We start from the raw sequence: 72,089 nt of genomic DNA on the forward strand, positions 1-72,089 counted from the left end.
GCCGTTCCAACTCTCGGAATTGCATTCCGACCCCAATATCAAAAAGTCCACTTCCGGTACAAATCTCCAAAAATTCTACTTTCACCATTTCAAGCCTAAATCAGCTACAGACCTCAGATTCACAGTCCGGACACGCTCCTAAGTCCAAAATCATCCAACAGAGCTAACGGAACCAACAAAACTCCATTCCTGGGTCATCTTCACATAGTTCTGACTACGGTCAAAATCCTAAGACTTAAACTTCCGTTTTAGGGACTAAATGTCCCAAATCACTCCGAATCATCCGGTAACTGAAACCAACCATGCACGCAAGTCAATACACATACTACGAAGCTGCTCAGAGCCTTATACCGCAGGACGAGACTTACATTATAAAAATGACCTTCCGGGTCGTTACATCCTTCCCATCTTAAACAAACATTCGTCCTCGAACTTGCTAAGAATTGCCTCGAAGTCTTCAAATCACTGAAAGTACATATCGAACATACACCCGCGGGGGACCCCACGTCACCCCAATCCACATAATCCTGACGACATTATCCCAACTGTAATTTATCCTTTCTATCAACATCGATAAGCCTTGGAGTCAAAATTCTCACCTTCCATTTATCTTCAAAAGACCCGATTCTAAATCCATAACCGGTATCAGTCTCAACCAGTTGTAACAACTCATGCCTACACCCACAAGGTACGACCACACAACAAGATACACCACACATAGGCCCATAATAACATTTCTTATCACAATAGATGACCGTAATCAAACCAGCACCGGCAATTAGCCTCATATCCGTTAGAACCCTATTCAAACCTCCACAAAACTGACAACGATGCAAGAAACATGAAGACCTCTTAACTATACACCTGAATTAACAAGTCACAACTAACACCACCGGGCACACACCCCGCAAGCTAAAACTCAAGAAGCACAGAATGAAAATGACTGAATATGTAAAGAGAAACATATAAGGGAAATATCAAACAAGCCCGACAAGCACAACTCTCTAACAGTACCATACTACGAATTAATTCAAAAGAAAAATCAAAGTACATGAACAAATCATAAGGATTTCATCCTAGTATAACCTTCCACCGCGGCGCACAGCCCAGCTCAAACATATCAAATCACATGGAATCGCGAGGGTCTCACCCTCAACTCTGAATCACAAGCCGAATACATATCATACCAATTGAAATCTCCCACTAACTCAATTCTGCCCATAAAATCGCAAAACTTACTAAACGCTAACCCCGGTAGAGTATCAAATCACAAATCGTAACCAAATTACTCAGGAATCACATTAAACATGCCATAATAAACAACATGAATTCAATTTTAGCCTCGGAAATCTCAATAATGAATAGAAACAAATGATACACACGGGCTACCACTCATAGAGTCTCCCAACAGGAGTAAACGCCTAAACATAATATTAAGTCATGAACTCACCCATAGGTGGGACAACAAATAGGGGAACTCGGCCCAATAAGCAGAACCGAATCAAAATACGAATGGTGTCCCTCTGTAACAAATCAAAAGCATACCTGTATGACACCATCTGGCGCAGCGGCCTCCAGCCTACTATATGAGACACATCAACGGGATGGGCCTTCCCCTCTTAGGCGCCCTCTACTCGTCTGAATACCCCGCTGTGACACATCTGTCCGAAGTTTAGGACAATCTCTCACCCTATAACTGGTATCTCCACACTCGAAGCAACCTCTCTGCCGATGTGGCTGTGGCAATTGTGCGGTACGGTACTCTGAGACCCATGAGCACCTGAAACACTGTGCGAAGCCTGAAGTGCAAACTGAACTGGCTGACCCACAAAACCTCTACCATGCCGTACCCTGCCTCTAAAATAAGGACCAGTAAATCTCTCCGGTCTACGAGGCCTCCTCACCTCTCTGTCTTCTCTCTCCTGATCTCGCATGTACTTTCTCACATGGCCTCGCCTGTCTTCTCTCTCCTGATCCCACATGCCCTCTACTCGGCGAGCGATCCCTACCACCTGCTGAAACGAAATAACTGACTATAAATCCCGAGCCATGCTGAATCGAATATCATGGCTGAGTCCCTCAATGAATCTACGGACACGCTCTCTAACTGTGGCGACCAAAGCAGATGCATGCCTGGCCAAAAGACTGAATCTCACGGCATATTCTGACACTGACATAGTGCCCTGGCACAGCTACTCAAACTCCGCGCACCATGTATCTCGAAGGGACTGAGGTACAAACTCTCTCAAGAACATCTCTAAAAACTGAACCCATGTAAGTGAAGCTAACTCGGCTAGGCTACCCAACGCATATTCCCGCCACCACTGATAAGCCGCTCCCCTGAGCTGGAACATAGTAAAAGCAACCTTGCTAGTCTCCACAATACCCATCGTACGGAGAATGCGGTGACACTCCTCCAGAAAATCATGTGCACTCTCTGAAGCCAAACCACTTAATGTAGGAGGGTCATATTTATTGAACCTTGCAAGTCTAAGTTGCTCTTCCTCAAATGTTGCTGCCTTTACCATGGGCTGAACTGGAACCACAGGTTATGTCGTCATGTCACCTGGACCCTGACAAACATGAACTCACTGCTCTGGGGTCTGGGCAGCGGGAGTCTGGGTTCCTCCCCCGATCTGTGAAGTAGCTGGTGCAACTAGAATCAACCCCGCATGAGCCGATGTACCAAACATACTCAGGAACTGTGCTAAGGTCTCTTGAAGTCTGGGGTGACAGCAGGCACCTCCGGTACCTTCCCCCTAACTGGAACTACTGGCGGATCCTAAACTGCTGCTCTGGTAGGTGCTCTGGCTGTGACACTTATTCCTCGTCGGCCTCTGCCTCTGCCTCTAGCGATACCTGCTCCGGGAGCAGCATCGTTGCTAACTGCAACTCGTGTCCTCACCATCTGTGAGAGAATGGAATGATAAAAGTTCAAACTCCGAGATCAATAATAGGAATGAAAGAAGTGAGATTGTCCTAATAGCTCCGTAGCCTATCGAAGATAAGTGCAGACGTCCCCGTTCTGATCCGCAGGACTCTACTAAACTCGTTTATGACTCCTACCACCTATAAACTTAAAGCTCTGATACCAACTTGTCACGATCAGTTTTTTCCTCCGTTTGGTATCGTGATAGCACCTAGTCTTAGGTACTAGGCAAGACTAACATTAATTGAAACAAAAACGTTATTTAAATAATATCTAACAAGTTAAATAGAAATCTCTTACAATTCCCAAAACCGGTAGTACAAGTCATAAGCTCTACAGAATTTGCTATAAATTTCTAAATGCAACTATTTGGAAGTAGGTAAAACAGTGTGAATACAAAATAGGAAGGTGACTCTAATGCCTGCGAACGCAGCAACAAGTTTACCTTGAGTCTCCACAGCAACAATCCGCACAGCTAGCTAATGATCAACTGACTTCGAAATACCTGGATCTGCACAAAAATGTGCAGAAGTATAGAATGAGCACACCACAACGGTGCCCAGTAAGTATCAAGACTAACCTTGGTGGAGTAGTGACGAGGAACAGTCAAGACACCCATTGGTCTAATAAACTGAACAAGTATAAATGTAGGAAACAGTAAAAATATGATATTTACATAAAGACTACGCAATGTGGCTAACAATAAAGTAATTACAATAAGAAAGGAAACAACAAGTATCACCGGAATACCATAAAAATGTCACAGAAAAGTAAATGTAACACAACCTAAATCCGGAATCAAAAATACAGCAAGGACAAGTAATAACTCAGCAACTACAACCTCTTTTACATCAGGTGTTAGTCAACAAACTACACGAGGTACCGAAACTCGGACAAATCACAACTCACGGGTCTCAATACCTAAGCCCTAACACTTGGCATCCCGTGCCCTCATAACACCTCATAACTGCACCGACGACTCAACTCACGTGCCAATAGAGCCATTCTCACATAGAAGGCGAGTAAACAAGGGTGAGTATCTATGCTCAACAATATCAAGAACACCTCTTATCCGATAAGAGTGCTTAACTACGTGTATGCTTGTGCAAGTGTTCTAACATAGTCCATACTAGCAAATAAGCATAAGGAAAAAGAACGGGCAACACGTAGAATATTTTCTCACAACTTTCACAAGATAAAGCTCACAAAGGTAAGTGTACCACTATACAAATATCAACAACAAGAATGCCCCCAGGCCATCACAAATCAATCCCTGACATAGCCTACCTTGTCTCGCCATGTGTGCAATAGTAACATAAAGGCTCACCTTGTCTCGCCACACGTGCATAATAATTTTCCCACCTTGTCTCGCCACATGCGCAACCCACACATATATATATATATATATATATATATATATATATATATATATATATATATATATATATATATATATATATATATATATATATATATATATTCTGCCTTGTCACGCTGCATGTGCAATTATCAATAGTGACAATAGCACGGCAGAAACCTCGTGCAACCCCATTACAACAACCGCACGGTAGAAATCTCGTGCATCATAATAATAACAATCGTACGGAAGAAACCTCATGCTTTAACACAATAAGTACAAAAATAACAATGACAATAATACAACGTATGACAAGTAAATCAACTCAAGAACTTTAAATCACAAAGAAACGGTAGAACCAATTCACAAGGAATAACCACAGTAAAGAATGCTAGGCGTAAAGAGAACAGCTCAACAAGGGAAAACTAATATGTAGCAATGATCCCACAATATACATTTCAACAACAGGAAATCTAACACGAGTCAAATAATTCCAAATAAAACAAGTCGACTACGATATAGGATATCTAAAACTTCTTTTAAGGTTGAGGAATTTCGAAGGGTATTCAACAATTTAATTGAGGATAAGCAACAGAAAGATAATCATAACCTCAATTATGACTGAACAAATTATAGGATGAGATAATAATAATTCTAAATTAAGATAAGCAGTTATGAAAAGATAGCATGACAATAGAGGAGGTAAAATATTCAGTTAAGTCAAATAAGAGTCAAATAGGTAAGAGTGAATCCTGAAAGCAAATAAATTCTAATTAAAGCATGTAGAGGTGAAACTAGTAAATAGGAACTTAATCATATCAAGAACAACTTCATACTCAGTGAATATAAGGACCTAACAACCCTAAAAGGCCAACTTTCCACAAATAAGTTCGAGCACGCACTCGTCACCTCGCGTACACAGACTACAGTCAACATAGAAGACTCAAATCCTAAGGAAAAATCACCCACACAAAGTTAGGCAAGATACTTACCTCGAACCATGCTCAATCAATCGGTCACAATGCCTTTTCCATAAATATCCGACTCCGAATGGCCCAAATCTAGCCAAAATAATTACATATCATAAATACAACTATAATAGGCTAATCTAATTAATGAATTCAAGATTTTAATAAAAATTCTGAAATCCATCCTATAAAGTCGACTCGGCCCCACGTCTCGAAATCGGGTAAAAATCACAAAATACAAACACCCATTCACTCGCGAGTTCACTCGTACCAAAATTATCCAAATCCGATGCCTAAATCCCAATCAAAACTCAGAAATTCGATTGATGAACTTTTTCCCCATTTCCCCAACTTTTCAACCCAAATCCGAAATTAAATGGAGAAAACAACTATAGATTAATGGAATACATACATAAAAACGAGTTAGGAATCATTACTCCAAAGCTTCCTCTGAAAATCCATCGAAAATTTGCCAAATTCCAAGCTCTCAAGTCCAAAAACGAAGAATGAAATCAAACCCTCAAATTTCTCTTTTCTGCCCAGGCGTGACCGTACCTGCGACATAATTAGCCGCATCTGCGCAAATGCAGGTGCGCATGTCCAACTACACCTGCGCTTCATCTCGATTTTGCATCCCAGAATCTGCTTCTGCGGAGCCGCTGATGCGCAAAAATTCTCCGCACCTGCGGAAACTGCCAAGTACAGCTCTTCTCGTACCTGTGCCTCCATCTTCGCACCTGTGACAATCGCACATGTGCCCAAGGTCCGCAGGTGCGATTACACCAGAACGCAAACCTCTTCACAACCACGAAAAACCATCTGAAACTCGTCTGAAACGCACCTCGGACCCCCAGGACCCCGTCCAAGCATACAACCAAGTTCCATAATCTAATACGGACTCGCTCGAGGTCTCAAATCACATCAAACAATGGCGAAACTACTAATCAAACTAAGAATTGAACTTAAGAACTTTCAAATCTTCCAACTTCTAAAACTCGCGTCGAACCCTATCAAATCAACCCGGAATGACGTCAAATTTTGCAGGCAAGTCCCAAATAACATAACGGAGTTGTTCCAACTCTTGGAATCGCATTCCGACCCCGATATCAAAACGTCCACTTCCGGTCCAAATCTTCAAAAATTTGACTTTCGCCATTTCAAGCCTAAATCAGCTACAGAGCTCAGAGTCACAGTCCGGACACGCTCCTAAGTCCAAAATCACCCTACGGAGCTAACAGAACCGACATAACTCAATTCCGGGGTCGTCTTCACATAGTTCCGACTACTGTCAAAATCCTAAGACTTAAGCTTCTGTTTTAGGGACCAAGTGTCCCAAATCACTCCGAATCATCCGGTAACTGAAACCAACCACGCACGCAAGTCAATACACATAATACGAAACTACTCAGAGCCTTATGCCATCGGACAGGACTTACATTCAAAAAATGACCGGTCGGGTCGTTACATGAACCTATTTTCTTTTTGGTTCGTTCCAAAAAGAATGACTCCTTTCTAAATTTGGAAACAATTTAGCTTAAATTTCCAATTCTACCCTTAATAAGAAGCTTTTATAACCACACAAATAATCTGGACCTCTTTTTGACTTGTTTAGGACCACAAATTCTAAAAGTCTTTATTTTTTTAAATTTCGTGCCGAGTCAAACAGGTTCACATAAATTGGAATTGATGGAGTAGCATGCAATTGATCTCAGGATGCCGAGTGGCTCGTAGCAACTACTCCACATGCTAGTGAGCTTTATTGGGTGCTACTAGTAACTTTTTCATGTATGTTAATTGCTTAATATATCCTTCCCCATATTTTTTTAAGTTAAAAGATTGTATTAAGAGAAGTTTATAGCCGCTCGATGAAGCCAGAGAGATAGAACATGACGAACGATTAATAAGAATGGGTTTGCCAAAAACTTTTTTCACTTTTAACCCGCTCCAGAAACTAATTATATTTGGTAGCCGAAAAAGTGTATAAATTTTGTATAATTTTTGTATATAACATACAGAATATATATATACTGGGTGATTTGAAAGAGTCTAGAACCAAAGTATGGTTCATTTGGACTCAAGAGACACAAATAAGTTAAAAATAAATTGGGCACCATTTTATATATAGCGATGTTATTCACCGCGCTATACCTTAACGCCAGTTTTGTTCGTTAAGGTATAGCGCGGTGAATAACTACACTATATATAAAATGTGTCCCCACAAATAATTCACCTACTCTTAAATGAACCACCAATAATTCATATGGGCATAGTGCCTATTATGCATGTGCTACTTATTTTTTTATTATTTAAGGAGGTTCCGAATTTGGTAAAAATCCATTCAGCATCCTTCAAGTCTTCCAAAATATTTATTCGTTAAGTTATTTTGCATTTTGTCATAATGTCCGGAGAGCAAAAAATTAGGGTTTTATTATATTGGAGGTGAGGTTGTAGCGAAGAATAACTCAGTACGCTATAGTTGTTTTCTACATTGTTATGTTAAATTGCCACTTACAATGGAGTACGATAGATTGGTATCGTTGTTATGTAAAAAAATGAGTGTGATCAAAGGTTTAGTAAATATTAAAGTAACCTAAAGATATCCGTATTTTGTTACTCCGCAAGGGGTTGCTTGTTATGCTGAGTTTAACATCGAAGATGATGAAACTCTGACAGATGTTTTGAGGACTCCGGATGAACACCGGAAACTTCTTGGGATAAAAATGTTAGAAATGTACGTCAAGGTAGAAGACGTTCGCAATATGAGGTTCCGCAAAGTAGGGATATCCCTTAATCATCAGGTGGTTATTTTGGAGCAGGTTTAGCCGAACAGGTTCCAGGTGAAAGAGATTGGCCTGATCTAAACTTATCTCCACGGGCGAATGACGACCGAGGATATAATTTCTCACCAAGTTTACATAATCAACAAGCCGAGTGGTAAACTTCAATTTTTCTTTGTGTTACAATGTTTATTTTTATGTATTAAATTTGTATTAACACTCATATATTCTACAGGGGGTACCGACCAGATATGATTTACAAGTTATGAACCAACAGACAGTTAGAATATGGCTAGTTTTGGTGTGTTGGATCATGGTAGTCCATCCGGGAGTAATCACCAATAGGATAATGTGCATCATGGGATATCAACACATTATGATTTGTAAGTGAAGTGATAAAGTGTATATGTAAAGTTTGGATGAATTTGAGAAACTCATTATTTTATTGGTTGTGCAGTAAAAACGAACAACTTCAAGGTCCTGTCCTTACTCAATTGCCCGAAGATGACATATTTAATCGGGAGCTGACAGATGCGCAGATTCACGAAGATAATAATGATTATGTCAACAATGATGATGAATTTGGAGATGATACACCCTTCTCTAATGAGGGTGATGATGATGAGGCCGAGAATGATGAACCTGATTTGACAAGGGAGCATACTCCACCTCCCGTTAGACCAAGAGTGTACGAGTCCCATGTGCCGTTTAATTCAAGGAAGATTCCCTACCTTGATCAATTGCCAAGTATGCCGGATGTGGATTCCATCACAAGGGGTCTTGACGAAATTCGAACAGCAATGTGGGATGAATTTAGAGCAACGCTGCTATCAAATGACATGATTTTTGCTGATAAAGCGCGCCTAAGCAGGGCGGTGCGAATGTACAACATAAAAGAGTATCGTAAGATTATGGTTCATGAGTCATCTCCGGATGTATACAAGTTTATTTGTCGTAGATGGTTTCAAGGTTGTAATTGGATGCTACGTGCGAGAGAGTTGAAAACAAATATGTGGATTGTAGGTAAATACATTAGCACCCACAATTGTGAAATGGACACATTCAGTGGGAACTATTTTAACTTGAATGTTGACTTGATTTCTCTTGTGTTGATTCCACACATTGAAGCATCCATAAGGTACAAAATCAAAGAGAGTATAACATTTTTCCACCAGGTTTATGGGTGTACCATTACTAAAAGAAAGGCATTTCTCGGGCGCAAACGTGCGTTTGAAATTGTTTATGGTAACTGGGATAAGTCCTTTGCATCTCTACCCAGGTACATGGCCGCATTGAAATACTTTAACCCCGGGACTGTTGTTGAATGGAAGCTTGAGCGGAGTCCGGGAATAGCAAAACACATATTCATATATGTGTTCTGGGCATTAAAACCATCCATTGATGGTTTTGTGCATTGTCGGCCAGTAATATCTAAAGACGGTACTCATGTTTATGGAAAGTACGATATCAAGTTGTTGATCGTTGTTGCAGTAGATGCTAATGGAAGTATATTTCCCCTAGCATTTGCTATTTGTGCAAATGAAAGCCAAGAGACGTGGACATTATTTTTGAACCACTTGAAGGAGCACGTTGTCAGACATCGTTCAGGTATTTGTCTAATATCTGATCGGCATGGCAGTATTTTAAGTTCTGTACAGAATTTGCGTGCATGGCAGGAACCATATGCCTACCACCGTTATTGTGTTAGGCACTTGAAGGCCAACTTCCAGAGGGCTTAGCCTAACATGGACTTGCATGATTTAATGTGGATGTCTGTAACAGATCACCAAGAGTGTTAATTCAGGAGGCGAATGGAATTGATCAGGCAGGAAGACCCAGAAGCCTAATGTTAGTTGATGCGACATGAGCTTGACAAGTGGATGGGTGTCAGCTGCAGACAACTGGCCCCACTCAACGCAGTCTCCTCCACTGACTGGAATCTGGTGAGCCGCAGCAACATATGGAGGTAATGTTATCCCATGTAGTCTCTGAGAGCACGGGGGTAAACCGGCAGCACGAAAAGAACCTCCACGTCCTCAAGCGTGATGGTAGCCTCGCCGATGGGTAAATGAAATGTGTGCGTCTCTAGTCGCCACCAATCTATCATAGTTGTTATCAACAACCAGTCAAACTGCAACCGGCCGATCTCTATGATCGTGTAGAAACCCGTATCCTGAAGGCGTCTAACTATAAAAGGATGAAGTGGGTGGGCCCTAATGAACTCCCACATATCGTCTATACGTTTGAGGCGGAATATCTGGCACAAATACTACCCATCCCATATGTATAAAGACCTATGGTTGGCATGTAACAACAGTAGCTCTAGAGATGCAGGTCCGGGATGCACACGGGGAACCTTCATGACGATGTCTGTAAATTTAACAATATTAATTAAAGCATTTTTCTTTTAATTGCTTAACATCTTTAAATATATTGCAATATCTTTTATATTAATATTTAATCGATATTCTTACTATATTGTTACTTAGGTTGATACATTTTCTATATTATAATTTTATATGTTAGTTTATTATTTTATATGTTAGTTTCTTATTTTATATGATAGTTTATTATTTTTTATGTTAGTTTATTATTTTATATGTTAGTTTATTATTTTATATGTTAGTTTATTATTTTATATGTTAGTTTATTATGTTATATGTTAGTTTATTAATTTATATGGTAGTTTATTATTTTATGTGTTAGTTTATTATTTTATATGTTAGTTTATTATTTTATATGTTTATTCACCTATTTTTGGGTATAATAGAATTAAATAATTAACTTTTATATGAATACATGATTTAATTAAGAAGTATTCATATACAAATAATTAGTTTGACAAATATTGTTATTTTTTATGTTATTTTCTTACATTTGTTGACTAGTATTCGAGAGACTTTGTGTTTGAACTATCATCAATAACTACAAAAATACTACGCTAAAGGGCATTACATTGTACTACGCTAAAGGGCACTATATTACAATTACATGCAATACATTAAAATTACGGGCACAACATAACACTAAAGGGAACTAAATAACATTAATTATTCATAAAATAATAATTTATCTATTTTACTAATCTTTTAGCACATAAATAATCTAATCCGGATAAAAAATAACAAATTAATTTAATCACAAAACAATCACGACAATATATATACCATAGTAAAAAATAACTAATAAACATTTTTTATAACAACTAATAACATTAATTATTCATAAAATAATAATTTATCTATTTTACTAATTGTTTTAGTACAATAATAATCTAATCCAGATAAAATATAACAAATTAATTAAATCGCAAAACAATCACGAAAGAACATATATCACACAACTAATAGCCATTTTTAATACATGCATTTTAACAAAACATAAGTCGGAATACCTCAAATTTAAATTTTTTGAAAGGTGAAGATTTGATGATTTGGGGGCCGAAACGAGCAATCCACTACGCGATAACGCCTTAGATCCGATGTTAGCTTGCTATAATACCGAGAATCTATACTATTTGTGGGACCGGTGGGCTCCAATGGAGTTTTTTTGCATTAAAAATGGGGGAGGGGAGGCTGCTGGTTCGCGTCTGGTTGGGAAAGGAGAAGGCACAATTTTTTATATAGGTATAGCACGCATATATAAGGCGCTATACTATAGCACCTTATATATGTGCGCAATACCTTTATAGTTCAAATATAGCATAGTTATTCACCGCGCTATACCTTAATAGACAAAGGCGTCGTTAAAGTATAGTGTGGTGAATAACCGCGCTATATATAAAATGGTGCCCAGTTATTTTTTTAACCTATTTGTGTCTCTTGAGTCTAAAAAGACCACATTTAGGTTTCGAGTACGATTTGGAACTCTCCGGGAGTCGTTGTGACTTTGGGTATTGTAGGCGGATTAGAGTTGATGAAGTTGAGGGGGCTATACGTAAGATGAGAAGGGGTAAAGCGACCGGGCGGGATGAAATTCCGGTAAAGTTTTGGAAGAGTGCGGGCAAGGCAGACTTGGAGTAGCTCACTAGGTTATTTAATGTCATTTTTAAAACGAATAAGATGCTTGAAGAGTGGAGGTGGAGCACGATGGTTCCTGTATACAAGAACAAGGGTGATATCCAAAATTGTAATAACTATCGGAGAATCAAGCTGCTTAGCCATACTATGAAAGTCTGGGAGAGAGTGGTAGAGCTTAGGGTGAGGAAGAGTGTGTCTATATCCGAGAATCAGTTTGGGTTTATGTCGGGACGTTCGACTACAGAAGCCATCCACCTTGTTAGGAGATTGATGGAGCAGTATAGGGAGAGAAAGAAGGACTTGCATATGGTGTTCATCGACTTAGAAAAGGCCTACGATAAAGTTTCGAGGGAAGTTTTGTGAAAATGTTTGGAGGTTAGAGGTGTATCGGTTTCCTATGTTAGGTTGATTAAGGACATGTATGATGGTGAAAAGACCCGAGTGAGGACGGTGGGTGGGGACTCGGACCATTTTTCGGTTATGATGGGGTTCCATTAGGGGTCGACACTCAGCCCTTTTTGTTTGCTCTGGTGATGGACGTACTGACGCGCCACATCCAAGGGGAGGTGTCATGGTGCATGCTATTTGCAGATGATATTGTATTGATTGACGAGACGCGAGACAATGTGAACGAGCAATTAGATGTATAGAGGAAAACCCTGGAATCTAAAGGTTTCAAGTTAAGCAGGACCAAGACAGAATACTTGGAGTGTAATTTCAGTGGCGAGACTCAAGGAGGGGAAGGGGAGATGAGTCTGGATTCGCAGGTCATCCCTAGGAGAGGGAGTTTTAAGTACCTTGGGTCTATTATTCAGGGGGATGGGGAGATTGATGAAGTTGTCACACATCGTATTAGGGCACGATGGATAAAATGGAGACTTGCTTCTAGTGTTTTGTGTGATAAGAAGGTGCCACCGAAACTTAAGGGTAAGTTCTACAGAGTGGTGGTCAGATCAACGATATTGTATGGGGCGGAGTGTTAGCCAGTCAAGATCACTCATGTCCAGAAGATGAAGGTAGCGGAGATGAGGATGTTGCGATGGATGTGCGGGCACACCAGGTTAGATAGGATCAGAAGTGAGGTTATTCGCGACAAGGTGGGTGTGGCCCCTATTGAGTACAAGATGGGGGAAGCGCGGCTTAGGTGGTTTGGGCATGTGAGGTGGAGGAGCACAAACGCCCCAGTGAGGAGGTTTGAGAAGTTGACATTGGGGGGACTACAGAGAGGTAGAGGTAGGCCAAAGAAGAGGTGAGGAGAGGTGATTGAGCAAGACATGGCACAGCTTCAGCTGACCGAGGACATAACCCTTGATAGGAAGTTATGAAGATCGAGGATTAGGGCAGTAGAGTAGGTAGTCTAGAGTGTTCATAACAGTAGTATTGGCACGCAGTTTCGCTTCCTGTTGGTAGTAGGTTTTTATGACTAACCGTTGTTTTCTTTCATTGTTGATCACCTTACTATCTTGTTTTTTTTATTCTGCTTTTATATGGCTTTTTGGTACTGTCTCTTTTTGTCTATATTTTTATTAATGTGATGCTTATGATTTCTGATGTTTGGCTAAAATTCTATATTTTTGCATATAATTTACCTTGCATTATGAATTGATCTTGTTAACTTTGGTGTGAATATTTGTGACTCGAGCATAATTATGGTACTTTTATGTGCAGGAGTCAACTAGAAGTGATTTGGGGAGTTTGCATGCAAATTGACGTCAAAAAAAGAAAGAATTTGGAGCAAAGTTCACCAAGAAATTGGAGTAGAAATATAAGACATGCAAAAGGAGAAACTAACGAAAAAGAAGCTTAAGAGAACTTACCTGGAATAGCAACAGTGTTGGTTGTGATTGCATGAAGCTTGGAAAGAAAAGTTAGGCAACTAGCACTAACAAAAGAAATCAAATTGGAGTAACGACGCAGGAGATATCCTCGCGTACAATGGCGCGGTGCGAGCCAATTCTCGAGCGTTTAAGGTTACGAGGCTAGGTCGGATTCGAGGACGTTCGCATGTTTCACACCTTGATGCACGGGTCCGGGTTTCGAAGTTATTTTGTTTCCTTTTTAGTTTTGGACTTGGTTATTTTGCCTAGGCTTTTCCCTACATGTATAAATAGTCTTTAAACACCATTTTTAGAGGGAGATTGGATGAAGGGAGAGCACAGAGCCACCGTGAAGGCCGGAATTCATCAGATTCCATCTTTCTTCCATCAAACTTAGTAAAATTTATGTTTCTTTGGATGAATTGTTATTTTGCTACCATCTCTATGTGGAGATAAACTTCACATTCTAGGGTTGTGGTTGTCGTGAATATTGAAGTTTATTAATTATATTACCGTTAATTCGAGTTATCGTCCTTGGTTGTTTCTCTAATTATGTGCATAATTGCTTAATTATTTTTCCAGCAGTTAAGTTCTATTTACTATCTATGTTATGCTTGGGAAAGTCGTGTTTAGATTAGAGTAGAATTAGAGAGAGCTTGTTTCTGAACCCGTGGCTCGGGAAAAAATTTTGCGGTTAGGATAGGAATATACCTAACAGTCTTGCTTAGTTGAATACCGTATTATATTCGTTCATGATAGATTCAAGACCGTAGGAATATAGGGTTGATATATTATGGATAGATGGATAGTATTGTGGGAACATGCTATTTATATAAACGATCCGGTCAACTAGCTATCAATTATAGATAATGTGGATTAACATGTGTAATTACAAACCCAAGTAGATTGACAAACCGACCACAACACTGGAATCTATATCTCCATTGGTCATGCGTTTAAATTTCGCAATAGTAGTTGTAATAGGAAAACCAAACTTTTGATTATCTTGGATAATTAATTGAATTTAGTTTGCTTAGTTAACGATTAATCTAAGTCTCTGTGGGTTCGACATCCGACTTTCGAGTCACTTTATTACTTGACGACCACGTATACTTGCGTGTACTTGGGGAACAATAAGTTTTTGGCACCGTTGCCGGGGACTTAGTTCTTGATTGTTTATCTAAGTTAAGCTTTTAATTGATTTATGTTCAAGTTTTTAATTTTTCTATTTAGTTATTTTTCTAGATTATACTTTTACTTTTATCTTTACAGGTTTTGCTTATTTTTCTTTTTTGTAAATATATTTATTTTTATAACAATTTGACTTTTCTCTTAGTGTGTTCATAGTTCTTTCAACATGACATCTGGGGATGAAATATTCGGGGTAAAGTTATTGATGAAGATGCTTGGTTAACAGAAGACTTTTATGGGCCGTCTTTTTAGGCTTGTCATGACCTGAACTCTAGGAGGTCTGAATTTGAATATGGGAATAAGGGTTGGTATTGGGACGGATATTCACGATTAAGAGAATATGCGGAACGACATTATCTTCTAACAAAGTTGGTGAATGATTGGTTGAAGGAGAGAGTTGATCTTGCACAAGAAATTGACAAGTTTGGCTTGGCTTTGCACAACTTGGATGCAGATTTGAGTGCAAAGGTTGATGCGTTCAACGCCCAACAATTTAATGATGAGTTGTGTGAAACTGAAAAAAATCTTCTAGACCAAATTGAGGAGCTAAAACGAGAATATCAAGCATTAGACCATATATTTCTTGAGGATGCCAATGTTGAGAAGAGTATTTTAGAGTCATGTGAGGAAGTAGATAATATTAAATTTGAAGACTCTAGTGTGGGTACATATGAGGATGTAAATAATGACACAGTTCTAGAGTTGGAACGCATTGGTCCTCATTCCATGCATTTTTCGACATTGTATTTAGATGATGATATAAAACTTGAGTCATTCGAGCCTTTGGAGGAGCCAATGAATGAGGAACAAGGTGCTTAGATTCTGTAATTTATCGTGCCAAAGAGACATAATTACATACCTCATCTGAAGGCCAAGAAGTGTAGAATGCGAAATTGGTTACTTGGCTCAGTTACATTTGTCCCACCACCCCGCGAGCATAGCAAAAAGCTTGACGCCAAATTGGGGGCTCAATTCATAAGTTCGAGATGAGGACAAAAAATGCTTTAAGTCGTGCCGCGATGTTAAATCAGACGTTTGTTGGGAGGCAACCCATCTTTACTGTTTTCTTTTATTTTTATTTTTATTATATTATTTTTGTAGTATTTGTTTTTATCTTGTAGAATTATAAGCATAGGAAGCAAAGCCATTGAAAGAGTGAAAAAGCGAGCTAGATGGTGAGAACTAAGTGTGGGGTGCTCACACAAAGGACCACGCCTGAGGGAAGTCTGAGTACCTCGTGAGCCACGATTGCTTCGGCCTTTGGCCTTTCAGGGAGTTTTTTGTCCACCCTCATTATTGTTTTGCTTTATTTGTGCATTGGGGACACTGCACTCTTTTAAGTGTGGGGTGGACGAATTCCTCTAGATAATTAGTAGTAGTATGTTAGAAAAATGTTAACTTCTTATTTTGATTTTAGCTTCTTATTTTTGTTTTCGTAGTTGTGTAGTATTTTAGTAGCTTAATTGTATTTTCTTTTGTTTAGTAAAAAGAATTGTAAAAAAAAAAATTGGACTTTTCCCAACGATGGATCTCCTAGACAATTTTCTTGAGGAATTAAAGTCTAAACAGAAATCTAAAAATATGTTTTTTAGTTTCCTTTAGGTAGTAATAATCACCCGTGGTTTTTTTTTGTGCCTCGCTTCTTTTTCATGGGATGTAGTTTGAACCGGGTAGTAGTATTTTCTTTTATTTTATTATTTTAGATTAGGACTTAAGAAAAAATGGAGAAAGAAAGATGAGATTCCTAGGCGCCCTTGACTTATTTGATAGTAGCATATTTAGGCTTTGGCATGTGTAGTATTTTCCCTATGTACTAAAATTGCTTATGACGCCTTGGTTATTTGGATAGCATGTTTTGTGATGCCTATGTCACATTTTCTTGAGTTATGTTCACCTTGTGCTTAATGCTTAATATCTTATAACTCTGTGAATACTTGCATTAGTTTGAAAGTCGGAATGAGACCGGCCTTAGTGAGTCAAGTGCCATGTGAGAAGTGAGATTTTTGTGTAGTCCATGTCATTGTACTTGTGTCTAGAACTTGTCCGGTATGTGAGTTGAAGCAAAATTTTAGGTGATGCCCGGTTTGAAAAATAATTTTAGGCTATCTTTGTTCTTTATGAGCTTAATGCAGATCACAAATAAAATTTATCCCTAGTTAACCCTTTTGAGCCTATAGACTTTTATTTGGCACCTACATTACAAACCTATTCCCGTTTGTTCTTAATTGACATTGTTTTTATCGTTTTACCTCTTAAAGCACTTTAATTGTGAAATGAACGCTAAAAAACGTAAGGAGGGAATTTGGGTTTCTTTCGAGTGGAACCAATGAAAAGAAGAAAGGTGCACTTGTTTTGTAAAAGAATACACCACTAACGCAAATTGTAAAGAAAAAAATCTGAAAAAAGAGAAGGGAAAATTTAGATAAATAAATTGATATCTTGTTCTTGCTAGTGGATATGAATTAAAGTAGTGCCTAAAGAAAGAGGGAATGTTGTTAGGGATGATTTTAGTTGTGAATTAAAATTGGGATTGAAGAATTTGCGCTTACAGTTGACTATGTGATGTGTTAAAGTGCTTAGGAGGGTTAGCCACTATTCCTAAATATATCCTTCCCGTCTCTTAGCCCACATTACAACCATAAAAAGTCTTAATTGATTTTAGACCGAGTGAGCTTACATTAGTAGAGATTTACATTAAAGGCAAGCCTATGGTACCAATTGCATGCATGTGACTTCTTTTGTGAGAGTGAGTGATATTCTTTGATATATATGAGTCCTTAAAATATATTTGAGCATTTGATTTAAGTGTGTGGATTCAACTTACTCTTTTGTTCTTATTGTGAGGGCACATAATTTCATGAGGGATAGTTAATGTTATTAGGCTTCTCTACGATGTTGAGTGTTCAATCTATGAGTGTATTGTGATATTGAGTCAACTTTTGAGGCTAGGATTGTTAGGAGCAAATTGACTTTGTTGTGAATATTTGTGAAGTATGGCAAAAGAAAAGGAAAGTGTATGTGATTGCATATGCTAAAGTTTAATTATTGCTATCAGACCGTGTGGTCATTGGTGTAGTGCACCAAGAAATTGGAGTAAAAAGATAAGACATGCAAAGTGCACCAAGAAATTGGAGTAAAAAGATAAGACATGCAAAAGGAGAAACTAACGAAAAAGAAGCTTAAGAGAACTTACCTGGAATAGCAACAGTGTTGGTTGTGATTGCATGAAACTTGGAAAGAAAAGTTAGGCAACTAGCACAAACAAAAGAAATCAAATTGGAGTAACGACGCAGGAGATATCCTAGCGTACAGTGGCGCGATGCGAGCCAATTCTCGCGTGTTTAAGGTCGCGTGGCTAGGTCTGACGCGAGGACGTTCGCGTGTTTCACACCTTGATGCACGGGTCCGGGTTTCGAAGTTATTTTATTTCTTTTTTAGTTTTGGACTTGATTATTTTGCCTAGGCTTTTTCCTACATTTATAAATAGTCTTTAAATACCATTTTTAGAGGGAGATTGGACGAAGGGAGAGCACAGAACCGTCGTGGATGCCGGAATTCATCAGATTCCATCTTTCTTCCATCAAACTTAGTAAACTTTACGTTTCTTTGGACGAATTGTTGTTTTTCTACCATATCTATGTGGAGCTAAACTTTACTTTCTAGGTTTGTGGTTGTCATGAATATTGAAATTTATTAATTATATTACCGTTAATTCGAGTTATCGTCTTTGGTTGTTTCTCTAATTATGTGCATAATTGCTTAATTGTTTGTCCAGCAGTTGAGTTCTATTTATTATCTATGTTATGCTTGGGAAAGTCGTGTTTAGATTAGAGTAGAATTAGAGAGAGCTTGTTTCTTAACCCGTGGCTCGGAAAAAGATTTTGCGTTTAGGATCGGAATATACCTAACAGTCTTGCTTAGTTGAACACCGTATTATATTCGTTAATGATAGATTCAAGACCATAGGAATATAGGGTTGATATATTATGGATAGACTGATAGTATTGTGGGAACAAGCTATTTATATAAACGATCCGGTTAACTAACTAGTAATCATAGATAATGTGGATTAACATGTGTAATTACGATCCCAGTAGGATTGACAAACCGACTACAATGCTAGAATCTATATCTCCCTTGGTCACGTTTTTAAATTTCGCAATAGTAGTTGTAATAGGAAAATCAAACTTTTGATTATCTTGGATAGTTAATTGATATTAGTTTGCTTAGTTAATAATTAATCTAAATCTTTGTGGGTTCGACATCCGACTTTCGAGTCACTTTATTATTTGGCGGTCACGTATACTTGGGGAACCAATACTTTCCTGAGCTGAGGGTCTATTTAAAACAACCCATCTATCCTCACAAGGTAGGGGTAAGGTCTGCGTACACACTACCCTTCACATACCCCACGGTGTGAGATATATATATATATATACAAAAAATATATAATTTTTTGACTATTATTTTAAGGACGACAATACAGTGTCATTTTCCCAATTTTCTTCATTCTAATACCATGTGCAAGAAAGCATCGACCGATCTCTCCTTACATTCCATTTATTTGTATCATGAATAATATTAATATCAGATGAAATTACAAAGATAAAGTTATTCTAATAAGCAAACGATATATCTTACTATGTGGAAACACAATCTAAGCGTTCAGGATCATCAGAGGCCTGATGCTCATCATACGACGTCTCACAATGAAAATCTGGTACTCCTCCGTCTCTACATCTGCTCTTTAAAACCTCCAGAGAAACATCATATTGGCTTTCTTCCAGTATTAAATAGTCAACGCACTGCAAAATACAGCCTTCTTCTACTGATGGAGGGTATATGCTACAGTTTGCTAATGTCACAGATAAGATGAAGAAAAACGCACAAATACGTTCCAATGCCATCATCCGGTTACAAGCCATTCTTGTATGTATAACTCCTGCCGAGATATATAAGCAATTATCCAATATAGTTAAAGAGCTTTAAAGTACTGTTTTCACAAGTCGAATAAACTATAAGCATAATATTTATAGAAGTACACTCGTATGTGAATATTACCACTTCATGTAGAAGGTCCTCTCAAGTATTTAAAAAATCACACTAATGCTCTCTTTTTCTCGAAATATAAGATCTTTTCAATCAAGCAGTGGTTCTTAAATTAGTATCTCAATTTGTTTTACTTCCACCCAATTGTGTCATTGCTCTACCTCCGTCAATCCTTTTGCCTTTTTCATTTTTGCTATTGTATCTGTATGCAAAATAATTAATATAACATTTTTTGCTATTGTATCTGTTTGCAAAAATTGCATGTTGCTTTTTTGAAACAGTCGTATTGTGTCAAAGCTGAAATAACTTCTGCCACTAACGATTCGAACACATTTCCAACCTACAAATTTCAAGTGTAAGAGAATGGAGGACGGTTGTTCCAAGTATAGAAGCACAGATATGAAGAAGCAACTACGCCACACAACAGTAAAAGATAAAAATAAAAAGTAAATTAAATAATTAATACAAGGTGAAGATCAAAATTAAAAATCTTGCTTACCCTTTATTTTGCTAGCACAACAATGTCGTTCTAAACTGACATTTTCTGAAGATAAGGTAGTATGGCATAAATAGAGAGAGCAATTAATAGAATTTAGACATTTACGTTATGAGTGAACAAAGGTTTTATTGATGTTAAAGCTGAAAAAGCTCATATGTTCAGATGAATCAGCAGTCTGATGTCTCTTCAAGCAATTGTTTCCGAAGAGACATTAATGAAATATCATTAATATGAGAAAATATTTATTGACAACTCATTAATGCTTGATCACGCCCAACTATACCTTATAAAAAGGACTAAGCGGTCGTTACAAATATAATCCGGTTTACAAGTCTGGAGTCGAATCCCACAAAGAACTAAGGCTTAGCTACAACTGTTCAATATTCCAAAGAAACACAAATTCAAATAATTTTCTAGTTATAAAGATTTGATTTTTATTTCTACTAATTAACTAGCAAATAGTATAAAGCAGTAAAATTATCAACTAACATGGATGAAATTCTAGACAAGACTAAGGAGATCTAAAGTTATGATTTCCCCAATTGGCGGAATCCTTTCCGCTACGTTTCCTATAAATTTGCCTAAGTCTTCTCTACCAATCATGAGTACTCTAACTGTCGTAACTCTCTCCCGAGTAATTATCACAATTTACTAGACATATTCTCCCGAATTACGCTAGCTGGCATTAAGTACAGCTCACTCAGATCGCACCAAAGTTTCGTTATCCCTAATCCCACCTTTAAACCCTCCGTATTGATCCCTCATATACGTTTAGGAGTGATGTTGTTCAACAACTACCTAAATATGCACTCTCTCCCGAGTAATATATACTAAATAGGCATAGCTAATTGAGGGCCCTTCAATCAACCACAAGAATAATATAGTCGAACAAATAGAGAAAATATTACGGCAAATCTATATTAATGTAACAAGAAAATCATCGTCCAATAGGTTCCATCAAAACCCTAGATAACAAATTAGCTATTCATAATAGTATGCATAACTACAATACTAGAATTCATAATCAATAATTAAAATAGGAAGAAGGAAGTGAAAAACTCGTAGAAGAATTCTCCGCATTGCTCTTAGTGTGTTCTTTCCTCCTTGGGTCGAATCCCCGGTCTAATGTCGGTCTCTCTGTCCAATCTCGGTCTCCCCTCTAAAAATGACGTTTAATGATTATTTATATGTGTAGGGTAAAGACCTAGACGATATAACCCAATCCAAAATCAAATAGGAGACAAAATAAATTTGAAACCCAGATCATGCGTTGCCATGCAAAACGCACGACGCACCTCGCGTCAGGCTGCGCGTCGCGTGCTCAAACGCGAGAAAATTGCTTCGCCTCGCCAGACACTGCTGCTTCGTTTTCAATTTATGTTGCCTTACATTTTCTTCAGCTTTCATCCTTGTTTCTTGTCTTTTTTCTTTCACGTTTTTTTGTCTTTTTCTTTTCCTTTCTTTTCAATTTGTTTATTTTGTCTTCTTTTGATTTTTTTTTGTTTCTTTTGATTTCTTTTGTCCCTTAATTAAATAATCACAATTTTATTCTTTTAGTGTATAAAATACACTTAAAATCTCTACTTTGTTCTCAATTTCGTCTCCAACGTACTTACACATAAAATAGACTCAATTAAACATAAATATAGTATAATTTAGTATTAAAGCCCCGAAATATAAAATAAATAATATATTAAAGTATGAAATTATAACCGAACATCAATGACAAAGCTTACACACTCTTGTTAAGAAGAGGGAGAAACTTACCTTCCGGGGACTGCTGGTAAATTATATATCAAACTAGTATACCTTCCTTCGCTTCGCGCGGTTGTAACACACACATTACGATATGACAGTCAATAAAATTTAGAAAAATCAATTTATATACTAAGCACTGAAGTGTTCTTTGACCTTCTGTATCGACTATTTTCCTTCTTTATTTCACCCTACTTTCCTCACTTTATTATGTTCAGAAACGTTTCTGCACTTCTTTTCATCTAATATTATGCTATTAACTTTGTTCGATAATTTATTTGTATATTTAAATAATTTGTTATGCTATTTTTATTGCTATTTCTTTTCTTTTTTTTGTCAGAAGATTGATCATTCAATTCATTTTTCAATAAATGATTTACTATAATCCTGACATTTATGAAAACATGAATTCATATTTTCCTTCGATTTCTACTAATTTGTGAATACATACCTCGCTCCTTGTACTCTAGTTGCCTATACAACATCTTGACTTTCTAGTAGAGTCCATTTTGGTTATCTCTACACCCTCTCTAGATAAATGGTTTGATTAAGCTACTCCACCACTGGTACATAGGCACCCGGGCTTGAGAAGTTCAAGCCAAACTGTAGAGAGAGTAAGTAGACTACACCAAGCTTAGCCTATCCAATATCCGATTCAAGAAGAGACTTTTTGCCAATTTTTCTCTCTGTATAAAGTCAGTCCCTTGACTTATCTCGTACTTCCTACTTGTGATATAGAGCGAATATGTTCCATTAACTTGTATAATTATATCGTTTTAGAATACTAAATCTTTTCATCTTTAGATGTAATATAATGGTGAAGAGTACATACTTTTTGTGACAAGAATAAAAAAATTCGTTTTAGGTGTTATTCCCTCTTTGTTAACTATAGGGAGAATTCAAAATGTAGGAATTCCAATCTCAATTTGCGTTTCATGAGAGGTTCAAGATGGAGACACCATTCCATGTGGTAAAAGTCTTAATTTCTACCAATTTCCTTTTTCGTTTCCGTTTGTGCTAAGTGTTTCCTTATTTTTCCCCTTGGTCCTCGGCCAAACCAATTGTATACATGAATTTACTTTTTTTTGGTTGTTTAATAAAAGTTTTGAATTAACTAATTTTGCTTCACATAGTTGGTACGAAAATAAGGTCTAATTCAACACAACTCATGACACTGTACTGTTGAATGTATCCCTTAGAGAAACTTTTAAATAACTAAGAGGATGTATAAAGGTGACATAACTTTTGATTAACTAAAAGGAAGTATAAAGGTGACATAAGTTTAAACCGTAAAATGGGCAACTGACAGGATTAATTAATTTGCTTTGTGTTGGTTGAAGAAGAAGCCATATTTTGCGAAGCTTTTCCAGGAATATATCTTCATAGTTCTATATGTTCTCCATGGGTGGCTCGCCTATAAGGGCAGTAAAACAATCGCTTCGGGCCCATTTTTTCCTTAAAGGTGTATTGTACATATATTATTAAAAAAATATGTGTACATTTAAATTTAAAATGAATTTTTAGAGCTAAAGTATAATAACTTTAATGTGAGGATCGTTGTAATAATTAGAGAATGGAATAATTTCTAATTAATTGTTTCCTTACATGAATAGGGTAGCTATTTTTTTGCCTCATTTATATCCTAACCTAATACAGGCCCACATTATTATTTATATATTTACCTTTTTTATTCTCTCTTTTACTGTTCTTACTCTCAATATTGAAAAGTCTCTTAATCTGTCACGGCCCAATTCCCATTATAGGTCGTGATGTTGCCCAACGTTGCCGTTAGGCAAGCCAGTAGTGAACTATCAATTTAATTATTTATTTTTATTATTTTGAAATCAAGAATCTCATTAAGTAGAGAATCCAATACATTTAAAAATCATGAATACTTTAAATATTAGTAAGATATAAAATAAAATGTGACAATATCCAGCTGAACTATAAACAGCCACTAGAGTACCCCAAAACCTGGTGTTACAAGCGCATGAGCATTTACTAAAGAGTACAATAATAATACAATATTCTGTCTAAAATATAAAATAGACAGGATTAAGTGAATAAATAAGATGGAGACTTTGAGAGCCGCGATGCGTCGCATAGAATACAGCTCACTATAAAGTTCCCTCAGCAATTGCGCCTACGCGCCAAGATGATCATCAAAGGAACCTATCAGATCCTGCATATTTAGTGCAGAAGTGTAGCATGCGTACGTAAATCAACGTGTAACCAGTAAGTATATAGCCTAACCCCGGAGAAGTAGTGACGACGAATCAATATCGACACTTACTAGTGGTCCAATAAATAAAATGCAGGAATCATAAATAGACATGAAATACAAAAGGATCAATAGAATAAGGAATAGTAGATAACGAAATCCGTTAACAAATATTATCGGTTTAAATGTCCCCAAGGGCCACATGCTATCTCAACACATTGGAACCATCAATTGGATATCTGATCTTACGTCACAAAGAGAATATTACGTAATTTTCAAGTTTAATTAAGGGTAATCTCATGGGTATTCGGACTCTTAGTGATTTTACACACGAATTATGTCGAGGTCGTTTGGCCCAATCCATATAGTCGTGTATATACATTGTCGATGTCATACGGCCCGATCCATAGATGTATCCCGATATATATATATATATATATATATATATATATATATATATATATATATATATATATATATATATATATATATTGTCGAGGCGTTCAGCCCGATCCACAGGAATAGGAAAACTTTTCGGATTACGAATTATATTTTTACAACCTCAAAGTAAGCCCATAATAGAATATAAATTTCCATCAATGACTAAACATTCTGACAAATTTCTAAGTAATGAAGCTTAAGTTAACATAATCTTTAACCAAATTTTTCTTATTAATTCAAGCAATTAAACTAGCAAATTGAGTTCAAATAGTGCAAGTAATAGCATAATAAAGGCATATGTCTACCCGGACATAACATGAATTTTAGCTACGCATGGACTTTCGTCACTTCATGCGTGCATAGCATCCACAATTAGCAGTAAATAATAATTTAAACACCTATGGGGTAGTTTTCGCCTCACAAGGTTAGACATGAGACTTACATCGCTCCAAAGTTCCATAACCGGCTGCAGTGCCTCTCTAACACTTCAACTGATACCCATCAATCCAAAACTAGTCAAACAACATGCAAATCAATAAAAATATACTCCAACACCCATAATTAATCAATTTATTACAAATCCTCAACTCCGCTCGAAAAGTCAACAAAGTCAACTCTCGGGCTCACATGCCCGGATTCCGAATATATTTGAAGATAAGCATTATCCATAACACCACGAACTCGAATACATAATTTATTCCTAATCTCATATCTAGTTTCGTGGTCAAAAATCAAAAATACCAAATTCTAATTTTTTTCAAAAATTTTCATATTTTAATCCACATATAAACCATGTATTTAACTTTCAACAAGTGTGAATCACTTACCTCGTGTTGCTTGATGAAAATCTCCTCAAAATAGCTCCCCAAATTCGGCCACCCAAGTGAAAATGAGAGAAAAGTGAGCCAACTCCCGAGTTGAAATAACACTGCCCACGCCCGACCTTCTTCGCGATCGCGGAACACACCTCTCGATCGCGGAGGCCAACCAGCCTCGCTCAGAGAATTGCTCTACGCGAACGCGATATAGACCTCGCGATTGCGAAGCATAACCTTCCCCAAACCACCGCGAACGCAGACAAAACAATGCGAACGTGAAGACTTAACTTTCACTACAAGAAAAGTGCCATTTACATGGGAAATATTTTAGGGATTATAATGTAAAATTCGCAAGTAAAATATTTACATGGGGATTTTTATGCAAACGGGAATCCGTAGGAATAAAGGTCGTGGGTAACTATTACCTGCTGTCATGTCCCCAAATTCCCTCTGTAGGAGGTCGTGATGGCACCTAGTCTCTAAGACTAAGTAAGCATATCAATGAGGAATAATCATAAATATCTTAAATAAATAAACTATCATTCAATTAATTTCAACTACCAAAACCCGGTAAAAATAAATCATAAGCTTTTAAGAATTTATCCTCAATGTCTCTATATAACAGAGTCTACGAAAATAAGGAAGCAACATAACAAGAATAGAAGAAGACTACGGATGTTGGCAGATATACCTCGAAGTCTCTGTGCACAGATACTCACTGATGTCGGGGCTGGTAAGGAGTACCTGGAACTGTACAAAATAATATGCAAAAGCATAGTATGTGTACACCACAGCGGTACCCAGTAAGTGGCAAGCCTAACCTCGGTAGAGTAGTGACGAGGTCAGGTCAAGCCCTACTAGAAAATAATAATTGCATGGTAAAATGTTTAACAATATAATAAAATAAAATGACAATGGAAATGAATCAAGTAGCATGTCACCATTTAATTACACAAAATAATGGCAAATAATATCTCGTAAAATCAAAACAGAATTTTCTTTCAACTTTAAGAAAATCACAACAAATAATCAAAGGCAACTGCGGCCATAAATCAATATCAACAAGGGCACTCCCGAGGTACCTCCTCGTAGTCCCAAATCATAAATAAATTCACAATATCTCATTTTCTTATTTCACTGCGGGAGCCTTCACAATTTATTTTAAAGAAAATATTTTTTTCAAAATAGCATCCTGCGTTTTAGCCATCATTATCACACCGCATGACTTCTAGTAGTTTTCCCTACTAGCCACGCGTATCAAGCCACCCTTATCTCAACGCATGCGTTTGACACTCAAACCTTATACCACCGCATGCGTATCAATATCACAATATATCACAATTTACACCTCAAGTGCCCAAATATTTCAATTTGCCAAAATAAATTAACAACAATATTTTTCCATAATAAAGAACTCACGGCTCCATCACAATGAGTACGAAAATCGACCCAAACATATTCGGGAATAAATAACTCAACAAAATAATATTTCAAAATATTAATACTTTACTTCAATACCAAATTTAAAATGTCAATTAATTCATATTAATAATATTTAATTTAAGAAAATCAACCTTCAAATAATGCACAGAATAAAAGAAACCAAGTTTCAATTAAATAGCTAAAACAATTAGCAGAAAAATGTCAAGCAAATTTAGTGTATAAACATTTAAATCAACGATATAGAATATAACAAGGTAAAATTATTTAATTAATATGCAACAATGATCTACACAATTTAAAGACAAAATCCTTCACATTTAGCCCGTGTACACACTCGTCACCTCGTATACACGTCTTTCAATACATTTCAATTATCAAGCTAGGGGAAAATTACCTCACACAAAGTTAGATAAGTCACTTACCTCGACTTGCTCCAATTTAATCAAGTAATATGCTTTTTCCTCAATTTTTCGACTCCGATCTACTCGAATCAAGTCATAATTAATTCGATACAGTAAAAAAAAAATTAAAGGAATCAATTTCATAAGCAAATACTATATTTTTCAATAAAATCCAAAATTAACTCAAATATTGCCCGTGTGGCCCACGTCATGGAATCCGGAGAAACTTACAAAATTCGACAATCCATTCAATTATGAGTCCAACCATACCAGTTTCACTCAAATCCGACTCTGAATCGACACCGAAATCTCAAAAATTCATTTTTATGAGATTTCTAGAATTTTCCCAAATTTCAATCTCAAAACATTAATTAAATGGTGAAAACAATGAAATATTTGTGTATATAGACCAAATCCGAGTTAGAATCACTTATCCCAATGTATTTCCTTGAAAATCTATCAAAAATCGTCTCTGCTCAAGCTCCAGTTTGTTAAAAATGGCGAATGGGATGACTGCCCTCTTTTATAAATCTGCCCAGGAAGCCTTCGGAACTGGGCCTCGATCGTGGCTTCGATCATGGCCCTCGAGCCTAGGCCTCAATTGTGGCTTCGATCACAGGCTCGAGCCTGGACCTCGGTCATGGCCTCGATTATGGCATCGAGCCTGGTCCTTCGATTATGGCCTCGATTATGGCATCGATCCTAAGCCTTGTCTCTGGATTCGACCCTGGCCGTCGACCCTAGGCTCGATATCTGGGTTCGATCTTGGGTTCGATCACAGCCCAGAATATCCAGCGTAAGAGAAAAATTGCAGCAGTTTTTTAAGTATAATGTTTGATTTGTTAACCATCCGAAACTCACCCGAGGCCCTCGGGACCTCAATCAAATATACCAACAAGCCTTAAAACATCATATAAATTTATTTGAAACCTCAAATCACATAAAACGATGCTAAAATCACGAATCATGCTCCAATTCAAGCTTAATAAAACTTAGAATTTCCAACTTCTACATTCGATGTCGAAACCTATCAAATCAAGTCCGATTGACCTCAAATTTTGCACACAAGTCATAAATGACATAACGGAGCTATGAAAATTCTTGGAACTGAATTCCGACCCCGATATCAAAAAGTAAAGTCTCCGGTCAAACTTTCAAACTTAATTTTCTATTTTAGCCATTTCAAACCAAATTTTACTATGGACTTCCAAATAAAATTCAGATCATGCTCCTAAGTCCAAAATTACTATACGGAGCTGTTGGAATCATCAAAATTTTATTACGGGATCATTTGCACATAATTCGACAACCGGTCACTATTTAAACTTAAGCTTTTAAAGCCTTTAATTTTTCATTAAAATTCCATATCTCGGGCTAGGGACCTTGGAATTTGATTCCGGGCATATGCCCAAGTCCCAAATCATGATACGGACCTACTGAAACCGTCAAAACACTGATTCGACTCCGTTTGCTCAAAATGTTGAGCAAATTCAACTCAATTGAGTTTTAAAGCTCTAATTCACATTTTAATCCATTTTTCATATAAAAACTTTCCGAAAAATTTTACGGACTGCGCACGCAAGTCGAATAATGATACATAGTACTTTTCGGGGTCTTAGAACACAGAATTAATTATTAACTTTAAAGATGACATTTTGGGTCATCACATTCTCCACCTCTAAAACAAACGTTCGTCCTCAAATGGAGTTAGAAAAAGTGCCTGAGCTGGCAAATAAGTATGGATAACAGCAGCACATATCATGCTCGGTCTCCCAAGTCGCCTCCTCGACCGGATGACCCCTCCACTGAACCTTCACTGAAGTAATGTTCTTTGACCTCAGCTTTCTAACCTGCCTATCTAAAATAGCCATTAGTTCCTCAACATAAGATAGATCCTTGTCCAACTGAACCGAACTGAAGTCTAACACATGAGACGGATCGTCGTGATATTTTCGAAGCATAAAAACATGGAATACCGGATGAACTACAAAAAGACTAGGTGGTAGTGCAAGTCTGTAAGCCACCTCTCCAACTCTCTCAAGAATCTCAAAAGATCCAATATACCTAGGCTCAACTTGCCCTTCTTCCCGAACCTCATCACCCCATTCATAGGCGAAACCCGGAGCAGGAACCGCTCACCAACCATGAATGCAACATCACGAACCTTCCGATCCGCATAACTCTTATGTCTAGATTGGGCTGTACGAAGTCAATCCTGAATCAACTTAACCTTTTCCAGGGCATCCTGAACCAAGTTTGTACCCAATAGCCTAGCCTCGCCCGGTTCGAACCAACCCACTGGAGACTGGCACCTCCTACCATACAAGGCCTCATACGGAGCCATCCAAATGCTCGACTGGTAACTGTTGTTGTAAGCAAACTCAGCAAGTGGTAAGAACTGGTCCCAAGCACCCCCAAAATCTATCACACAGGCACGAAGCATATCCTTCAGTATCTGAATAGTGCGTTCAGACTGCCCGTCTATCTGAGGGTGAAATGTTGTACTCAACTCCACACGAGTACCCAACTCTCATTGTACAGCCCTCCAAAATCGTGAGGTAAACTGTGTACCCCTGTCGAGATGATAGATTCTGGTACGCCGTGAAGTTTGACAATCTCGCGAATATAGATTCGAGCCAACTGCTCGGAAGCGTAGGTAGTCATCACAAGAACGAAATGTGCTGACTTGGTCAACCTATCCACAATCACCCAAACTGCATCAAACTTCTGTTGGGTCTGTGGAAGTCTAACAATGAAATCTATAGTTATCCGCTCCCATTTCCATTCCGTAATCTCTAACTTCTGAAGCAATCCACTAGGTCGCTGATGCTCATATTTCACTTGTTGGCAATTTAGACACCGAGCTACATATTACACTATGTCTTTCTTCATCCACCTCCACCAATAGTGGTGTCTCAAGTCCTGATACATCTTCACAGCACCCGGATGAATGGAGTACCGCGAACTGTGAGCCTCTTGGAGAATTAACTCATGCAAACCATCTATATTAGGCACACATAGCCTGCCCTGCATCCGTAATACACCGTCATCTCCAATAGTGACTTCCTTGGCATCACTGTGCTGAACTGTATCCTTAAGGACAAGCAGATGGGGGTCATCGTACTGACGCTATCTGATCTAATCATAAAGAGAAGACTGAGAAACCACACAAGCCAAAACTCGGCTCGGCTCAGAAATATCTAACCTGACAAACTAGTTGGCCAAGGCCTGAACATCCAAGGCTAAAGGCCTCTCTGCTACCGCTAAATATGCTAAGCTGTCCAAACTCTCCGCCTTACGACTCAAGGCATCGGCCACTACATTGGCCTTCCCGGGATGATAGAGAATGGTGATATCATAATCCTTAACCAACTCCAACCATCTCCACTGCTGCAAATTAAGATCCTTCTGTTTAAACAGATGTTGTAGACTCCGGTGATCGGTGTAGACCTCACAATGGACACCGTATAAATAGTGCTGCCAAATCTTCAAGGCATGAACAATAGTTGCTAATTCAAGGTCGTGGACCGGATAATTCCTCTCATGTACCTTTAGTTGTCTGAACACGTAGGCAATCACCCTACCTTCTTGCATCAACACTGCACCGAGACCAATACGCGATGTATCATAATACACAGTATAAGACCCTGAACCTGTAGGTAATACCAATACTGGGGCTGTAGTCAAAGCTGTCTTGAGCTTTTGGAAGCTCTCCTCACATTCCTCGGTCCACCTGAACGGAGCACCCTTCTGTGTCAATTTGGTCATAGATGCAGCAATAGAAGAGAAACCCTTTACAAATCGGCGATAATACCCTGCCAAACCAAGGAAACTCCGGATTTCCATAACTGAGGACGGTCTGGACCAACTCTGCAATGCTTCATTCTTCTTTGGATCTACCTTGATCCCCTCGCACGAAACTATATGGCCCAAAAATCCCACTTAATCAAGCCAGAATTCACACTTTGAAAATTTTGCAGATAACTTCTTTTCTCTCAAAGTCTGAAGCACAGTCCTCAGGTGTTGTTCATGATCTTCCCGACTCCGGGAATACAGGAGAATGTCGTCAATAAACACAATGACGAAAGAATCAAGATAGGGCTAAAATATACTATTCATTAAGTGCATAAATGCTGCTGGGGCGTTGGTCAGCCCAAAAGACATCACAAGGAACTCGTAATGACCGTACCGATTCCTGAAAGCAGTCTTCGGGATATCTGGATCCCGAATCTTCAACTGATGATAGCCTGAACGCAAGTCGATCTTAGAAAACACTCTGTCACCCTGAAGCTGATCAAATAGGTCATCAATACGTGGCAATGGATACCTATTTTTCACTGTAACCTTGTTCAGCTGGCGGTAATCAATACACATCCGCATATAACCATCTTTCTTCTTCACAAATAAGACAGGAGCACCCCAAGGCGATATACTGGGCTGAATGAAGCCCTTATCAAGCAATTCCTGTACATGTTCTTTTAATTCTTTCAACTCTGCTGGGGCCATGCGATTGGTGGAATAGAAATGGGCTGAGTGCCCGATAACAAATCAATGCCAAAGTTAATATCCCTGTCGGGTGGCATACCCGGAAGATCCGCTGGAAATACATCAGGAAAATCTCTTACTATATGAACTGACTCCACGGTAAGAGTATCAACACTAACATCTCTCACATAGGCCATATACGCATCACCTCCTTTCTCAACCATTCGTTGAGCTTTAAGAAACGAAACAACCCTGTTAGGAACATGATTCGAGGTACCTCTCCACTCTAGCCGCAGTAGACCTAGCATAGCCAACGTCACCGTCTTGGCGTAACAATCAAGAATAGAGTGATAGGGCGACAACCAGTCCATGCCAAAAATAATATTGAAATCCACCGTACTGAGCAATAATAAATCAGCTCTGGTCTCAAAACCACTGATAACAATTAAACACGACCGATACGCGCGGTCCACAATGATAGATTCACCCACAGGTGTAGATACATAAATAGAAGAACTCAAGGAATCACGTGATACGCCCAAATACGAGGCAAAATAAGATGACACATAAAAATAAGTGGAGCCTAGATCAAAAAAGACTGATGCATCTCTATGACAGACCGAAATAATACCTGTGATAACAGAATTCAATGCAACGGCCTCTGTCCTAGTAGGAAGGGCATAATATCTAGCCTGGCCTCCCACTCTAGGGCGACCTCTACCTGCCCGACCTCTACCTCTAACTGGCTGTGCAGGTGGAGTGGCAACTGGTGCAGTAATCATGGCCTGAGAAGCCTGATGGCCCTGTGGAATATATGGGGCCTGAGAAATCTGTGGAGGTGCACCCCTCCTAAATCTAGGGCAATCTATCATAATATGACGAGTGTCATCACACTCAAAACAAGCCCTCGGAGGACGTGGCTGCTGGGACTGGCTCGAGCCTGATCGACTAGACTACCCGCTGAAAGCACCCCGTACAGGAGGTACAGTAGACACTAGCGGTGCATAATAGGGAACTTGAGGTCTAGGAGTAGCCGGAATACCACTGGAAGCTGGAAGTGCTGAATGAATAGGACGGCTCACATAACCTCTACCATGACGAGCTGCAACTGGGGCATGAGAATTATTATATGTGCCAGAATCTCGGGGTCTCTTAGCTTCCCTCTCTTCCCTCTCCCGGATCTGCATACCTTCCAATCTCCTAGCATTTGACACCACCTGTTGGTATGTGATTTCCATCTCCAATTCGCGGGCCATACTGAATCTGATACTAGGGTGGAGCCCCTCAAAAAAAATCTGCGAACCCACTCTCGAACAGTAGCAACTAAGGCTGGTGCATGCCTAGCCAAATCACTGAATCGGACCGCATATTCCGACACGGTCATAGAACCCTGGCGCAGCTACTCAAACTCTGCATGCCATGTATCTCTAAGACTCTAAGGAACATTCTCCTTTAAGAACATATCTGAAAATTGAGTCCAAGTGAGTGAAGCTGCCTCAGCCGGACTATCCAACTCATATGCCCTCCACCACTGGTAGGCTGCTCCTCTAAGCTGGAATGTCGTGAAAGAAACCCCACTGGAATCCACAATACCCATAGTGCGAATGATACAGTGACATTCCTCCAGAAAACCCTGAGCATCCTCTGAAGCTAAACCTCTGAATGTGGGAGGGTGGTACTTTTTGTACCTCTCGAGCCTGAGCTGCTTCCCCTCTGAAACTGCTGCCCTAACCTCGGGCCGAACTGGGAAAACTGGTTGCACTGGTATAACCTCTGGGCATGATCAACTTGGTCCCGTGGTTCTGGAGTACGGACGGCGGGAGTCTGTGCTCCTCCCCTGGCCTGAGATATGGCAGGAGCAAGTGGAATCAACCCTTCCTGAGCTAGAATGCCAAACATGCTCAAACACTGGGCAAGAGTCTCCTGAAGTCCAGAAGTAGTAACAGGCGTCTCAGGTGCCTGCTCTCCAACTGGAGCTACTGGTGGCTCTGGTGCAGCAGCTCGTGCAGGTGCTCTAGCTGCACCACGTGGTCTTCCTCGGCCTCTGCCCTGACCTCGGCCTCTTGTGGCTCCAACAGGAGGCGCGGGTGTCGATCATCGGATCCAGTTGTGCGTGTCCTCACCATCTATGAGAGAATAGAAAGACAATGGTTTAAAATTTTGAAGTCAACAAATACGCACGATAAGGAATCAAAGAAATGAATATTTTCTAATAGTTTCATAGCCTCTCGAAGATAAGTACAGACGTATCTGTACCGATCCGCAAGACTCAACTAAACCTGCTTGTGACTCATAACACCTATGAACCTAGAGCTCTGATACCAATTTGTCACGATCCCAAATTCCCTCCGTAAGAGGTCGTGATGGCACCTAGTCTCTAAGACTATGTAAGCCTATCAATGCAGAATAATCATAAATATCTGAAATAAATAAACTATCATTCAATTAATTTCAACTCTCAATACCCGGTAGAAATTAATCACAAGCTTTTAAGAATTTATCCTCAATGTCTCTATATAACAGAGTCTAAGAAAATAAGGAAGCAACATAACAAGAATAGAAGAAGACTATGGATGTTGGCAGATATACCTCGAAGTCTCCGTGCACAGGTACTCACTGATGTCGGGGCTGGTAAGGAGTACCTGGATCTGCATAAAATGATATGCAGAAGCGTAGTATGAGTACACCACAACGGTACCCAGTAAGTGGCAAGCCTAACCTCGGTAGAGTAGTGACGAGGTCAGGTCAAGCCCTACTAGAAAATAATAATTGCATGGTAAAATGTTTAACAATATAATAAAATAAAATGACAATGAAAATGAATCAAGTAGCATGTCACCATTTAATTACACAAAATAATGGCAAATAATATCTCGTGAAATCAAAACAGAATTTCCTTTCAACTTTAAGAAAATCACAACAAATAATCAAAGGCAACTGCGGCCATAAATCAATATCAACAAGGGCACTCCCGAGGTACCTCCTCGTAGTCCCAAATCATAAATAAATTCACAATATCTCATTTTCTTATTTCACTGCGGGAGCCTTCATAATTTATTTTAAAGAATATATTTTTTTCAAAATAGCATCCTGCGTTTTAGCCATCATTATCACACCGCATGACTTCTAGTAGTTTCCCCTACTAGCCACGCGTATGAAGCCACCTTTATCTCACCGCATGCGTTTGACACTCAAACCTTATACCACCGCATGTGTATCAATATCACAATATATCACAATTTACACCTCAAGTGCCCAAATATTTCAATTTGCCAAAATAAATCAACAACAATATTTTTCCATAATAAAGAACTCACGGCTCCATCACAATGAGTACGAAAATCGACCCAAAAATATTCGGGAATAAATAACTCAACAAAATAATATTTCAAAATTTTAATACTTTACTTCAATACCAAATTTAAAATGTCAATTAATTCATATTAATAATATTTAATTTAAGAAAATCAACCTTCAAATAATGCACAGAAAAAAAAGAAACTATTAAACATGTAAAATAATTAGCAGGAAAAGGTCAAGCAAATTTAGAGTATAAACATTTAAATCAATGATGAAGAATATAACAAGGTAAAATTATTTAATAAATATGTAACAGCGATCTACACAATTTGAAGACAAAATTCTTTACAATTAGCCCGTGTACACACTCGTCACCTCATGTACACATCTTTCAATACATTACAATTATCAATCCTATGGGAATTTTCCCTCACACAAAGTTAGACAAGTCACTTACCTCGACTTGCTCCAATTTAATCAAGTAATATACCTTTTTCTCAATTTTCCGACTCTGATCGACTTGAATCTAATCATAATTAATTTGATACAGTCAATAAAAATTAAAGGAATCAATTTCATAAGAAAATACTATATTTTTCAATAAAATCTGAAATTTATTCAAAATTGCCCGTGGGGACCACGTCTCGGAATCCGGTAAAACTTACAAAATCTGACAACCCATTCAATTACGAGTCCAACCATACCAGTTTCACTCAAATCCAACTCTGAATCGACATCGAAATCTCAAAAATTCGTTTCTATGAGATTTCTAAATTTTTCGCAAATTTCAATCTCAAAACACTAATTAAATGGTGAAAACAATGATATGTTTGTTTATATAGACCAAATCTGAAATAGAATCACTTACCCCAATATCTTTCCTTGAAAATCTATCAAAAATCGATTCTGCTCAAGCTCCAGTTTGTTAAAAATGGCGAATGGGACGAATGCCCTCTTTTATAAATCTGCCCAGGCAGCCTTCGGAACTGGGCCTCGATCGTGGCTTCGATCATTGCCCTTGAGCCTAGGCCTCAATCGTGGCTTCGATCACAGGCTCGAGCCTGGACCTCGGTCATTTATAGAATCCTAGGAAGCTTGAATTTATTCAAAGACAAGAATAAAGCTTTGGAATCTCAAAGAGGGCCTTTAACAAGATGTCAAGCTAAAGAGTTGCAAAACAAGGTCATTAGACTTCAAGTGCAAATAAAGAAGTTATTAATTGGGATAAAGAGCTCAAGGATAAAGGATATGAGTTGTCTAGGTATTATAATTATTTTATGGTCCAAATTCATGTCCAAGAAAAGGTGGATTAGATCCCAAAAGACATCATCTGAAGAAGGTCCAGATCAGGCCACTATTGGACCTATTTGGAACCTAAAAATGTGTCCAAACTTGCAGCCCAATAAGTCCTACATGAAGCCACATTTTTATAACATAAAAAGGACTTACTTGCTGCCCAAGAAAGGCTCAATAGGCGTGATAGAAGTTGGGTACAAGTTGGTGCCAAGTTTCTTGCAAGTTGCCTTCAAGATTTCCAAGATCCTATTCATGATTGGTTTGGGACTTTCAAGATTCTATCCAAGATTGGTTTTAACTTATTTCCATATATTTTGGTACTAGATTTATTGCTTTCCTAGGTAATTAAGGTTATGTTTTCCTTTTCCTAAGATTGTTGGAGTTACTTTCCAAGATTGACTTGGTTTTTATTTCCTAGTATTTTTCCTTTTCCTAAGGTATTTGGACTTGTTGTCCAAAGTAGTTTAGGACTTTATTTCCTTATTTTTAGGTAGAAATTTCGTGACCCCCTCTCTATATAAAGGGGTATCTTCTTTGTTTTTAGATTTTAGATTATTATAGACAATATCAATAAAAATTGTGAGATTTTTCTTGCACTCTTGTGTGTGGCTACTCTTGGATTTATTCTTCAACCTTCAAGACTCAACTTAAGGTGGTAAGATTAAACTCTTTCGAAATCTTAGATCACTTCTAGGTATTCAAGAAAGGTGATAAGTTTAGGCTTATTGTTGTTCTTGTTATTCTAAAGGGTCGGGTTTCACAATCTATCTCTTATTTTTAATTCTCTACCAAAGGCGATTAGTTCTTTGTTAGCTAATTGTTATTGTTAGGATACAACTTCAAGAATAGACTTCTTGAATTCAAGAAACTCTTTCTTGAATTCAATCTATCTTTAATTTTCAGTTGTTTTTTTTTGTTTCTTTATTTTCTTTTAGCTTCCGCACGTTTCTTGATTTTTTTTTAGTAATTCTTGGACCCCTATCGTGTTGTTATCAGTCATGGCCTCGATTATGGCATCGAGCATGGTCCTTCGATCATAGCCTCGAGCCTGGGCCTTCGATCATGGTATCGAGGCTGGGCCTTCGATCATGGCATCGAGGCTGGGCCTTCGATCATGGCCTCGATCATGGCATCGATCCTGAGCCTCGTCTCTGGCTTTGACCCTGGCCGTCGACCCTGGGCTCGATATCTGGGCTCGATCTTGGGCTCGATCACAGCCCAGAATATCCAACATAAGAGGAAAATTGCAGCATCTTTTTAAGTCCAATTTTTGATCCGCTAACCATCCGAAACTCACCCGAGGCTCTCGGGACCTCAACCAAATATACCAACAAGTCCTAAAATATCATAAGAACTTATTTGAAACCTCAAATCACATAAAATGACGCTAAAATCGCGAATCATGCTCCAATTCAAACTTAGTGAAATTTAAAATTTCCAACTTCTACATTCAATGTCGAAACCTATCAAATCAAGTCCGATTGACCTCAAATTTTGCACAAAAGTCATAAATAACATAATGGAGCTATGAAAATTTTTTGAACTAGATTCCGAGCTCTATATCAAAAAGTCAACACCCCGGTTAAACTTCCAAACTTAAATTCCTATTTTAGCCATTTCAAGCCAAATATCACCACAGACTTTCAAATAAAATTCTGATCACGCTCCTAAGTCCAAAATTACTATACGGAGCTGTTGGAATCATCAAAATTCTATTCCGGGGTCGTTTGCATATAATTCGACATCCGATCACTATTTGAACTTAAGTTTTTAAAACCTTTAACTTTTTATCAAAATTTCATATCGGGTTAGGGACCTCGGAATTTGATTCCGGGTATACGCCCAACTCCCAAATCATGAGATGGACCTACCGACACTTTCAAAATACTTATCCGAGTCCGTTTGCTCAAAATGTTGACCAAAGTCAATTCAGTTGAGTTTTAAAGCTCTAATTCACATTTTAATCCATTGTTCACATAAAAATATTTCAAAAACTTTTACGGACTGTGCACACAAGTCGAGTAATGATACATAGTGCTTTCGGGGTCATAGAACACAAAATTAATTATTAACTTTAAAGATGACAATTTGGATCATCACACCTGCGAATTTTAAATTCCTCAGGTACGTTACCTGGGGATAAATTGGTCGCATGTAAATTACTTGGGAATGTTAAATCCCTATGTAAGTTACTTGCGGACTTTTCCGTAAGAAATGCCAAAAAATCGTAAGTAAAGTTTGGTAAAAAATTGTGATAGAAAGGAGTTTTCCTAGGGATTTTCATGGGCAAATATTCGCATGTAATTCCGCATCAAAACCTCCAAGTAAATTTGCAAAAAATATTCAATAAACGTTTCGTGGAAAAAATGAATTTCTTGAAAATTTGATGTGATATTCCTAACAAAATCCCCATATAATGTATTTCTTTTCAAGCAAACAACTCTGCACAAATCCGAAGTAATATATAGCCAAAATATGATCCATAAATTAATAAATAATAATGCATAATTCCTAAATGAAAAAAATTAAAAGTCTAAACTGTGAATCTTAAATAGTTCTACCATGTATCTTAATCCTAATCATACTAATCTGAAACAGTACAATCAAGTATCTCAAATCCTAACCATACTCATCTACCGAGTTGTTGTTATCATCATTATCACTCTGTGAATCTTGATTATCTTCCGAAGATGATGGTTATGCATTCAAAGATGATGCCGGGTAAACCAAATGCTTTATAAGTGCTGCTAATATCTCATTTGTGTCACCTAACTCCTTCCTCATTTTTTTGTTTTGGCGTCTCATCTTTTTATTTTGGCGCCTCATCTCTTCATTTTGGCGTTGTGCTTCTTCCAACTGATTATATAACTCAGCATTTAACGCATGAACTTGGGCTCTAATCCGATCATCAGCTTCTTCCGACACATCAGATGTCGTTTGCTTAGGTACCTTTACAGATCGACCCAAAGAGCCAAGACATGCAACTCTTCCTTTTTTCTTTCCACCAACTGATAGCACCCAAATATCCATTTTAATTAATTGAGATTGCTCGCTAGCTGAATTAGTTTCTCCATCAATAGATGCACTTTGGGAAGTTAATAATTCTTCTTTCTTTTTTCTCAAAATTATTCTGCACAAAAGCATTGAAACAAATATTAGTGATTTTGCATCCACTGTTCATATGAACACAGAGGTTGTCAATTGCTTGTGTAATGTATAATTGCTTGTGTAGATGAGACAGGTAATTCTGGCAAGACAATTTCATTTCAATTATACTACTCCAGATAGAATGCAACAAGATATGTTAAGAGCCATGACTCCTCTCCCCGCTGATCGCTGGCTATTTGCATGGTATACTATGATCTTGTGATAAAAGATGATTAAGGGATTTATGTGTTCAATTTTCTAATAGATGTTACTTTGCAGCAAGGGGGACGGGAAAAGTGCATGGGTTCACAGTCCTCATACTCCTCAGGCTCCTAAGCAACAAGCAACAAGCAACTGTCACTATGCAATGTTTTAGAGGAGTTAATTGATCGTGACTTTGCAAAGGTGATGCTGGTTTATGGTTCAATCAGAAGCTTTACTTTGATAAAGCTAGTAGGTCCAATTTAGAAAGATTAATATTACGCTTGTTTATTATCACTACCATAAAATAATGGCTACTTGGCCACTTCCTTTTTCTTCTCTCCTTTTCTTTCTTTTATGTTTTTCATAATGGTCTAATCTAAAGATCTGAATAGGCCCTGATAAGGCATAATTACATAGAGCAAGCTTGTGTAAGTTTGTTGGACTATTAAATTCTCTGTTCTTCTTGAAACAACCAATTTATTTATCAACTTAATAGAGTAACGACAGTTAAATAATTTCAATACATATATATTGTAGAAGGAAGACTTACTTGAGCAGCTTCAACTTTTTCATTTACCCAACTTTTATCTTTCTCCTTTCGATGAGTGCGAAAATAAAATTCTGAAAATGAAGGATCTTTTCCAGTAGCTTTCTTCTGTAATTAAAGGAAGATATGTATGCTATCAACATTTATATGATCTATTTACTAGAAAGAAAAAATTAAAAAGGAACTATATATTACCAATCTCTTCCAAATCATGTGATGAGGTATACAACCACCTGCATGAACCGAGGCACCTGCATTTGCATCGCGATTCTTTTTGTTTTTTCCGACTTTAACTTAAATTGAGAAGACTCCCAATGCTCCTTCATCTCCTTGAATACGGCATCACCCATTCAATTTGGCTTCACATATAAGTCTTTTCTAACATCTTGGAAAAGTTGGGTCATTCTTGAAGATGCCCTTTTCTCAAAATTGCATCGTATAACATCATTATAGTGAGGGATCCATCTAAATTTCTTCGATAGTATTTTATAACACAACACCTATCAAAATAAAATCTGAATCAGTCCTATAAACTTACACACCAACATTTGAACATGAATCATATTATAAACATCTTTACCTTAAATTCTTCAAACCACATATCCCGAGTAGGTTGTGGGAATTACTTCTAAGAAGGTTTAGCCAGCTCAAATTTACTACGAATGCAACTAGCAATGCCTTCAATAACTGGCTCATGAGGATCAAACCTACATAAAAATGCAGTAGTTATCAATCATATATAAATTAACTAGGTAGTTTCACTCATCCTTCCATTCAATCAATTCCCATCAATTAATCACATCAAATTTGTCAAAACCATTGTCTGTAAATCGTTAAATTTAGACTATTACAAGGCTCGTGCACTTGACGAGTTTACTACCACTTCAAGCTAGAAAACTGAGGACTCAGATTTCTAAAAGGTGTTGGTCTCTACTTATATTGGCATTTCAGAGGGGGGAGATGATCTCCCCAAACCAACACACTTCAGCATGCCAAATAAAGTGGAAGGAACAGTTAAACAAGACAAAAGAAGATCTCCAGAAAAGTTGGAAGGTCATTGACTAATTTGTTGCATATAATTAACATCACTAAACTAGATTTTAGGTGTCCTGAAAGACTGAAAATATCTTCTATTACATAAATTTGGTAGCTGAAATGTAATACAAACTTTTGCCTACTTTGTAATAATCAACAATTTCAGCAGCCATGCATCTCTAAAATATTTCACATAGTCGGAAGTAAAGCGACAATATTCAGAAAATTTGTGAAATTAATCCCTTCAGTCTTGATTATTGAAGTGGCAACTTGGGGCAGCTTGCTGTTTATACATAGCAAAAGAAGCAACATAGAGTGGGATAGACATAATAGACTCACCTTTAGGCTAAACCAGGAACAAGAGAACTCATTTCTTTTTCAGGAGATTCATGAAAATAGCCTACGAACTTAGTTGATCACTGTCCATTACTGTTGCTAACAGCTAAGTATTCAATTTCCTCAGAACAATTTTAGCAATCTGTCATGGGTTGCAACTGATAACAGTTACCTCAGCAAGATTCAAGAACTACAAAATTTGCACTACTCACAACAGAGAACAATAACATAGTCAAAGAAATCACATGCAAAGATTACAATTTGAACTAAGTTGCACGTTCACTATGGTCTACAAGCAATCATACAAAACAGAAGTCAGTATTAATAACATATTATACCATATTAGAGCATCAAAGAACCAAAGCATGTGTACTAAATAATATACTTACCCATCTTCTTCAGGTACAATATAATCCACATTCAATCATCATCATTGCCATTATCATTGCCATCGCCTTCCGCACTACACAAGGTGGCTGGAGTCACATTGGCTGGTGAAGACATATGCGGTTGAGTGACTGTATTTATAGGTTGCGACTGATTAGATTGAGGCTGAGATCCAGTGTTATGAGGTTGGGGTCGATTGGCTCTAATACTTGGTTGAGGCAGATTGACTTCAGGAGTAGGTTGAGGCAAGAAAGTCTCATGTACATGAAGTAAACTAGTTTGAGATAGGAGGGATTGTGATGGGATTACGCAAGGCATTTTGTAATATGGCCAAATTTTCATGACATTTTTCATGACATAATATCCATTATAACAAATTTGTGGTTCATGACATTTGCCATGACATAATATCCATTATAACAAATTTGTGGATCATGACATAATATCCATTATTAGGCAAAGGATTTCTTGCTATAAATAGAGGAGTTTCTCCTCATTTGAAAACACACCAATTCAAGAGCTTTTCACTCTTGTCTTTCTTTCTCCTCCTTTATTTCATTATAGAGTATTTTGTAAGAGAATAAGTGTTGGGAAACACTTGTGTGAACCCTTTCTTTGGAGTGATCTTGTGAGTTTATTCTCTTGGGGTATTTGGGATTAATTAGAGTATTTACTCTAATTTTGTACTCTCTTTTGTACTCTTGTTGGTATAGTGAAATTGCTCCTCTCCGCTTGTAGACGTAGGTCACCTTGACCGAACCACGTTAAATTTGTGTCTTCTTTATATTATTTAATTGCCGTTATTATCAACTTCCATTGTCTTTGTTATTGTCATTATACCGTTGTTTGGCTAAATTCCGCACTACCCGAGTTCCCGATCCTAACGAATTGATATCAGAGCCAGATCTAATCGGGTTAATTTAAATAGCCAAAATGACTCTAACAAAGTCTTATGTTGAGAAATTTGACCGAAGTGCAAACTTCGGAATGTGGCAATTAAAGATGGAAGTTATCTTAATTCAGGATGGCTTAGATTTGGCACTGCAAGAAAAGGAGAAGATGACGGATAAAATAATGGACGAGGAGTTTGCCGTCATAGATAAAAAGGCAAAAGTAGATATTATTTTTAAATCTTTCAAATGAGGTTTTGCGTGAAGTTGTAGCAGAAATCTTAGCCAAAAGCACATGGGAAAAGCTTAAAACCTTATATATGAAAAGAACAGTAGAAAACAGGCTTTACCTAAAGCAAAAACTCTACACTTTTCATATGGCTGAAGGTACCTCTATACTACTCATCTTGATACTTTTGATTCTCTTCTTATGGATTTAAGTAACATAGATGCTGAAATCAAAGATGAGGATCAAGTTGTGTTATTGCTCATTTCCTTACCCCAGTCGTTTAAACATATAAGAGATACTATCTCTTATAAAGATATCAAATCTATTTTGAAATCAAAAGAACAAATAGATAGAGATATTACTGGGGAAACTAGTAGGAACCAAGGGGAAGGCTTATTCATAAAAGGTAGATCCAATAAGAAAGATTCAAGTAGTGAGAAACCTAAATCAAGGTCAAAATCCCGATACAGAAATGTGATGTGCAAATATTGTCATAAGAAAGGTCACATTATTTCTAAATGCTTTAAATTGAAAAACAAAGAAAAGCATACAGAAAAAAAAAATGAGCACAAAAATACTGACACTGCCGAAGTAAGTGTAGCTGCTGATGAGACTGAAGGAACTATTTTTTTAGCAACTAATAATAGTTTCAAATCTAACAATGAGTGGATTTTAGATTCGGGTTTTTCTTATCATATTACTACATATGAATCTATTGGAGGTGGATTTGTCTTGATGGACAACAATGCTGCCTGCAAAGTTATTGGAAAAGGTACAGTCCGAATTAAAATGCACGATGATGTGGTGAGAACTCTCACCGATGTTAGACATGTTCCTGACTTGAAAAAAAATCTCATCTCTTTGGGCACTCTAGAATCTCTTGGGTGCAAGTACACAGGTGAAGGTGGAGTTCTGAAAATTTTTCATGGTGCTCTTGTGATCATGAAAGCACGCAGATCTGGTACGTTGTATACTCTTTTGGGATCTACTGTTACAGGTGCTGCTGCAGTTTCAATATCAGATAAATCAGATTCTGACATCACCAAATTATGACATATGCGATTGGGGCATATGAGTGAAAAAGGTCTTTTCATTCTCAGCAAAAGAGGTCTCTTATGTGGCCAAAGAACTAGAAATATGGAGTTCTATGAACATTGTGTGTTCGGGAAGCAGAAAAGAGTCAGCTTCAAATCTCCAGCGATTCATAGAATAAAAGGTACTTTGGATTACATTCATTCAGATCTTTGGGATCCTTCACGTACCCCATCAAAAGGTGGTGCCATGTATATGTTAACTTTCATTGATGATTATTCAAGGAAAGTTTGGGTTTATTTCCTGAAAAATAAAAGTGATGTTTTCTTAAATTTCAAACAATGAAAAGTTTTGATTGAGAAGCAAGCAGAAAAACAGGTTAAGCGGCTTAGAACAGATAATGGCTTGGAATTTTGTAATGATGAATTCAACGAATTTTGCAAGAATGAAGGAATTGCTCGACATCGTACTGTGAGAATGACACCTCAGCAAAATGGTGTGGCAGAAAGTATGAATAAAACTCTTTTGGAAAGGGCTCATTGCATGATTTTAAATGCTGGGTTGACAAACGCCTTTTGGGCAGAAGCTATCTCTACAGCTTGTTATATAGTCAACCGAGCTCCTTCTGCACCTTTGAACTTTAAGACTCCAGAGGAAATGTGGTCAGGTACTCCTGCTAATTATTCTGATTTAAAGATATTTGGTTGCTCTGCATACATGCATGTAAATGATGGAAAATTCGAGCCAAGGGCTAAAAAGTGCATTTTCCTTGGGTATGCATCTGGGTGAAAGGATACCGACTATGGTATCTTGATCCCACGACACCAAAATTTATAATTAGCAGAGATATAACCTTTGATGAATCCTCTATGTCACATTCTAGAAAAGAGTCTTCTAGTTCTTGTAATACAAATAAAGGAAAGAGTACACAGAACCAGGTGGAGATTGAGATTGGCATTCCTTCTGAGCCAAGCTCATTAACTTTGGAGCAAAATACAATTGAAACTCCTGAAGTTGAGACAAAAGCTGAAATTCCTAAAGTTGAACCAAAAGAAGAGGAGTATTCTATAGCCAAACATAGACCAAGAAGAGAAGGTAAACAATCATTAAGGTTTGGAGATTATGTTGTATTTGCTTTTTCAGTTGCACGGGAACTGAAGAAATTGGAGAACCATCAAAATATTCAGAAGTAGTTTCTGGTGCTGACTCAGCCAAGTGGATGATTGCAATGAATGAAGAAATTGAGTCTCTCCACAAGAATGGTACTTGGTCTCTTGTGAAGCCGCCATCAGGAAAAAGAATTATTGGTTGCAAATGGGTCTTCAAGAAAAAGGATGGCATTCCAGGGGTTGAAGATGCGAGGTATAAGGCACGATTAGTTGCAAAGGGCTATAGTCAGGTAGAAGGAGTTGATTTTAATGATATTTTCTCACTTGTTGTTAAACATAGCTCTATTTGTATCTTGCTTGCCTTCGTTGCCATGTATGATTTGGAATTAGAACAACTTGATGTTAAGACAGCTTTTTTACATGGCAAACTTGAGGAATAAATATACATGCATCAACCAGAAGGATTTGAAATTGAAGGAAAAGAAGATCATGTTTGCTTGTTGAAGAAATCCCTGTACGGATTAAAGCAGTCTCCAAGACAATGGTATAAAAGGTTTGATTCCTTTATGTTGGGTCATGGTTATTTGAGGAGCATGTATGATAGTTGTGTTTACTTCCGGAAGTTAAATGATGGTTCATTTGTGTACCTATTATTATATGTTGATGACATGCTCATTGCTGCTAAGGATTTAACAGAAATTCACAATTTGAAAAGTCAGCTGAAAAGTGAATTTGAGATGAAAGATTTGGGAGCAGCTAAGAAAATCCTTGGCATGGAGATCAAAAGAGATCGAAAAGCCAACAGGCTATTTCTGGCCCAGAAGAAGTACTTGGAGAATGTCTTGGAGAGGTTTGGCATGAAAGATGCTAAACCAGTTAGTACCCCTCTTGCTGCTCATTTTAAGTTATCAGCTGCTCAGTCCCCGCAGTCAGAGGAAGAAGAGAGATTCATGGCACATGTTCCTTATTCCAGTGCAGTCGGCAGTATTATGTATGCAATGGTTTGTACACGTCCAGACATTTCACAAGCAGTGAGCGTAGTAAGCCGGTATATGGCTTGCCCTGGTAAAGCATATTGGCATGCTGTTAAATGGATTCTTAGATACTTGCGAGGTACTTCAAACACATGTTTGGAGTTTGGGAGAAATACTAACACTTTAGTTGGTTTTGTAGACTCAGATTATGCAGGTGATCCTGACAAAAGAAGATTACTGACAGGCTATGTATTTTGCATCGATGGTTGCGCTATTAGTTGGAAAGCTACATTACAACATGTAGTAGCTTTATCTACTACCGAAGCAGAATATATGGCAGTGACCGAGGCGATCAAAGAAGCTTTATGGTTGAAGGGTCTATTTGCGGAATTCAGTTTACACCAAAGTGGTATTACCATTTTCTGTGATAGTCAAAGTGCCATTCACTTGACTAAAGATCAAATGTATCATGAGAGGACGAAGCACATTGATATAAAGTATCATTTCATCCGAAAAACCATTGCTGAAAGAAAAGTCTATGTTCAGAAGATTAACACTAGAAACAATCCTGCTGACATGTTCACAAAACCTCTTCGAGTGTCAAAGTTCAAGCTTTGCCTGAACTTGATTAGCATTTATGAAGAATGATTTTGCCCATTGGGATTTTTGCGGAGAAGGTGGAGCAAATTTACTATATACATGCCGAAATTAGGCCAAGGTGGAGATTTGTAATATGACCAAATTTTCATGACATTTTCCATGACATAATATCTATTATAACAAATTTGTGGTTCATGACATTTGCCATGACATAATATCCATTATAACAAATTTGTGGATCATGACATTTTGCCTTGACATAATATCCATTATTAGGCTAAAGATTTTTTGCTATAAATAGAGGAGTTTCTCCTCATTTGAAAACACACCAATTCAAGAGCTTTTCACTCTTGTCTTTCTTTCTCCTCCTTTATTTCATTATAGAGTATTTTGTAAGAAAGTGAGTGTTGGGAAACACTTGTGTGAACCCTTTCTTTGGATTGATCTTGTGAGGTTATTCTCTTGGGGTATTTGGGATTAATTAGAGTGTTACTCTAATTTCGTACTCTCTTTTATACTATTGTTGGTATAGTGAAATTGCTCCTCTCCGCTTGTGGACGCATGTCACCTTGACCGAACCACGTTAAATTTGTGTCTTCTTTATATTCTTTAATTGCCGTTATTATTAACTTCCATTGTCTTTGTTATTATCATTGTACCGTTGTTCGGCTAAATTCCACACTACCCGAGTTACCGATTCTAATACATTTGAGCTGCTTGAGGCTCTATTGTGTGTGTCTTCCTTTTACGGAATTTTTCTCCTTTACCACTAGTTTGCGCAGCTTGTTTAGATCCTGTATTATAAACATAACAGTAGACCAACATAACTAATTATTTAAGAGAACCAGATATGCAAACATTAGATTACTTCAAGACCGTAAGAAAATAAGATATCATTTACTGTAAATACCATCTTGAAGTTTAGAATACCAGAGGGAATTCTTAGATTCCAATCAGTTTACTCAAACAAATATTTGTCCCCGGAAAAGAAATAACTTTAGCCATTTAAGAATTAGTTGATGAAGTTATTTTAGCCATTCCACATATCTCTTCAAAGAAACTCTCACAATGGCCTCGAAAATTGACAAATACAACTATAATGAATATTAAGACCATAACATGACAAGACCAAAGTTAAACGCCTAAAGCCATGGACAAAGGAGATAAAAAACTATCTATGAGAATAATTGTATTTTGGAGAAACCCTTGAGCCCTAGAATTTGGTATTGCAATGTGATTTCAGAAATTGAGAGTCATCTTAGAGAGGGAAAAAATCCCGCGTTCTGTATTTGGCAAAAAAACTTAAGAGGGAAGCAATTCAATTGTGCGTTTTATTTCTTTTCAATTGTATTTATTTAATTTTATGTATAATTATTATCTTTATAAATCTATATTTATTTATTTAAGTGAAAATTCTTGAATATATAAATAGAGCTATCTCATTGTTAAAAAAAGAAAAATAATAAGTCTTGGAAAATATATATAATTTTCACTTTTTAAAAAATTCAAAAAATAAAATTCACATGACTCAAAAAAATCATTTTAATTTTTGACTATCTTACCCAATTTGATGTCATTATATATTGTCCGCAAGTGCAAATTGATTTTTTTATTATTTGATCTAAAGTTATTCATTTTTAATATCAAAGAGTAACTGATTTGATATCTTAGTGATACCTATCGTTGTACTTAGAATTGTGTTCGAAATAAATAAATAATAAAAAATTTCTCAATAAAACAATTATTTTAATAAGATAAAACTATAATTAATAAAATAATACTTATAGTAATCTTACTATCATCGAGGCCAAAAGCAATATGTGGCAAAACATCATCACCATCAATGATAGTAAGATTACTATAAGTATTATCGTCGAGCAAACTGAGTAAAAGGTGATATATTAGTTTATATAAGCAATATATCGCTTATATCACCTTTATATTAGTTTATAAACTAATAAACCAATATATCAATGTTATAGTTAGTTTACTCGATGATAATCATCTTGTTCTTTATATATTGCTTATATAAACCAATATATCACATTTATAGTCAGTCTACTTGACGATAATGACTATAACAGCGAGTTCCACTACTCCTTGATAATCATTAATTATAATTTTTTTTAAATAAAACGCTCTGGAAAGGAGTGTTAGCGGACATGGTGTAGGCGAAGTGTATCGTTTGTAATGGAAAGAAAGATACCATAAAAGTCAATTATTTGTTAATAATATACTTCTACAATGTATTTCACTTGGCTCAATAACACATGAAATTCCCCAAATAATACCGCAGGTACAAATATCCCCATGTAAATCCCCAAGAATAAGTCCCCAGCTAAAATCGCAACAACTTTATTCCCATGTAATTCTGCAGGTACTAATATCCCCAAGTAAATCCCCAAGAATAAATTCCCAACTAAAATTGCAGCAACTATATCCCCAGGTAATTCCACAGGTACGTATATCTCCAGGTAAATCCCAAAGACTAGATCCCCAACAAAATCCGCAGCAAGAATATCCCCAAGTAATTTTCCAAATAAATAATATCCCTGTGTAAAACCCCATGTGATTATCCCTAGCAAAACTCGCAGATCATGCAGATTGTTATTATTTTTTCGTTCTCGTTCCTGCAGATTTACCTACGAATATGGTATATGCGGATTGAATTCCCAACTAATTCCCCAAGTGTTATTTTCACGCTAGATGGCGCTAAATATACCTGCGGAATTGCTTGGGAATCCCGTTTTTGCAAGTACAATATTCTTATATTTAGGAATTTTAGATTTTCCCATGAAAATCTCATGTATTACCTGAAGTAAAAATCCCCATATAAAATCCCTATGTAAATGACACTTGTAGTGTTTGCCTCAACGACTATCCTTGTAATAACCCAAATTTTTTTTATACTTAATAATTATGAGATTGAAAAGTTACTTTTATTTATAGGTATTGGGCCAAATATTAAGTTAGTATAATGGAATATATTATACTATATAAGATAATGCATTAAATAAGTGGCTAGTGAACTAATTATACACTACAAATTGAGAATTTATAAGTATGTAACTTTAGCCATTGGTTATTATTTAATTTCTTTTTTTGGTCAAAAGCCATCATTGTGGGGGGTTTAGGCAGACACCCCGACCTGTGAATTATAACATAAAAAGAGTACATGAAGGAGGATGTAGACCCTAGCCTTCAATACAAAATGAAGAATGTTTTTAGATATTCTTGTACATAAGTGTTCAGAATACAACAAAGTAAAGGAACTCTCCTCCTTTACACTATGAACTTTGTACTCTAGGTAAAAGTTAGTTAAAAATCGTAAAAATATATTATTGTAACTACCCATAAACAAAAGTGAAGTTTCTTCTTTGCGCTTTGATCCGAAGGAATGGTATGCCATTGATGTCATTCTTCAAATAGTTTTTAGCCTTCAAAGGGAGAGTTAAATCTTGTGTGAAGAATGAACTTTGCATTGTCTGCTCTCCAAAGTTAGCTAAAAAATCAGCTATACAGTTCACTTCCCTGTAACAATGCTGGAAAACAAAATTACCTTGCATTTTTAGCTCTAAAATCTTCCTGATGATATGTTTGACTTGCCATGGTATAGCATGTGTCCCGTTAATCATTCCAATAATGACCAAAGAGTCAGATTCAACTATAACATTCAAGTAATCCATGTTAATACTCCATTGAACTCCCATAAGCACTGCTTGAGCCTCTGCCACATTGTTGGAACATACCCCAAAATAATTTACATATGCCATGACTAGCTGACCCTTATCATCTCTCAGAATACCACCACCTACTGCTCTGCCTGGGTTACCTTTACTGCACGCAGCCGTGTTTAATTTTTTACATCAGAGGATCAAGTTTGATCCATTTCAAACACTGAATATCAAGTTTAGGCTTAAATTTTTCGACTTGATCACATGCAACATGCCATTGCTCATCCAATACAAGTATAGGAAATTAGGAAGAAATCATTAATTTCATTAAGTAGATAACTTGATTTATAATTCTTCCTGGGTTACATCGACTATCCTCATATTTGGAGCTACACCTTGCTTTCCACAACTCCTAGCAGATGACTGAAGGCAAGCATTGGAGCAGAAAAGAGTGTACCTTATTTTTTGGTTTCATGAGCCACCACTTCATCAGAGTTGATCTAATGCTTCTTTGATTTAAGCTAACCCCACAAGTTCCAGAAAAAAATTTCCAAACTGCAATGGCTAGGTCCCCATTATTGAATAAATGATCAATACTCTCTGTATGTCCATTCATACAACAAAGACATTTAGAAGGTCCAATGATTTTGAACCTTAGGAAAACATCATCAGTAGGCAATTTATGGGATAATAATCTGTGCATAAAAAAGGAAACTTTGAAAGGAACTTTGTGATGCCATATTTTGGTTGCAGAAAGAGTGACATTCTTGGTCCTCCTCAAAGTTTTCTACGCTGATTTACAAGAAAAAAGCCCTTGCTTGTCAGGTGTCCAAACTGGAAAGTCGTTTGACTCTTCATGTATTGTGATCCCTTGAATTTTTGACACTAGATGATCGGGAAGATGCTCGTGTAGTTTGGCCAAATTCCATGTTCTATCCTCCATAAATTCAGCCACTCTAACTTTCTTGGATTTATAGGAATGAGGAAAGAATTGAGCTAGGGGGCCTAGTCCCACCCAATTGTCCCACCAAAAAGGATAGATCCGCAGCAGCAACTTTTCAGAGAATAAACTGTTCACATTCCTTTCTGACCTCCAAAATTCTTTTCCAAGTATGAGATTGTCCTGCAACCCATTTTTTGGAAACATGGTGAGACCCTGGGTAGTATTTTGCTTCTAAAAACCGTCTCCATAATGTATCCTTTGTTCTAAAGTTCCACCAAACTTTAGCACTTAAAGCATTCCCAACATCATGAAGAGAACTGAACCCTGCACCACCTTCATCCGTAGGAAAACAAAGCTTTTTCCAGGAAATTCAGTGAAACTTTCTTTTACCCTCCAATTCACTCCAAAATAAATTAGCTATAAGTCTTTCAATCTGTGAAATGGTAGTTTTTGGTAGCTGAGTCACAGATAAAACATGGAGAGGTAAAGAAAGCAGCACAACTTTGATTAAAACTGCTCTGCCACCAAAAGATAACATTTTTCCTTGCCAGCCGTGTAGCCTTTTAGAGAATTTGTCAACAAGATCCCCAAAATATACCACTTTCTTTCTTCCAACATAAATAGGACACCCTAGATATGAAAAATGAAATTTAGAATGGTTGAAACCAGTAACTTGTTGGATATCATCAATCACAGACTGAGATGTACTAGGTGCAACTAAGAAGCAAGATTTGCTCTTGTTAACTAGTTGACCTGAACACTTTTCATAAGTTGACAACTTATTCATCATAGCAATGAGGGACAAGGAATCCCCTAAAGAAAAGAGAATAGTGTCATCCGCATAACATAAATGTGTGATAATGGGACAATTCTTGTTAACTAAGTATGGAATGAAACCACTCTCCTTTAGCTGCTCCATTAATCTGGCCAAAAGTCCTGCTCCAATAATAAATAGTCAAGGGGAAAGAGGATCTCCCTGCTTAATGCCTCTTCCAGATTTGAAGAACCCATTCCTTCCACCATTGATATTTATAGAGTACCAGTTGTTAGCCAATAACCTCCAAATCATGTTTATCCTGAGTTCTGAAAAACCAAACTGCCTCAATACTTGACATAGATACTTTCAGTCTACTCTGTCAAATGCCATTGTCATATCTAGTTTCATAACAACGTTACCATTTGCATTAAACTGATTAATGTTGTGAGTCATCTCCCGTGTAAGCATAATGTTTTCAGTGACTGACCTATTTTAATTAAAAGTTAATAGGTGGGCCAAGCCCACCCTTTTTATGCCCTCACGTGACCTGGTCCTATAAAGAGTTAAATATAGTTGGGTTTATATCTAATAAGAAGAAGATATTAAGTGAGAGGAGATTTTTCGAGAAAACTCGCGGGGGCGTAAGGAGGCTAACAACGTGAAACTTTACAGCTTCAGGTATTGAGACTATTTGGGTTCATTAGCATACACTTTGAATATATATTTGGCTATGATGTTTATGATGGCACTATAGTGAGTGATATGATAATTATGATTAGTAGATAATGAGTAGAGAATGAATAATTGAATTATATAATTATTCACTTAGTGAACCTTTCCCGGAAGAAATTTGAATAATCTAGTACATATATGCCTATTCTTATCCTTACAGTGGTGGATTCAAGTGAATTTTACGAGGATTTTAGTTATTATTTACACCTTATCAATAATTATGCAATTATTAGTTAGTTAATGGTTAGACAAAAATACCCGGAATTCTAAAAAGAAACAATCTGGTATGGAGAGAAAGTTTTTGTTGATACAATTCGGTCTCGCTATTCTTAATTTAGGATACATAAAGCTCAATGATTGGGTAGTAATAAGGACATCATATAATTGTATAATAAATAAGTAGTGAATTTCATGAGCTACTGTTTTGACAATTTTCCATGGCTAAAAGTGTCGTGTCTTATATTAATTTGGGTACATATATTTTTATTAATTAGTCCGAGGGTTGACTTTGATTTTGACTCGTCCTAAAATTATGGAAATTATTCACCTAGACTAAATAGGACGTGTTATCAATATTTTGGATAGATTGAGGCTGTTTGGTTAGTGTTCTAGACGTCCGTTTATCCGAAAAATCGGATAATGCTAAATTTATGTATGGTTCTAAGGATACGTAATATCATTTGATACAAAGATAACAATACAAGTATTTTGACTATGAGAATGAGAATGATGAACAGAAAAAATGGATAGGACGAAGTAAGTCAGGCACAAGGAGAAATCTTTGTCTATAAGAAAAAGTCTGTTGTTTTTCAATCTATCCAATGTCTCCAATGTTTACAAGGATCCCCCTTTTATAATAGAGGGTCATTACATTATTTATAACAAAAAATAATAAAATAAAGTATATAGTGGAGAACCCATGATGATTTGTCTCTTCCTCGATTCTCGCCAAGATTCTCTCTCTTGGTGCGATTGTAACGGCTCTTGTCTATGAGCTCGATACTGGCTCGAACTCGATACTGGCTCGAACCCGTCACTGGGTCGGCCTTTCGGTCTTGGCTTGAGTTCTACCTTTGGGGTGGGCGTGATGCACTTCCGACCTCGAAGTAATGCCTCGGGCTCGATAAGATTATCGAGCCGACTCCTCGAGCAGCCTTCGGACTCGAGGCTCGTTTGTACCGTCTTTAGAGCTTATTGCCAATATCCTACTTCGGTTTCTTGCCACTCGATCTCGATCGAACGTAGAAAAACCAAAATCTATTTTGACCATATACAGATAGTCCCCTCGATTCTCATAAAGGATATGGTGAGAATCGACATGATCTTCGACGGTTCGATCGGACAACAAGTTGACGTTTTATCGGGGACCGGTTATGACATATGTGATAGCTGTCCCATCGATTTAGTCTTTCAAGGTATTTAATGCTTGTCAGATGATGGTCGGCCATTTCTGATATTGAATCGGCGTGATGCGAGCCTATAAATAACCCTTAAATCTAACTTTTACCACTTTTACGCCTTCGCTCTTCCAAATTCTCTTATCTTTTCCCTCTGTTTCGTTGCCCTAGAGCCGTCTACACCAGAGTTTTGGTGTCGTCAATTTTTTACTTTCCTTCATCTTTCTTCCTCTCATATCAATGGCCAAAACTTCAAAAACTGTACCTTAGAAGGAGAAATCTTCTTCTTCACGGCCGTCCGGTGACAAGGCGCCGGCGGAGCCGTCCACCTTTGACTTACTGGCCCGTGCACTCTGAAGATCGATTTTAAGGTTGAGAATCCTTCATCCGTTCCGAGTCGATGCGAGCACGTGTCGATGTACATGTGCTCTATAATTGAGGGTCATCTCGAGGCCGTCAGAAAAGACTGCAACTGGGGTCCTGAGGTTGTATTGCAGATCCCATCTCCCGAAGAGAACGTCATCACTCATGTGGAGGGGTTTTTAAGTATTTATACTTATCCCTTCACATTGGGACCCATCGACCTGGTGATCATTGATTTCTGCAAAAGATATAAGGTCACCCTCTGTCAAATTTATCCCTCTCTATGGCGTATAGTGATCTTACTTCGCTTCTTCTCTATCAAAGTCGGGGACTGGATTTTTCTCTGAGTCACCTCATACGATTGTATCGGCCTAAAATCTTTCGAGGACTAATCAGACTTCACCGTCGGGCATCGAAGGCTTTGTTGTCGAGCATCGACGAAGATAAAGATCAGGGTTGGATGGGTCGTTATATTCGGGTGAGGACCCGTGACCTTATTCCGGAAGAGAAGATGTCGTTCCCCGAGGAATGGAATTTCGACCGTAAGTGTTTCTTGTTTGTTTTTCATGTCTTTTCCCGATTTTTTCTAATGTCTTTCTCCGATATTCAGCTGCCCCTTGGATGCCACAAGCGGTACCTGACCTCGAGTACTGGGTTCGGAAGTTAGCCTCGACTTCCTCTTATGCCGAACGCGCTTGGCGTGATTTGGCTAAAGGTAGATGGGAGGCCAAGAACCATGGTAAAGTTTCGCTTCTTGTTTCCTTCGAAGTATTCTTTGTGTTCTATTTGTTATTGATTTTCTTTCATGCAGGTGTAACCAAGGATGCCGCTTTGAGACCTGCGAGCGGTGAAGAAGAAACCAAGTCCCTGGTCCCGAAACCAGGGAAAGATAAGAAGCGAAGAGCTGCCTCTCGGTCAGAGGACCCCAAGCCCAAAACTCGGAGGGTGAGGAGGAAGGCAATTGCCCTTCCGATTGACTCGATCCAACGACTGAGAGAAGAAGAAGAAGAAGATAACGCCTCGGCTTTGGTGATCCGATCTGTGAAAGATATCGAGGTTTCTAGAGCTCCTGAGCCGATGGCGGTTGTACCGGTCGGGGTCCGTCCTGAAATCCCGAGTCTCGATCGGAGCACCCCGAGTGATTTGCTCGGGGTTATGAGAGTGGGTCATTCGCCTTCTCTTCCAACCTTTTCTGAGGAGGCGTTAAAGAAAGCTCGAGAATTGAAGACCCCCGATATGGGCGGAGGCTCTAGTGTAGGGGACCCTTTTCAGGATTGCTTCACTGGAGTCGATGATGCTTCCGATATTGGTGAAGCTTCTCTTCTGCTAGAGGAGGTCCAACGTTTCATTACTCGGGTAATGATTTTTCTACACTTGGTCTCTTTGTTCTTTTCCATACTTGACTTGTGTTTTTTCTCTACTGTGCAGGCCATTAGTAGGTTTTGATTCGATCTCAGTTAGTGTGAGTCCGAGCTTCAGAAGGTCTCGGGTGAGAGAGACGCCCTGCGGCTTCTTTGCAGCTAAAAGGATGAGGCTATAAAGGACCTCCAAGCGAGAGGGCCCAAACTCGATAATCAGGTGAGCCTCATTCTGTTAAAGTATGGGTCTGACTCAATTGTGGACGTTAACCCTTCGTTATCTCAGCTGAAGCAAAAGGTTGAAAAGATTGGATTACTTCGGGAAGAAGTCGATCAAATCAAAACTGAATGTAATCGGTGAAAAGAGACTATCGACCGCCTGGTTGCGAAAAAGGAAACCATTTTGACCAAATTACTATCGGCCGATCTTTAGCTTCGAAGCGTCAAGTAAAAAGGGTCAGCTCAGGCTAAGAGGATCGAGGAGCTTAAAACACGTATTGCTGAGTCCAAGGCGAAAGTTGAGTCACCGAAAGTCATGGCGGATAAGTCCATTGCTGTGTATCGGACCAATGCCGAGGCTGTTCAGATGGAGGCACGGGAAGCGGCCAATACTGTCGACGCTCAAGCTCATTGGATTTGCCAAACTCGCTAAATGTAGGTCTCGGAGGGAGACCCTCGAGGAGATACACGCTCGAGGTTTCGATCTTACCGAAGAGATAAAAAAGGCTAAAGAGCTCGAAGCTGAAGCTGAAGCTGAAGCCTTGGCTTCTGATGATGATGATGATGACGGTAGCAAGAGCGGATCCGAGGATGGGGAAGAGCCCGACAGAGAATCGAAAGCCCCTGAGGATGACCAGGAAGCTTAGTTCTTAATTAATTTTTTGTATATCATGTAGACAATTCTGTATATATCACGCCAATCAATTATGTAGACAATTTTGTATATATACAACTTGGTCGACTTGTTTTTGTGAAGACTTTAATCAAATTTTGACTCCGTAGTTTCTATGATCGATCGATTGTTTTTTCAGACTTGAAGTGATGTAGCGCTTAGGCTTTCTAGTTGAGTCAATGATTAGAACTTGAAGAAATATAGCCCTTCGGCGTGATGGTCGAGTGAGTGCTTGCTCAAACTTAAAATGAAAGCATCTTATAGGCTTATTAGCCGTCAAGTGAATGGTTCGAACTCAACATAATATAGCCCGTATGCGTAATGGTTGAGCGAATGTTTCTAGTTTAAAGTAATGTAGCCCGTAGGCTTAATGGTCGAGTGAGTGCTTGCTCGAACTCGAAATCAAAGTAGCCCGTAGGCTTATTAGTCGATTGAATATTTCAAACTCGAAGTAATATAGCCCGTAGGCGTAATGGTCGAGTGAGTGCTTGCTCGAACTCGAAATCAAAGTAGCCCGTAGGCTTATTAGTCGAGTGAATATTTCAAACTCGAAGTAATATAGCCCGTAGGCGTAATGGTCGAGTGAGTGCTTGCTCGAACTCGAAATTAAAGTAGCCCGTAGGCTTATTAGTTGAGTGAATGTTTCGAACTCGAAGAAATGCAGCCCGTATGCGTAATGGTCGAGTGAGTGCTTGCTCGAAATCAAAAATAGAAGTAACCCGTAGGCTTATTAGTCGAGTCAATATTTCGAACTGGAAGTAATGTAGCCCGTAGGCGTAATGGTCGAGTGAGTGCTTGCTCAAATTCGAAATCAAAGTAGCCCGTAGGCTTATTAGTCAAGTGAATATTTCAAACTCGAAGTAATATAGCCCGTAAGCGTAATGGTCGAGTGAGTGCTTGCTCGAACTCGAAATCAAAGTAGCCCGTAGGCTTATTAGTCGAGTGAATGTTTCGAACTCGAAGTAACGCAGCCCGTAGGCGTAATGGTCGAGTGAGTGCTTGCTCGAAATCAAAAATAGAAGTAGCCCGTAGGCTTATTAGTCGAGTCAATGTTTCAAACTCGAAGTAATGTAGCCCGTAGGCGTAATGGTCGAGTGAGTGCTTGCTCGAACTAGAAATCAAAGTAGCCCGTAGGCTTATTAGTCGAGTGAATGTTTCGAACTCGAAGTAATGTAGCCCGTAGGCATAATGGTCAAGTGAGTGCTTGCTCGAACTCGAAATCAAAGTAGCCCATAGGCTTATTAGTCGAGTGAATGTTTCGAACTCGATGTAATGTAGCCCGTAGGCGTAATGGTCGAGTGAGTGCTTGCTCGAACTCGAAAATAGAAGTAGCCCGTAGGTTTATTAGTCGAGTGAATGTTTCGAACTCGAAGTAATATAGCCCGTAGGCATAATGGTCGAGTGAGTGCTTGCTCGAACTCGAAATCAAAGTAGCCCGTAGGCTTATTAGTCGAATGAATGTTTCAAACTCGAAATAATGTAGCCCGTAGGCGTAATGGTCAAGTGAGTGCTTGCTCGAACTCGAAAATAGAAGTAGCCCGTAGTCTTTTTAGTCGAGTGAATGTTTCGAACTCGAAGTAATGTAGCCCGTAGGCGTAATGGTCGAGTGAGTGCTTTCTCGAACTCGAAAATAGAAGTAGCCCGTAGGCTTATTGGTCGTCGAATTTGTCTTGATTCTGATTGTGCAATAAATCTCAAAAATAGAGGAATTTTCTTGGACGTTGGTAAAGAGGGAGGACTTTCTTTGCAAGTCATTACACATGTGTTCACGTTTTGCGCCTGAGTTCGGGCCATTTTATATGAGCATGGTTCATTTCGACCATTTGGCTCTTATAATTTTTCCTATGGGAACCCTGTTATTGTGAAATAACTTTCTTGCATCTGAACTCGATGTATTTGAGGGCCTACTGGCCTCGGATATTGTTAAGTGCAGTACGATCAATGGTTTCCTCATTAAAAACCTTACCGAAAAACCCATTTGGGATAAAACCGGTCTAAGGGGAAAAGAGTGCAACGCGTGCTTTCAAGCATAAGATCCATCTTATCTCTTGTTCGGACTCCTGCAGGGGTCAGTTTCGAAATGTAAATGAATATGAAAAGGTCGTACCTTAGCAGTAGTACCGTTTTAGATGTGATACATTCCAGCTGCTTGATAACTGTTTGCCGTTTATAATGCCGAGCTTGTACGATCCCTTTCCGACGTTCTCGAGCACCTAATATGGTCCTTCCCAATTTGGTCCTAGTTTTTCTTTGTTCGGATTTCGGGTATTGATGGTGACTTTTCTTAACACTAAGTCCCCAGGTTTGAAATGGCGGAGCTTGGTTCTTTGATTATAATATCTTTCGATTCGCTGCTTTTGGGCGGCCAATTGGACGAGAGCAGCTTCTTGTCTTTCGTCCGATAATTCGAGGCTGGTATTCATAGCCTCGTTATTTGATTCTTCCATCGTGAATCAAAATCTGGTACTGGGTTCACCGACTTCGACTTGTATCAATGCTTTGGACCCATATACTAAGGAGAATGGGGTCGCCCCTGTACTGGATTTCGATGTCGTCCGATATGCCCAAAGGACTTCGGGCAGGATTTCCCTCCATTTTCCTTTAGCGTCGTTCAACCTCTTCTTTAGGTTTTGAATGATAGTTTTGTTCGTTGATTCGGCCTGTTCGTTCCCACTGGGATGGTATGGCATTGATAGTATCCTTCTTATTTTGTCATCTTCAAAGAATTTTGTTACTTTGCTGCCAACGAATTGTTTCCCATTATCACATACTATTTCGGCGGGTATCCCAAATCGGCATACGATGTGATCCCAAATAAAGTCTATAACTTCTTTCTCTCTTATTTTCTCGAACGTCTGCGCTTCAACCCATTTAGAAAAATAGTCAGTCATAAATAAAATGAATTTGGCTTTACCTGGGGTCGATGGTAGAGGGCCGACGATATCCATTCCCCTTTTCATGAATGGCCATGGGGATAGGACCGAGTGAAGTTGTTCTCCGGGTTGATGGATCATTGGTGCAAACCTTTGACATTTGTCGCACTTTCGAACAAATTCCTTCGCATCTTTGTCCATATTAATCCAATAATACCCTGCTCTGATTATTTTTCGAACTAATGTATCGGCACCGGAGTGATTCCCACAAGTGCCCCCGTGCACTTCCCGTAGGATGTAATCTGTATCTCCTGGGCCCAAGCATACTGCCAATGGCCCATCGAATGTCCTTCGATATAGCATTCCGTCGGAAACCAACGTGAATCGAGCTGCTCTAGTCTGTAAGGCCCTGGAATCTTTAGGGTCCGATGGGAGTTTTTCGCTTCTTAAGTATTTAATATACTTGTTTCTCCAATCCCAGGTTAAGCATGTAGAATTTATTTCGGCGTGACCGTCTTTGATTACCGATCCCGAAAGTTGAACGACAGTCCCCGAGCTCAAGTCATCTACCTCGACCGACGATCCAAAATTCGCAAGCGCATCGACCTCATTATTCCGTTCTTGTGGAACATGTCGTATAGTCTATTGTTTGAAATAGTGCAAAGTGACAAGTAGTTTATCTAAATACCTTTGCATTCTACCTTCTCGTACTTCGAAGGTTTTGGTTACTTGACTCACCACCAGCAAAGAGTCATAATTGGCTTCGATGACTTCTGCTCCCAAGTTTCTAGCTAGCTCGAGACCTGCAATCATGGCTTCATACTCGGCCTCGTTGTTAGTCAACCTGGTAGTTTTAATAGATTGCCTAATAGTGTTACCCACGGGTGATTTCAAAACTATGCCAAGTTCGGACCCTTTTACGTTCGAGGCTCCATCCGTAAAAAGGGTCCATACCCTCGATGATGTACCCGATTTCAACAGGAGTTCTTTTTCGACTTCGGGTACGAGGGTTGGCGTGAAATCGACCACGAAGTCTGCTAAAATTTAAGAGTTGATGGCCGAACGGGGTTGATATTCGATATCATACCCACTGAGTTCGAAGGCCTATTTGTCCAATCGGCCTGATAGTTCGGGCTTGTGCAAATTATTACGAAGTGGGTAGGTGATTAATACACATATGGGGTGACATTGAAAGTACGGTCTTAACTTTCTAGAGGCGCTTATCAGTGCAAGCGCCAATTTTTCTAGGTGTGGATACCTGGTTTCTGCTTCTCCTAAGGTCCGACTTATATAATAAATGGAAAATTGCGTACCTTGCTCTTCTCGAACTAGGACACTGCTTACGGCGACTTTCGATGCTGCCAAGTTTAAGCAAAGTTTTTTGTCTGTTTTTGGAGTGTGAAGAAGTGGGGGGCTCGATAGATATCGTTTTAGTTCCTCTAATGCTTGTTGGCATTCCGGTGTCCAGGCGAAATCGTTCTTCTTTTTGAGTAGAGAGAAAAACTTGTGACTTCGATATGATGATCTCGAAATGAATCGGCCTAAGGCTGCAATCCGTCCAGTTAGATTTTGTACAGCTTTCACGCTGTCCACGATGGCGATGTCTTTGATGGCCTTGATCTTTTTGGGGTTAATCTCAATTCTACGATTTGACACCATGAAGCCGAAGAACTTTCCCGAGCCGACCTCGAAAGCCCATTTTTCTGGGTTGAGCTTCATGTTGTATTTCCTCAAAATCTCGAATGTTTCCTGCAAATGGGTTAAATGGTCCTCTGCGCGCAGGGATTTGACTAGCATGTCATCAATATAAAGTTCCATTGATTTACCTATTTGTTATTCGAACATTTTATTTACTAGGCGTTGGTAAGTAGCCCCTGCATTGTTTAGTCCGAAGGGCATCACATTATAGCAATATGTTCCATATTTGGTGACAAACGAAGTCTTTTCCTGGTCCTCCGGGTTCATCTGGATTTGATTATACCCGAAATAGGTATTGAGAAAAGTGAGGATCTCGTGGCCGGCCGTGGCATCGATCATGCGATCGATATTGGGCAGCGGAAAGGAATCTTTGGGGCATGCTTTGTTCAAATCCTTATAGTCCACACACATTCTAAGTTTGATCCCTTTTTTAGGCACTACAACTATATTGGCTAACCATTCAGGATATTTCACCTCCCGAATGGACCCTATCTTGAGAAGTTTGGTTACCTCGTCCTTTATGAATGCGTGCTTTTCCTCGGACTGTGGTCTTCTTTTTTGCTTCACCGGTCTGAACCTAGGGTCCAAGCTTAACCGATGCGTCGTTATGTCTGGTGGGATCCCTGATATATCTAAATGGGACCAGGCAAAACAATCAATATTATCGATAAGAAATCGAACAAGTTTTTTTCTGAGTTCGGGGCTCAACCCTGTCCCCATGTATACCTTTCGTTCTGGCCAATGTTCGATTAGTATGATTTTCTCTAGTTCCTTAATTGTTGATTTGGTGGCGTCGGAATCATCGGGGATCACGAAGAATCGAGGGATCCTCTGATCATCATCTTCTTCGATCTTCTGATTATCTGGCTGGGTCAAAACCGACATCTGTGATTGCTATTTGGTGTTCCGTTCTCTTTCTGAGCCCGATCCCTTTATCGGCGAAGGTGAGGATATTGATTTTTCTTCCTCAACGGCGAACATTTATTTTGCGGCTGGTTGTTCTCCTTACGCTGTTTTGACACCTCTCGATGTTGGAAATTTGAGGACCTGGTGTAGGGTCGAAGGCACAGCTCTCATGTTGTGGATCCATGGCCTTCCAAAAAGGGCGTTGTATCTCATATCGCCTTCGATCATGTGAAACTTTGTTTCCTGGATAGTTCCGGCCACGTTTATTGGTAGGATTATCTCGCCTTTGGTGGTTTCACATGCCATATTGAATTCGTTTAGAACCAGAGTCGCGGGTACGATCTGGTCCTGCAGACCGAGCTGTTCCACGACCTTCAATCTGATGATGTTGGCCGAGCTACCTGGATCAGTTAACACACGCTTAATTTTAGTTTTATTCACAAGTACAGATATTACCAGTGCATCGTTATGAGGTTGGATGACTTCTTCTGCATCTTCATCGTCGAAGGACAAAGTCCCTATGGGTGAGTAATCTTGAGTCCGAGATCGTTTTCCCCTCACAATCGATGTTTTAGTGCATTTAAGCGCCGGTACCTAAGAGGTATCGACACCACCGATGATTATGTGAATGACGTGATGCGGTTCCTCTTGCTCGTTTTGCTTGCCGAAATCCCTATTTTTAAAATGATTCTTCGCCCTATCACTCAGAAGTTCTCGAAGGTGCCCTTTGTAAAATAAGCGGCTACTTCCTCTCTTAATTGCCTACAATCATCCGTTCTGTGGCCATGAGTGCCATGATATTCGCACATTTGATTGGGATTCCTTTGGGCAGGATCGGTCTGCATGGGTCGAGGCCATTTACTGTCTTTGATGCATCAGATAGCCAACACGATGGCGGATGTATCAACGCTGGAGTTATACTCTGATAACCGAGGTGCTTCTATAGGATCGGAATATTTATCAAATCCTCTCTTGCTCATAAGTCCCAGAGAAATTTTCCCTCGATCAATCCTTCGATTGTTTCGAACTGTATTGCGTGCCGAACCATTGTTCATCCAATCTGCGACGTACGGTTGGTATCGGTCTCTGTTTGACCTTTGTTCTCTATCGATCTCTCTTTGGCTTTTAGTAGTTGTCCTGCTCTGATGCGCGGGTCCATACGGAGCTCCCAACTGATCATCCTCGACCCTAATTTTCAATTGATATCGGTTGTGTATATCTGCCCAAGTTATTGCTGGATATTTGATCAAATTGTGTTTCAGCCGACGTGATGCTGTCGAACTTAGTTCGTTCAACCCTTGGGTGAAAGCTTGTATGGCCCAATCGTCTGTGACTGGTGGCAATTCCATGCGTTCCATTTGAAATCGGGATACGAATTCCCTCAGCATTTCATTACCCCTTTGCTTTACTTTGAAGAGGTCTGATTTCCTTGTTGCAACCTTTATGGCACCAACATGTGCCTTTACGAATGAATCTGCTAACATGGCAAAAGAATCGATGGAATTTTGTGGTAAATTGTGATACCAGATCATTGCTCCCTTCGAGAGGGTCTCCCCGAAATTTTTCAACAACACAGGTTCGATCTCATCGTCCTCCAAGTCGTTACCTTTGATGGTATATGTGTAAGAGGTGACATGTTCATTAGGATCGGTCGTACCGTTATATTTGGGAATTTCGGGCATACGGAATTTCATGGGGATTGGCTTTGGGGCCGCACTCAAAGGAAAAGGCTTTTGTATAAATTTTTTCGAATCAAGCCCCTTTATCATTGGTGGAGCCCCCGGATTTGATCGACCCTGGCATTGTATGTTTCCACTCTCTTGTCGTTGGCTTCGACTCATTTTGTGAGCTCCTCGAGCAATTTAGTAATTTCGGGAGTGGCCCCCAATTCCTCCTCATTTGATTTTACTATGGCGGGCTCCGTTCTAGGGGTGATTTCTTGAAGCGGATTGGAATTCGGCCTGCTCTGTATATAAGTTTGGCTCTATAACTGAGCTATCGCTACTTGTTGGGCTTGTAGCATCTTGAAGATCATACGCAAGCTGGCCCCGATTTTCCCTGCATTATGGGTGTCTTGGACTACGGATCGAGTACCGCCCTGAATGCTTCTTTCCGGTTCGGAACACTGATGCGCCTCTAGAGATATTTGTGGTCTGACATCAAATGGTACTTCAGCTCGAATTTCGGGTGCTTCGATTCGAACCTCAATGCCATTATCGAAGGGCCTTCTGGCCTCGGGTGCCAAGTTGTTGGTTTCATCTTGAAGGCCGACTTCGTGGTCGATAGGTAAAGCCATTGCTGATTTGAAGTTGTGAGCTGGTGTGCACTGTAGGTTTATATCAAACAATCACTGTTATCCTTAGCCCCACGGTGGGCGCCAAACTATTTACCCAAAAAATCGGATAATGCTAAATTTATGTATGGTTCTAAGGATACGCAATATCCTTTGATACAAAGATAAAAATACAAGTATTTTGACTATGAGAATGAGAATGATGAACAGAAAAAATGGATAGGACGAAGTAAGTCAGGCACAAGGAGAAATCTTTGTCTATAAGAAAAGGTCTGTTGTTTTTCAATCTATCCAATGTCTCCAATTTTTACAAGGATCCCCCCTTTTATAATAGAGGGTCATTACATTATTTATAACAAAAAATAATAAAATAAAGCATATAGTGGAGAACCCATGATGATTTGTCTCTTTCTCGATTCCCGCCAAGATTCTTTCTCTTGGTGCGGTTGTAACGGCTCTTGTCTATGAGCTCGATACTGGCTCGAACTCGATACTACCTCGAACCCGTGACTGGGTAGGCCTTTCGGTCTTGGCTTGAGTTCGACCTTTGGGGTGGGCGTGATGTACTTCCGACCTCGAAGCAATGCCTCGGGCTCGATAAGATTATCGAGCAGACTCCTCGAGCACCCTTCGGACTCGAGACTCGTTTGTACCGTCTTCGGAGCTTATTGCCAATATCCTACTTCGGTTTCTTGCCACTCGATCTCGATCGAACGTAGGAAAATCGAAATCTATTTTGACTGTATACAACGTCGCATGGTCGGGGAACTCACCACAAACCAGCAGTGACAAAACAAGGAGAATTGATCCGAAACGACCCCGAAACTCACCCGGCCCTCCGAGACTCCGTTCGATCACACCAACAAGTCCCAATACCTTAACTAAACTTATCCAAATGCTCGAAACACCATGAATAACATCAAAATCATGAATCAACGATCAAAATCCTTCTTTCAATTTTAAAACTTCCAAACTTCAACCAATGCGTCCGAATTACACTTAAACATTCCGGAATGACGCCAAACTTTACGTACAAGCCATAAATTACAATACGAACCTATTCCAAGGCTCAGAATCCCAAACGGACATCAATAACACCAAAGTCCACTTCAAGTCAAACTTAGGAACTTCAAAGATCTTCAAAATGCCAACTTTCCATAATAAGTGTCGAAATGCTCCCGGACCACCCGATTCTCAACCCGAGCATACGCCCAAGTCCGAAATCATCATACAAAACTATTGGAACCTTTAAATCTCGATTCTGAGGTTGTTTACTCAAAAGTCAAGCTTTGGTTAACTCTTCCAACTTAAGCTTTCGAATTGAGAATTTTCCTTCTGAATCAATTTCGAATTTTTTGAAATTCAATTCTGACAACGCGTACAAGTCATAAAAAATGAAGTGAAGCCACTCAAGACCTCAAACCGCCGAAGGGCGCGCTGGAGCTCAAAATGACCAGTCTGGTCGTTACGCAATCAGCAACTTACCGCGGCTAACGAGTTGTCTTCTTCAATGCATTATAACAAGCAATCATTATATTAAAGCAACGCAACACTTTTCGATATTTATATATCAACTTATCTTGCTCTATAGTTTCTTACCCTTTGATTCCTGCTACTATTTATTGTTTCTTGTATTTCGATTATTTTATTTATCCGTGATAGCTACTGCTCCTTTTTAGACTACTTTATCATGACTTATTCACTTTCCTTACTTTTATTTTCATACTGCATTGAATTGATTGTCCTTATCTGATCTTTTTTTGCCATGCTATCTCTTGACCCGCGGGCCTTTCTGAAAACCACCTCTTTACCTCTCAAGGTAGAGGTAAGGTCTGCGTACACTCTACTTTCCCAGACCCTACTTTATGGGTTTTCACTGGGTATGTTGTTGTATATCAACTTATCAAATTCTTGAGCCGGTCTAAATATTCTACCTTTATTTTATACTTTTTCATTACAAATTTGTTGTGGATATTCTTACTTAGACCTCTCTCTGAAATTTGGCTTTAGGACCCCAATCTTGTTGAGACGGCCTGTGCCTCTCCGGTAGATAGTTATGCCACTACATCTGGATTGAGTATATTAATTTTCAATTCTTTTGAGCGATGAACCTAAAATTATCATTTAGACCTTCAGATAAGTAAAAAAAAGTGCAAGCATATGCAAAAATGCACCAAAACCCTAGAAAATTAACTCACATAGCATGAGATCTGTAACGACCCGACCGGTCGTTTTAAGTATTTACGCTCCTTTCAACTATTTGAAGTCTTGAATAACTTCCTATGAGGTATTATGACTTGTGTGAATTGTCGGTTTTGGTTTTAAGGTATTTCAGATTTAGCTTGGAAGGATGAATTTTCATGTTGGAAGCTTAAGTTGAAATAATTAACCGGATATTGACTTATGAGTAAATGACCTCAGAATTTAATTTTGATGATTCCAATAGCTCCGTATGGTGATTTTGGACTTAGGAGCATGTCCGAAAAATTATTTGGAAGTCCGTAGTGGAATTAAGCTTGAAATGTCAAAAAATTAATTTTGGGAAGTTAGACCGGGGGGTTGACATTTTGATATCGAGATCGAAATCTGATTTTGGAAATTTGAATAGCTTCGTTATGTCATTTATGACTTGTGTGCAAAATTTGATGTAATTCTGCATTGATTTGATATGTTTTGGCATAAGATATAGAATTTAAAAGTTCAAAGTTCATAGATTTTGATTTGAGGTGCGATTCGTCGTTTTGATGTTGTTTGATATGGTTTGAGGCCTCGAGTAGGTCCATGTTATGTTATAGAACTTGTTGGTATATTCAGATAGGGTCTCGAGGGCTTCGGTTGAGTTTCAGATGTTTAACGGATCGAATTTGGATTTGGAGGAGGAGCTGAAGCAGCTGGGCTGCTGGTGTGATCGCACCTGCGCGAAAAAGGGCCGCAGGTGCGAGCTCGCGGATGCGAGGAATGATTCGCAGAAGCGAAAATGCATGGTATGTCCAGGCCCCGTGGGTGCAAAAACTATTATCGCGGGTGCGAAGACCGTGGGTGAGAAAACAGTCATCGCGGGTGCGAGACCGCGGGTGAGAAAACAGTCATCGCGGGTGCGAAGACCGCAGGTGCGAAGACTGCAGGCACGAAGAAATCATCATGGGTACGAAGACCGTAGGTGCGAAGAAATCACCATGGGTGCAAAGACCGCGGGTGCGAAGACATCACCGCGGGTGCGAAAATCCTGGACAGAATGTTAAAAACAGAGGGGTTCCGAGTTTTTGCCATTTTTGGGCCTTCAAGCACGGTTTTTGGGGCGATTTTGAGAGAACATTTAAGGGAAACATGAGGTATGTCACTTGTGATCATTTCTACTCCAAAATATTGAATTTCTATCGAATACTCCGACTAGATTACGTGTTTTTGAGGTATAAATCGGGGGTTTGAACTTAGGGATTTGAAAATAAGATTTGAAGATTTGGAGGTCGAGTTGAGGTCGGATTTTGGTAAAATTAGTATGGTTAGACTCGTGGTTGAATGGACTTCCGTATTTTATAACTTTTATCAGATTCCAAGACGTGGGCCCCACATATGATTTTTGGGGCGTAATTTCGGATTTTTGAAAAATATTAGTATTTTGATATGGAATTAATTCCTATAATTTTTGTGGTCAGAATCAAATAAATTGTGACTAGATTCTAGACATTTGGAAGTCGATACGCGCAGAATGGAATTTCTGGAGCATTGCTTAGCTTGCTCGACATTGGATTTTGCTTGTTCGAGGTAAGTAACTCTTCTAATCTTGGAGTTGAGGGTATGAACCCTGAATATATGTATTTTTTGAATTGTTGGGAGGTGACGCACATGCTAGGTGACGGGCGTGTGGGCGTGCACTATAAAAATTGTGATATAATTATTTCTGTGGAATTTTGTAGTTAAATGATCTTGGCAATTTCCATGCGTTTTATAAGTTAGAGAAATTAAGCTGAAAAACATATTATAGATCATGATTGAGGCTATGTGCCAGTATTATTAGGACCCACAGAGGTCATATTGCTGTGAATTATTTGTTTTAAATTGAAAATTCATACTCATTCATATTCATTTCATTGCATATCATAACTCACTTTTATGACTTTATTTTGATGCATATAAATATTTTGGGCCGAATGCCCTATTTTATTGAAATGCCCAAGTGGCTTGAGAGGTTTATGTTTGATATCGGCCGAGGGCCTAATTGTGAGGATGAGTGTGGATCGGGGCTGCCCGCCTGCAGCATACTTTATTATTATAGCACGTGAGTTGTCCGTGCAGCACGTGAGTTGTCCGTGCAGATTATAGCGCTTTGGCTGAAGGAGCCACTCCGGAGTCTGTACACACCCCCAGTTAGTGCAGGTACCTACTGAGTGCGAGTGTCGAGTGCCAAGTACTGAGTGACTGGGAGGCATGAGTGATTGTGAGGTATGCCCGAGTGGCAAGAGTGATTGTGCGGTATGCCGTAGTGGCACGAGTGACTGTGAGGTTTGCCGGAGGGGCTGTATATGAGTGATGTTCTGCCCGAGGGGCTGTTTATGATTTTATCACTGAATTGCATCGCATTGGCATGCACACATGATATACAGGCATAGAGATGTATTTTTCCTCATGCTGTACAACACATCATTCATGATTTCTCACACATTTTTGACAGATGGGTATAGTGATGCATTTATTTTACATGGGTTATCCGGAAGGAAAATGAAACATATTATTTATTATTGAGAATATTTTTGGAGAAATTTATTGTTTTCAAACTATTCATATTATTTGAAACTTCGGCAAACGATTTGGGTTTTCACTGATGTATTTGAAAAAAAAGAACTACTATATTTTTTTGAAATCATTATTTGGCTGAATATTTTATCCCTAAGTTACTTCTGGTATTATTTGCTTTATGTTGTTATAAATTATTGTGGACTATTGGTTTTGGACCCGACCTTGGTGGAAGCTCGTCACTACTTTCAACCTACGGCTAGGTTTTGTTACTAACTCAGTACATGGGGTCGGTTGCACTGATACTACACTTCTGCACATTGTGTGCAGATGTTGGCTATTGTTGTTGCTGGGCTCGATGGTTGCGGGATCTGAAGATGTACCTGTGTTCATGTTGTAGCTGCCTCTTGTTCAGGGTAGCCTTAGATTTATAAAAGCTCTATTTATGTATTATTCAAATAGACCGTGTATTTATTTTATTTCCGCTTTGTATACTCTATTCTTAGAAGCTCATGATTTGTACTACCAGTTCTTGGGGAGATGTATTGGTTTTAGATATTTTCTTTTAATTAATTTCATTGGAATTAGATAGTTACAAAATGGATTACCTAACAGGTTGGGTTAGGTGCCATCACGACTAGTGAGATTTTGGGTCGTGACAAGGTGGTATCAGATCCCTAGGTTCATAGGTTCTACAAGTCATGAGCAAGTGTCTAGTAGAGTCTTGCGGATCGGTATGATGACGTCCATACTTATCTTCGAGAGGCTACAGGGCATTTAGGATATATACTTCCCATATTTCTTTCCTTATCGTGTGAGATTGATTCATCTTGATACATAACTCTTTGAATTCCTTCCACGTATTCGTATGCGCACATGAGCGCTCGGTATCAGCCGTGCATCGCCGGCTTATGATTCTATAAACTAGGTTCGAGATGTGTATTATGTGTTTTTGTGGTAGACCAGTCTAGAGAACTTGAGGCCATGGTTAGACCGCAGCTTAAGCTTGGTAGCTTCAATTATAACTTGTACATTTGGACTCATATGTCCGGTAATGTCCCTACGAGTGGAATTTGTGGCTCGATGAGCAGTGGAATGGCCTTGTGATGAGTACGATGTAACTGCAAGATGTGTTAAGACGATTTGAATGTGATGAGAAGCGTTTCTGTGAAATGTAAAGGAAAGGCCATTGGGTTCTTGATTTTCATTTTGATGTGACGTACAATCTCAAGTATGAATGTTTTGAAGGATCTTTCAGATTATTAAATTTTGGGACAGAATAAATTCTCAAGTCTTGTTAATAAGTTTGGACGTGGAAAGATTTAGTGATTGCCTAGAAATTGTAGCTGCGAAAATATATAATGAAATGCCAATTGGAGGCTAGGGAGGTGGATTATCTCCTGGAGAGTAATCTACGTAGGTGTGTTCCTTGTAATGTGAGTGGAAGGTTTCTTTTCTGCCAGTGGGGCATATGTGTGGAGATTTAAATTTGAATATGGTCGAGAAAGTTGACCTGAGTGTCAAGGGAAAGATGCGAACTTAACGGATGATTTGGGTATTTTTATGGTTGGCGTTACATGAGTTTGAGAAGAAGTTTCATTGAACTGACTGTGACATCATAGAAGTAATAGAGTATTAGTATTGTGAGTTATGGAATGTTTTAATCTATGGCTTTGAACTAAGTGGGGGAGCCTGCTCTTGATAAATTCAATTTCATGGTTATATGTAAAGGTTTAGTTTTGTGCTGAGGCATACTGGTGGGTTAGTTATGACTTGCAGAACTTGAGATCGAGGATGACTCGAATAAGGAAGTTTCCTGATTACGGGTTATATTGCACATATGAGTATATGAAAATCGTGGGATGAGTGAGTTGTTATTAGTGAATGATGTAGTGCGCACGGAGTATGAATTTGATAGGTGGTGATAAAGTAGAGTTACTTCTTTGAGTGTGGTTGTGCTAATGAGGCACGTGTCTTCTGGCCCATTTGGGCGGTGCAATTTAGACTTAAGCAAGTGGGTGACTTCCAAGAAATATTCTAGTGGGTTTGAGAATTTCTCCAGACTTGTGTATGGATAAAATCTGAGATTTGCATTTAATGGTGACTGGACTTGCGGAAATTCTATATGACTAGGGACTCTATATTTCAGTATAAGAAAGGAAATGGGGACAATTTTAAATTTACATAAGGTCTCTCAGAGTGAGTGTTACAGT

The sequence above is a fragment of the Nicotiana tomentosiformis genome, chromosome 8, assembly GCF_000390325.3.
Source record: "Nicotiana tomentosiformis chromosome 8, ASM39032v3, whole genome shotgun sequence".
Taxonomy (NCBI): Eukaryota; Viridiplantae; Streptophyta; class Magnoliopsida; order Solanales; family Solanaceae; genus Nicotiana; species Nicotiana tomentosiformis.